This window comes from Anopheles ziemanni, chromosome 2 (genome assembly GCF_943734765.1).
Source record: "Anopheles ziemanni chromosome 2, idAnoZiCoDA_A2_x.2, whole genome shotgun sequence".
Lineage (NCBI taxonomy): Eukaryota > Metazoa > Arthropoda > Insecta > Diptera > Culicidae > Anopheles > Anopheles ziemanni.
Window position 1 is genome coordinate 10,643,609 of NC_080705.1, and position 60,944 is coordinate 10,704,552.

Consider the following 60,944-nt stretch of genomic DNA (forward strand, 5'->3'; position numbering starts at 1 on the left):
GTGACATCGAATATCGCAGCCAAACGTCTTGTGCCGGTGTGTCTTGTCTTGTTTGACGTTCGAATTGCCGACGTTAAATGAACGCGACCTCACCGTGAGTCACGTGAAGCGATTTAAACTACAAACACTGCTGTCAAAATGTTTGATCGTTTCGAGACCGAAAGCCATTCCTCGTCTTCGGGTAAACCGGGGAGAACTTCCCTACCCGTCCTCGAATATGACAAGTACATGTCAATCAAAGTTCTAGAACTATTCTACGGCCCCGTTTTGGGGGAATTCCCAAACGATTTGATAACGTGAACGGGCTGTAAATTAAATGGGACAACTTTCTCCACACAGAGTCCACAACCAAAATTCAACCGGCATTCGGCACAAAAGCACACAAACTCATTAATGTCCACCCGTATGTCCACCGGGACCCGGTCCATGCCGGATTATGTCTACACCATGTTCCATTCATCCCATTAAGGTTCATATCCGGCGATGACAGACGGGTCGATTCTGAGATCCTCCAAGGACTCGTGCGATGGGCTCCGACATCCGTATCTCCAATCGATGTCAACGACAGCAGCCATCATCATCCATCCGATCCGTTGTTCTAATAATGACCCACACTCCAGTCGCCTTCACCAAAACCCTGGTGAAAGCAGCTCCGAGGCGGCTTAGGCCGGGGAACTCCGTACCGTATGGGGATCGGGCTACTAAATTTTTAATTCCAAAAGCGACCCTGTGGGAAATCCACCCGCTGGTACGCCAACACTCAGGCACCGGAAGAGGCATGGACGGAAAACTTGGCAAGTGACAACGCGCGCTGACAGTTTTCCGATTACACATACACACACCCCGCAGGGGACCTTCCTGAGGCGGAGTTTTCCTGGCGCCGAAAGAATACGAGAACGTGCGTACACAACTCGACTGCTCTCGATGGAAAGTTTCACCAACTTTTCCACATTGTCATGCATAAGAGAAAACGTCGTCCAAGTTTCCCCGAGTAGACCAAAATCCACACAAAATGTTCATGGCAGGAAACGATGCGTTCCACACGGAGTTTCCGAGGGATGCAACATCATTTGCCTGGGGGAACACATAAATAACCAGGTTAGCATTTTTTTTTTCTCATCAGCTCCGGAGCTTCCAAATCCAACCACGATCCGAGCGGAGAACTCGCGCGCGCAGACACAATTTTGCCGCGAATTAATTTGATCAAGTTCGCCCTTAACGCTCCAACGCGCCTGCAGTTCGTGTATCTCACTGTCCCTTCTCGGTGGAAGGAGCCGTGGCGGTGGGGGCCTTGCTCACCGGAGCTTGTACCCACTCGATGTGGAATCATTTCGCTGGCTTCGGGCTCCGGTGCGGCGGTAAAATCGATACGTTGGTCTTGGTCTTGGTGGTCACGCGACAACTCCCTCCACCGTAAGCCGCTTAGGCGCACAAAACAAGGTGTGGGGAGGATCGGCAAAACGGAACGGTGCTTCTCGCGAACTTGCCTCTACCATATGTAACAGGAGACGGTTTGCAAGTTGCCTTCCATTTTTTTTTTTTCGAGTGGTTTCTTAGAGTATCATAAGCCCCACATATGGTACTTGTTTATATTCGTTCATCTTCGGTAAATTAATCTCCATCACACCATTTTTTCGTGTGCACCGAACCAACTCGCCGTCGAGGTTCTAAACGGTGTTTCAATAGTTTATCGATACGGTGGTGCCTATGCGACTCACACGCACCGGCAGGTGAGGTTAGTTTATGTGAAAGTTCAATAAAGCCCTTAAATATTCATGCATACACATACCGACGCCGGTGAAGTCACGAATCGATCCATGGCAGCCCCGACCCTACTACGTTGCCCTCGATCAATAATTTACATTAATGCAGTTCTTTTTTTCGTTCCTCAGCGCCACCGGACCTCCTAATCCACCAGTTGTTCGAACGCACACCACGGACGAGCGGTGTGTGTTGTGCCACAACGTCGACGACGACGCACGGCCGCCCGTTACCACTGACCTATTTTGCGGAGGTTGTAGTGCGCACCGTGGCTGCAACGAGTGCAGCATGCGACGACGTGAAGTGCATTCGCTGTCGGTGGCTATGCGTTGCGCGAGCCGCGGTTTGGATATTAACGCCGCTTGCGACCACCAACAAACGAGAGCGGAGTGGTCGGTATGTGTCACGTGGCGGAGTACCGAGATATAATCGTTGTGGGCATTTTTGACGGGTACCTTACCCTCCCCCCTGGTGCAGCATTGTTTGTGGTCAGTTAATGAAGCAGCACACTATAATTTTGCTCCGCTCGATATGACAATGTCATCCATTTCCACATTCCTGGTGTACGTGGGGAATATAAACTAACATCCTGCAGCGCGTTTTTAACATCGTTTTGCCATCGGAATCCAGGCACGGAGCAGAATATCTGTTCCGAGTCACCGGCGGTTTAGCAGGTTCCATTAGATTGCATGTTTATGGCATGTCGTGAGATTTGCCAAACCAAAGTTTTGCCTGAGGCGCATTGCAGATATTTCTCTGGGACCAAACTGTCTTGAAGTTGGGCTTTACTCCAACCTCTAATTGTGGAACGATAATCTCTAGTTGTAAGGTAGATAATTAGTTTCAAATAAGATATAAACTTTGGTAAATAGTGGTCCAGCACCAAAATGCAAATATACCGGTTTGTAGCAGTTGGATCAGAAACTCTGACCTTTTCCAGAATCGCGTGCAAAACACATCCAATCCATTTGGGCTCTTATTAAACAAGGACTAACAATGATCTCACCAAAGGTTCTTAACATGTCGTCGCCAAAACCTACTCTTCCAGCTAACCTTATCAATTTCTCACACCAGCTGCACCCGATTAAACCGGAAAAGTCCAGCCAGCGATTTCCGCGCGCGCCATCAATTCATCGCCTCTTTCTTTTTCGACTCCGAACCGGTTCTACGATGTATCACCAAAAAACGCGAATATTTTATCGCCCATCCACGGACGTCCATTAACGGAGAAGGAAATAAAATAGAACCAAAATCACCGCTTTTTGGCGGAAATATCCCGCTCCTCCTCACGGGCGCATAGTACACCTCTTGCAACCGATTGTTTGGAGCACTCTTTTTGGGGGCGATGAATACTAATGACATGCCACGCGTTTCGTTCGCGAAAAAGGAGCCCCAACATGACTAAATTTGTACGTGCGGACCCCCGCTCCGAGCGGACGGACAGACGAGCTGGCTCCCGCCGAGTGGTTGGAGAGCTGCCGCTTGGCACACCTTATTGCCACCGAAATCGTGTTTCCTACTCAAAAACACCTAGCTCGCGGGCAAAAGGCTTCTCTCCTTGGGGCCGTTTTTTTTGGGAGGTGGGGAAACCTTGCTTTCTGGCGGTTCATTTCGGTTTCGGTGCGGTCATTCGGCGATCAAGGTGAAGGTCGATCGAATTGATGTTTCGATTGCTTCGTTGCCACTCGTCCGCTGCTTGTGGTATATGTACCAGCAGGTTGGGTCTTAAAAATCTCCGTTGCACGACGCCCGAACTTACGTAACGTCCAAATGGAGCTCCTCTTTGCCTTTCCTTCAAGGACCTGTTCTCACCATCCTTTTTACCCGCTTTCTCCTAATGACTACTTTCTATTCTGGGGAAAAAGCTGCTTACTCCAAGCTCACTCCAGCGATTCGAGCGCCAAACGATTACCGGCGAGCGAGCAAACACGCCTAATTAACTCTCACAATGCCATTCGGTAATTAATAACAAAGCCTACAGAAGTACGCTGCGGGGGCAAAAGCGATGGAAAAATGATTCCACCGGGGACCTTATGCTCCGCCAAGGACAATCTGAGCACATCTGTGTGCCTGGGAGCGGGCGTTATGTTGGAAACAAACCAACAAACGCAAGGTAATCACATTCCAGTATAACTTAACGTACATAATTCTTCCAAGCCGGGAGCTCACCTCAACGCGCAACATTTATGGTGGGGTTCGTTTTGGCTAATTAATTTCATGTTCAAGCATGGAAGGAAGTGTTTCCCGCTGAAAGGCAGCTGATCCATCTTCACCTGATCTCTAATTTCCTGTTTTAATTGGGCGAATCACGATGGTTTTACTGTGCAAATTCATCTTCCAATGCTCGCAACGAAGGGTTTTTCGCTCGAAAGGATGGTCTTGTGTTTTGGAAGTTAAAATTTAGCAAGAATCCTCCCAAAACTTTTCATTTATCCTTTCTAGAATCGCAAAAAGTAAACTATCAAGGCCAATACTTTGGAGATTACACTGAATCCCATCAATTTTAATTACAATTTGGGTCTCATTATTAAACTGAGGGCACAGATTATCAACTTGGTGGTATGAAGCACCATCCTCTCGATAGCAATATCTTAATCAAAGCCAAACGGCTCCCCGATGGTTTGAGATATCTTCGTAATACTTTTCGTACGAAATGAGAATGGATTTGCATTATCCTACTGAAAACAACAAGAAAAAATAAAACCGAAACAACTTATTCTTTGAAACGATTCCGACGTAGAGGAGAGCTTTACCGAGAAAAGCTTTAGAGAGATTCGGCCGAAAAGTTCCTAGCAAGGATTGCGAAACCAAGTCACTTGATCCTTTCTCGACAACCCATCCCTCAAGAAAGCCACATTTCTGATTATACAATGATTTTTCCTGCCTAGAAGTGTGCAAACAGAGCAAGTAGCAGAAACGACGACGAAAAACCTTCAGCAACATGAAACATACGCTTCGTTCCGCGTCCTAACGGGGTTTTCACGGCCCTGCTGCCGTCATCGGACATGCAATCATAAATTTAAACTATTTTTTCCACTTTAGCCCCCCCGCTCGGGAACGAATTGCAATCGATAAAACAATCAAACGCAACTCGAACGGTACCCTCCGGCCACTCGGTGGAAAATGGGCAAACGGGAAGGAGGAAAATTTAACATTCATTGAGAATCGTCCAGCCGGAAAGAGCTGTGCTTGCGCCATTTGAAAGCTTTCCACGGCTTCGGTGTGTTAAAAACTTGTTTAAATTCATAGCCGGAAGCGAAAGGAACAAACTCGTACTCGTTCCCGATGTTGCTAGCAGTATTTCTGTTTAATAAAAGAACGAAGTAGAGGCATGCATTTTTCAAAGTTTTAAACGATGAAACTTCTCGTGAGATTGCTAGGAGTGTAAATATTAACACTCTATCCCGAGATTGAACCTGGAATAACTGGCCCTGGTGTGAAGGGATTGGTTTCGTGGAACAAAAGTTCGCGGTTTGTTGACTCCCGTTACGTCACGTGTTGGGTTGGAAAAACTATTCCACGCGGTTCTTAAAACCATGTGTATGTAGCCATGTTATGTAAGCCGAAGGACTCCATGGAGTGTCCATGCGTCCGGCGGGGTATTGTCCGGGGTTGAAGTGGAGTAGTGGCCAACAATGTCTACCCGCATTCCGCGAGGTGACATTCAAATGAACGCCGTATACTATCGCAGGACATTTGGCAGGTAGGTGAGAAAATGAATAAGTCCTTTTTCTCCCTGTCCTTGTCAAACGGGCAACACACTCCACAAATCACCTGCCATCGCCTGCTGGGAGTGTAGAGGCACGTCAAAGTGTCAACTCTCCGAAGAAGAAATGCGTAAGTCATTTCGAGCAGAGTCATAACAGTTGTTCACTGCTACGCAACAACTACTACGAAGGATTTTCCTGACCGTTTTATTTCCTTTTTCAACCCCACCGAAAGAACATCGTTCATGGGATTTTCCGATATTCCAAGCACCTACTTTCTTCGTTTCTCTCTCTCTCTCTTGTGTTTGACTCTCCCATTTATTTTCCGATTATCTCCGCGAAGGGAAAATCCTAAACAACCTGGTTTCGAGAGAGTAGCACCGGTAAAGTGAATCCTTGCGAGAGAATTTTCTCTGCGAAACCAATTTGACAGGAGTAGTACTGTTTTTTTTGCATTGCGGTAAAAGTGTGTGTCTTGCTTGTGCAGGACTTCTTTTTCCTGTCCCCTTTCACTTTGCTCTTCTTCCCGATGACGGATCCGATTCGATGCTACCACCAGGACACGATACTTCTCTTATGTAACATGGATGCACAGAAAACTTTTTTTCCACATCAAACCCGTGCTGGAAAATCTACACGGCAAGCAGTCGATTTTTTTCTTGCAACGTCGTCGAGATGCTCTCCCTGCCCCTCTTTTCCCAATCGTTAAACGAGCAGAAAAATGTCCATCAAGCGAAAAAATGACACACAGCTCTAAAACGCCTACTATTCGAACTGCAACAGACGGTAAAATGTGAAGCTTATAATTACCTTGCACAAAGAGGGGCTTCTCTACCGGACGGGCAACTAGAACCAGAACGACTCGACTGTTCTTTGTGGGAATTCCTCCGTTGAACTATCGCTGGGCAAAGTATCCCCGAAACTGAAACTGGGCACTGCGTTTGATGAAAACTTCCTCGCTTTTCAGCGCACACACGCCGTCCAACTGTGGAACTGGGCTGAATTTCGGTCGGTGCCAAATCCGATTCCAGCCAACCAGGTGCCAAATCTAGCAAACTTTTGGATAGTTGTGTAACAGCTTTTGGTTCTGTGTGCTCTGGACTCGAGGCCGACGAAAGGATACTGACGTTCGGCCACTACAATCGTCCTCTGTGCTAAAAGACGTGGGGGAAAAAAATGGCTCGCAATTCACTCGCTTGTTCTAACCGATTGCACCATTGCGGTATCCTTTTCACACCATTTTCCAAATCGCTCGCTCTTTCTCTCGTCTCTCGCTCTTCAACCGAAAGGATACATTTGACAGTTGCGCCCCAAACAGGGAGAGCCTTTCGTTATCCTGTGTCGGCAATGGGGGCACAAATACCAGCACCGAAAAATAGGTGGAAAATTCTGTATGCATGTTGTTTCCAGGTGTTGGTGTATGTAAGTGGAAATGCCGGAAGGCAGTAAAGAACGGCCCGACGAACTGCTGTGGAAAACCAGTGCGTCATGGCGTGCTGGGTTTTTGTTGTGTGCAGTGCATTTTGTTTCTGTGTGCGAAGGGGAGTTTGTGGTCGGTTGATCAAACAAATGCACTCTCCCCGTTCTTGAGTGCAAGTGCACGACGGGAGTCCGCGATCGGACCAGGAGACGAGACGGTTATGACACAGTTTTCCAGGTACCATCAAGTCCAACTAACCGGACGGGAGCACACTACGACTAGACTAAGGGAAAAGTGATGAAATGATACTTTCTACACACAGTAAAACACCGAAAGCAGTTAGTTATGGGACCGGCGGGAAGCAACGAAACACGATAATGGGATGATCGAGTGTGTGATGAGGGGTAAATTGTTTTCGTCCCAACCACATTACGAAACACGAGGAAAATCAATAATCAATGCCTACTGGTAGTTGTCAGTTGTCGCGCCTAAACTAAACGCCTAGCGACCAATTATCTGCGTTTTCCCTACTGTTGCTCTACCAAATGTGGAAGCCGTTGTTAGTTGTCTACGCATTAGGGTGGTTAAGACCACTCTGCTATGTTAATGATGTCTAATGTATCGACTCTTTCTCTTCTATCTATTCTAAACTAGAAGAATTTCACTTCACCCATCACCTAGAGGTAGTAGAGGACTCAGAAATACGGACGGGAAAAACGGGAAAGAATGCTACGTACCTTTAAGATGTGTTAGGTTGCTTTAGGGAAAACGATTTCCCAACGAGATCCCGCACGCCGATCAAAACAATGTCACGCGAAACAACGACCAGATGTCAGATCGTGTGACGTTTCGATCGCGAGTTTTCCTGCGCCCTTTTTTTTCTTTATAAGGAAAACCTGCGGGAAGCGCACGCTTCGAAGTGGGGACTTCACCGAAATTACACAATCGTCGATCCCTTTTCCAAGGCCGACACTCTTCTGCTTTCTTTGCGAAAGACTCACTGTTTACACAGAAACTGGTGGAAAACCAAAATGAATCACTAATTAATCGACTTTGCTCGCCAATTGCGCCTCTCACAGAGAAACGACAATCTCAAAGGAGAAACCACAACACAAATATTCTGTAAACTGCAGATGGGACACTGTTGTTTTTTGCTTTCCTTGGCACCTTGAACACCTTTAATGGTGATGCGAAGAAAAGCTTGCGAAAGACCAACCTTTTGCGTGACCGACCTCGTTGACTGTCGAAAGAAGACTGACGGATCTGACGTTTCGTCTGCGAAACCAAAACATGTCAGAGGTCGCAATAATTAATCTTTCTGCTAAATTCTTTATAACTTTTTAGTTACAGTACCGATTTTGACAACAGACCCCTCAAATGAAAGGTCTTTTTAAGACGCGCAACTTTGTGAAAGTAAAGATTTATCCATCATTTCTAGTTTTTAAGAATAACACCTGTGATGGAACGAGTTCGCCCTGCGGGCGAAAATGACACGAACCGGGAATTTTCCCGATACGAGTTCGCCTTTTCGCCTCGAAAACGAGCGGCGATTTACCGGTTTGATGATCTTTCAAGGACATTGGCCAAGGTTGCTGAAATAAAGCTACACCGCTTGAACAAGGTGGCTAGACTAATGCTGTACCACGCACAACCAAGGTTTGTATTTCAAGCTTCAAACTACAACACTTTTTAAAATCAGCACAGTCAAAACCGTTGCAAAAGAACTGGCGAATGTACGTATTTTTTTAACGAAATGCTCTCATTTTGTGGCAGTATTGAAAAAAAATTATAAGAAAATTATATAAGAACTTACGGAGGCGTCTCGATGTGCTGCATTTCCATGGTTGCCATGTTTCTGCGCTTTAAAGATGTTCTTCTTGGGTGACTCTGTTGATCTTTTTAAAGTGGCTGCGTTGTACCAGATGCTTTTTGAACACACTGCACAGATCTGTTTGGGCACTTTACTGGCACTCACACTTTTTGCACTTTACTCTTTGGTAGCTGATAAAAACAAACAAAAAGCCCAATTCACATTAACCTTCACACGAAGCAGACTTGTTTGCTAAGCCAACAGAAATAATAAACACTAAAACATCGACCCAGTGCTCGAGGGACAACTCATTTGACATGATTTCGCACTACATTTCTACACTCGTCCACTTCGCCGTTAATGAGTGATAGCAGTGCGCGGTGCATTGCTCAAACTCTTTGCCACTACGGAAAAACGGTTACACACGCGATAAATAATTCCTCCGCAATGCTACACTCTTGCGCTGCGAGAAACCACCTTCTCCGACGCTCAACAAAAATGATCACCACCGCGAAGAGGAAAACGTTTTCCATCCACACATCATCCCCACCACCGCGCGTTCATTAGTGATAAAGAAAGAAGACTAATCATAGGTTTGCACGTGCGATCAACAACAACTGGTACCCTGCACCGTTGGCATCCGACACCTGGTGAGTCGGATGGTGGTTGAACAGCCCGAAAATGCGGATTACGTCAAGCACTGAAACTGACGGCGCCGGTGTGCATGACTTCTTATTCGTTATGCTGATCGTTCACGTATCAACCGCCGGGAAGGTCACGAGCCAAGAAATCCCCCACAGAGACCCGAGACAAACATGCACGGGAGGATGAAACCAGTTCTGCGCGGAGATCGCCTGGACAGCCTCTCCTCGGGTCGGGAGGAAAGGAAAGATGGATGTTTTTGCGTAGCCAGATCGCGAAATGACTGACAGTTCGTCGACAGAAGAACCGGCCATCAACGTGTCTTTTTTTCCTTCAACCTGTTCACTAGCATCCATGTAGTTGTGGCCAACATACCATAGCCGCCCTTGAGGAGAAGGGCTTAAACACTGACCAAAACGAATCAACAATGCTAGGTTTTCAACCTACCCTACGATATCTTGCGTTCCGAACGAGGTTCGACAATGGAAATGGATAACGAAAACCGGCATTCCAACATCTCACCAATGTTGTCGCCTTACTTCGGCGCCACAAACTAGTTTCCTTTCTCCCCCGAAAATGTGTCGCCGATAGTCTTTTTTTTTTTAATTTCACGCAATGTTCCCTTTTTTTGTTGCGACGCGGCCTAAATGTCGTTTTAATATGTTTATCAAGTTTTGAGTTCGAGCGGTAAATGTGGAGAGTTTATGTATCACATGGCCTAAGCTGGGTATTTGGCACACTCATAAACAAAAAAAGATAATGGTCACCAGAAGTATCTAGATTAAACCAGCTCAACTAGTACCACTAATCCGCTTAATTATCAAAGCATTTTCTTCAAAATAGATTTAGAAAGAATTCAAAACCCTGATACGTTAATAGTTGAGATTGTCGGAAACACTGTTGCACCTCTTCTCGATTGTTTTCATGACGAACGTGATACAGTCGGTGCATTTGGGAATCCCTTCGACTCACAGCTTAACCGGTTCTCAAGGTACGATCCATAAAGACAAAAAGTGCCCGTGCATTTACACACCTGACAGTACGTTAATATAACCGGCGTATCTCGTTGTTTTGCTATTTTCTTGCCCGTCTCCTCCAACCGCCAACGAAAGATGTGATGATCGCCTCCACCAACCGTCACTAGACACGTTCGATACGTATTGCCACCACTAAAGCTAAACCTCTCTCCTCCCGATTTCAAACGAACTCCACTCGAACTCGCGATGTGTGTTTCGCGTTTTATCGCACTTGAAATTCAAACAGGAACTTTCCACTTCGCACAAGTTTGTCTCACAGGCTCGGTTGGATCGATTCCTCCGATGCGGGTGAGTGGTGGATCAAAAGAAAGGTTTTTGATTGTCCTCTTATAAAAGTGCACCAGACGGAAGCAGAGAGAAAGAAGGTGACGGGAAGACCGGTGAGTGGGTTGCATTAGAGGACATCTTTGTTGTCGACCAAAACAGCATTCAACAAGTCGCGTTCGCGGGGCAATTAGAATCGTGTTGAAGTCGATTGTTGAAGTGGATCAAACATCTGGAACACAGTGGTTTTCATGTAAAAATGAAGCGTAAACAATCTGGATTCAATTAAATTTATTTTTTAAGGCAATAATTAAAATTCCATTTTTTTTTTTTCATTTAACAACATTTTGTTGGAGTTTAACAAAACGAGTTTTTATCCAAGGCCGAATGTTTTGAAAACAATTTTGTTCGAACATTGAAATGGTAGAAGAAAAGCGTCAAAGTAACCAAAACCCTTCAAGGCAATATTTGTTAGCGTCAATTAACAAAAGCATGGACCTTTAATATCATTCGTTAATTCAAATTATTTAGCCAAATAAAAAATTAAATATAATATTTATAGTAATTTTCTAAGCTCTAAAGATGCATGAAAAATTCTGTTATTTTATTTTATTTTTTTACGACGGCCAAACGAACTTGTTCGAAGTTCGAGCAAACGAACAAACGAAGATGTTCTCTTTAACAGTGTTCTGCTTGGCATCAGAAATCACTTCAAGGCATTGTACATTTGCTGTGTAATGAGCTCGCATGAGCCGCACGCTTAAACGCGTATATTTTGAATATCTACATCAAAATGTTAACCCTCTAGCGTATCTAAAGTGGAAATCTATTCCCTACACAATTGCGTATGAAAATTATACGCTTTGACCACTCTTGGTCCCTCGTCGGACTGGCAAATCGGACATACAAAAATTCAATTATTCATCAGCTCGAACGGATGAAAAAAGCCATGTACTTCACCGAGACTTCGATGAAGAGCACTCATCGCGGATTGTGATTGAGATGACTTCGCGACTGTTTGTCGAATGCAATCGATGGTAGGGCAAACGGAGAGGGTGAAAACGAAAAAAAAGTAGTTGAGCTGAGCTATTTGGATGGCAAAATAAAACTCCATTGCTGATGATGTGTGTCTGTGTGTCGAGGTATCTTTTTGTATTATTTCCCAATCGTATTTTATTGTAGAGGACGTGTCTGTATCGCGTTGAATCGTGACTAGATGAGCTACGACGAGGTCATTGTACACTGCATCATAAAAGATCACATAGTAAACATCTTCCATGTTAATTAGGAATAACCCTGGGGGTTTTCGCCAGTTGGTTCCATCGTTTCAAGCGAACGATCATCGTTATGCAGCATCCTGAAAGATTCACTAGAATCGCGGTGTACGAGATAAGATGGCCAACGCACACTGATGCACTCGCTAAAGAAAGATGCACCGCTTTTGCCCGATTCGATGAACGTGCCGACTCATTTAACTTCGCGATTTGTGCATTTTATTATTTTTCCCCCCGTGGGTCGCCTCGTCAACGTAGTAAACACACCGTTCTGCGCACTAACAGTTTGCTCCCTCGACGATGGACATAATCTGATCGCACCCAGTCGTTCCATCAACTGATCCGATCTGCCGGTATGCGTAACCATCGAACGATCGCAGAGGGATCATGCATCGCAATTGGCCATATCCGCTCGGAGGCGATGCCTAATACAGCTGGGCGGAATTCGACGAGAGTAGTGACCCAGCCTCGTTTATCGGCGTTGGATGGATTGACAATGTTTTGGGCGTATTTAGTTGTGTTGTCCGATCGCAGCATCCGAAGGCAACGTCACACACGAGTGGGTATCAAATGTGTGGCCCTCAAACAATTGACTTTTGTGACGACTCTGCTTTGCCCGGCGTTCCTCTTTTACAAGTTCAACTACAATGACAAGGTTTTTTTTAAATCGTCGATCGACGAAAATTGCCGTTTCGAGTATTTTTTCACGAAAATTAAATCCACCTCCACTTCATGTACCATTGGCGTTGTCACACGCTACGCAGATATACCCAACTTCCAAATGATCACGTTGGTTTCGACTAACAACTCCGTTCGAAAGAAAAAAAAAACAGTAAAAAACACCAGGTTTTGAACCAACAAAAAAACATGGCACACACGTTACAAATTTCGAGCGTTCGAGGGGAGTTTGCGTTCACTATCCGCGTCAGAGGACTCAGGACACGCGATCACCCACCCCACACGCCTCCTCCTCTCCACCCACAGTGATAGAAATCGCAGGCACCCCGTCGGGTGGAGCTGGTGGTCGGGCCTTTGGAATGTCATAAATCGGTGATGAGCAAAGAAAATACCCGAAAAAGAAAACACGAATTTATACCAGACGCGGGAAGCTTTCCGATAGACAGCCACGCGCGATTGGCGCTGGTTGGAAAGAAAACAACGAAACGCGCACTAAAACCGGTGAAACTCCTCGCGGATTGTTACCAGCGGACAACGGGGGGGGTTTACGATCTCGGATCGCAGACAGACCACTCAGACAACATCACTCGGCAAACGATTGACGAGAACTGAGCGCAAAACAAAAAGCTATCGACGACGGACGGGCCTCGCGGGTCTCCATTCGGTCGGCCCTAGGAATGGCTGAATTCGACACGGAGGTAAAATATCACCACATTTGAAGTGGATTTTAACAGCATTTTTAAATGACCCTGTGGTAGAGTATGAACGAAAAACATTTAAATTTCAAGTGAATTCAATTTCGTTACATTCGTTCTTAAATTTAATGTAATTACCATCTTAAGTACTCAAACAACTAATTCAACGGTTAAAATGTATTGGTGGTAGTATGTCATGGAATTGTAATAATTTGAGGTGTTGTTATTAACCGATTAACTTGTTAATGGCTCAACACATATTTGTAAATTAGAATATTCAAAAACACAATAAAATAAAATCAAATATTTGTAAACGTGGATTCTCCCCTGTCCTATTGATATTGTTGCAAAGATTTCATTAATGCTGCCTTCATGGTCAAAGGTAATTAACATCAATTAATGCAATTATCAATTTTCTAGTCGATGTCTTAAGATCGAGCGGAGTGTCTTATGTATAAGCGGTGAAACGTCACGCATGCGGGATGGAATTATTATTTCGACAAATATTTGACCAATAGTGATAATTGCACGAGAAACTACTGAAATAAGATAAAACAGAGTTTTTATTCGATTATGAATGATAAATGAAACGGTTTTTAGAATTTTATTATCAAAAGAACACTTGATTTTGGATCAAGAAAGGGACATACGAATCTATTTTGCAATAAAATAACGTGGAAAAGGAATGTGCGAGTAGATATGATTGAAATTTTACGAATAAAATCTAGTCTTAAGCAACAGGCATCTTGTATTACTAATTATGGTCTTTGAATCAGATTTCGGGTGTATTATTCATTTGAATATAAAAGTCTGTATATTGTATAGTATATATACTTTTAACTGAGACTTTGTTTCAGTTGGGTTTCGACACATAAAATTAAATTTTTACTGAAGAAGAAACAAACATTGGTTAAATAGAAATAATCTTCAAAGCAATTTTCTGTAACGCTATAGTGTCTGTAACTAACTAGTTACAAAATATTCAAATAAAACGATCTCCCGAGAAAAAAGCTCTGATGTAATTCTGGTTACATACATTTCAGGTGAAAAGATCAACGTTTCGCATCTTCGTTCGTCGAAATCGCTGATGTAGCACCTGTTGCATACAGGGGCGGAGCTAAATTGCGTGTTTGCGAATGAACACGGGTACGCTCGCGTTAGTGATGGGTATTACATGAATTCACCAAATTGGAACGTGCATTTTAAAATAATAATATTGGTTAAAATAATTAAAAATTCGATTGTATTACAATGCAAACTATGTTATGTAAATGAAAAAATGTTCGTTCAATTTATAACCATTTTAAATATAAAAACCATTTTCGGTTACCTGCGACCCACTTTTTCAATCTTTTCAAAAAAAAACGTTTTAAACGATTAACAAATATTTATTATTCTTAACACATTCTATGAGCTACAAGTACAAAACAAAATCTTCACCATCTTTTATGTTGTAAGGAACTGGAACTTGTTCACTGAAATAAACCTGTTGCATGGAGCGGTTCATCCCTTCCAGCATGGCCTCGGTTAAGGGTGGCTTCTACTTTAGCATTTGGAATGCACTTTTGTCAAAACAAATACGATTTATTCACAGCAATCTATGATCCATTGAACTGCATTTTGAAAGCAAGTATCGCATCGTGTTGTAAGTTATAAATTATTTAAAAAATAGGAAAATTATTTCACTGACCAAAGATACATCTTTCCATCACTTATTCTATTCGTGTACCACGGTACATGCATTCCGTTTCGCGTGATGAGAGTTTACTTGTCCATAGCCACTTCCACCATCGCTAACGGAAGCGCGCGTGGTTGTAACAACCCGGGAGTGTCTGCTTAGTATTCGTGGAACCGCGGCCATTTCCCCCTCCTGCCACACCAAACGCCGCGATCCGCACAAAAGGGCTGTAAACGACTTTGTTGATTAGCGCCAGACGTCGGCGCGGCCCCATCTGTCCGGTTCGGTTCGTTGTTCAGTCTGTGTGGAGCATCGCGTTTAGTCGGACGTTGACGTAGTTGCCAGCCATAAGCAGAAACCCGCGAGCAGTGATTGTGCGTGCGTACTTCTCGCTCGTGTGTCGATCCTCAACCAGCAAGCAGGCGAAGAAGAAGAAGTACCCCTAGCTCCGGTAGAACTACACTATCAGCACGGAAAGGTGAGAAGCGATCAGTGGTTTTAGCGAGTTTCTTGGACTGGCCCGCACAGGTATTTGTGAAGCGCACGACTTGGAAGTACACGTCACGAACCGCGATTGGATGTGGTTTTTTTTTCCGCTCGTAATGCTGTTCGCCTACCGATCGATTACCGCTGAGGTTGTGATGCTGAACAAATATCGCGCTTATCGGAGATATCGGCGTTGGTCTCTTTCGACCGGCTTTTTTAAATTCCTCCAGACCTCGTGGGTAGACGAGGCACGGGGCTCAAAGGCGGGGATGGATTCATTTGAAGATTGTGGGGGGCTTTAACGTTCTTACGGGACACAACGTGGCACTTTGCCGTGGTGGGATTCATCGTGGCAGACCGAGAACCGAGATAGTGAACCGCGTACTTTGTGGGGGTACAGTAAACGTCACCGTCGTCATTTCCCGCTATCGCGGGGAGGCGAGGCGTTTTTTTTCGTCTCGGGACGATTCGAACGAGATGGAGCATGAGGGGGGAATCGTTTTCTTTTACCAAAACCCCCAAACGAGATAGCACACCGACAACCTCCGGGAGTGCCAGCAAGCGAGCGACAGGGAGAGACAGTCAGAACCGCGCGCGCGTGCAGCATTACGGTATGGAGCATGAACATGAGCCCCACGGCGGGCCAAGATGTGGCGGACCTTTCCCCACCGAACCAGGGGGACGACGACTGGGAGGGTTGATTCCTTCATCCCTTTCCGTTCACTCGCGTGCCCTCCCTTTCTTTTGCGTGGCCAAAACAAGCGTCGCGCTGGTTCCGTTAGGTCGCCGAAGAAAGTTTGCTGGCCGGGAGCGATCCGGATACGGCAATCGTTCAGTCTGCATCGTTGTCTCGTCGGTGACGGCGGTGGTTCTTTTTCTGCAGCATTCAGCCCGCGTTTCCGTTGGAGGTGCTTTTTTCCTCAAACCGACAACCGTTGGGGAGGTTTTTTATTTAGAGTTTCATTGCTTTCGACGAAGGAGCACCGTAGTGAACCTGCTCGATCATTTGATCTGCAAACGTTTTATAAAAGGTTAGTATAGTTTGTGTGTGGTGAACCGGCTGGTGAACTCGAGAAGAAAGAAACCTCCCAAAGCACCCTCAGCACGGACCGGGGAAAAATTCCGGTTTTGGGAAAGAAAGAAAACCGGATCAATCGCCACTATCGTCGCCGCAGTGGAATGTTCAGTACAAGTGACCACAATTCCACCACCCGGCCCGGGGACGGAAGAAAAGTGAACGTTTCGAGACCGGCGATCGCGCGATCGAGGAAGAAAGATGCCAAAAAGGTCCGCGAGGTTCCGTTTCAGATGGTGGTGGTGGTGGTGGTGGTGTTTGTATTGCCGGACCGGCTAAAGTGACTTTCAAATGCCGTTATGCGCCAGCCCAGTCCAACGTGAACGGTTTTGAGCGATCTTCCACCGATCCGCCAAGGAAAGAAGGGAACGCCAGTGGCCACCGGCTGGAGGGAAATAAGTAAACTTTCTTCGGGCAAAACATGTTTCCACATGTCAAAGATACAAATGGTCATTCAAGTCAACCGACGACCACGGTTTGCCGTGGGAAATGACGTGTCGTGGGAAAAAAAAACAGCCTAGTAACGAACGAATTGATCATCAGCGAACTGCAAGTGCAAGGTTAAGCGCGATTGCATTTCATCGCGAGCTGCAGTGGCCATAAATGTTGACCAACCGTTACGCAAACTCTTATCGTTCGATTGTGTCTACGCGTGCAAATACGAAGCAAAGAAGAAAGGTCGAGTAGGTTAACGTAATAGCGATTAGAAGCTTTTGGCATGCAGCTGCACCAACCACCACGAATCGATCGAAACGTTCACCGTGTTTGATCAACAAAAAAGAAAACCGCTGACTTGCCTATTTACATCATAAAAATCCATCCTAGGACGGTTTAGAAACGTCTAAAAAGCCATTTAATTTAGTTCATATGATTAACATGAATTGAAAAAGGATTTTACCAAAATCGACTAAAGACTACTAAAAACTGCCTTGTAAAACTACCAGATTGGTATATTTAATATGGATATATATTTGGCATAACTTTTCTTGTTTGCTGATAGGAAAATGATGTTTGATCTCGTTTTGCTATGTAAAATTAAGTCGTCGATTTAACAATTCAGAGACATTGTGCAAGGACCTTTTTGAATGACGAAGATTTTAAAACTCTCAAGTGCGAACGATTTCATTCGCTAATTTTGCTTTAATTAACATATAACAACAACATGTTGATGGAAAACCAGTAGAAGGATGGTAAATTTCCGTAATTTCAAATGAAAGAATGAACAAAGTCATATGAATTCATAAGAAGTATCGTAAAGTGTAAATTAAACCTCAACGGTACTCGCGACATACTTCAATTTTATGAAAAAAGTTAGGGTGGTTGTTTTTCGCATATGTTATTCATAACTTATTAAAAACGTATGATACTTGATACTTGTATTGTACTGAATTCGTTTGGGTAATTTTCTGGCATTTATTTTCTTTTTTTTATTTTTGGTCATTATTTCAAACCATCCTTTAAGCATCCTAGTTACTCTCACTTTGGTTAATAAATGAAAGTACTCAAAACTAAAATATTATTTAGGTACATTGATTTGCTCCATGCTAACCTCTTTCTACATTATTTTCCCCGTCGTTTTACAGATGCTCTCGAAACTTATCATCCTGTCGTGCCTGGTGGCGGTGGCCATCTGCGAGTCCAAGCTGAAGGTGGAAGTCGTGAGCGTGCCGGAGGGCTGCACCACCAAGTCAAAGAATGGTGACATGCTAACGATGCACTACACCGGCAAGCTGACCGATGGCACCAAGTTCGACTCGAGGTGAGTTTAGAAATTTCCCTGCCGGGGGTTGTGCTATCGGTCTAATTATGTCAAAACCAAACCCCCCCACGTGCGTTTGTGAGAATGCTGTTGGCGTAAGTGTATGTTTGACGCGCTCGGGGTGTCGTGCGGACTCGCGCGAAAGTGCCTAGAAAGCCGGCGTTTTCGGACGGAGTGTCAATGAAATGGTACCGTTCATCGTGCCTTATCGCGCCCGCAACGATGTTTTACACATTGACACTTGCCTTACGCTCCTGCAGTGGCCGATGCTGGTTCGATGGGGATGGGCACAAACAAACGGTTGGTGGGCACGCGCTCGAACCCGGACACCGGTACCATTCAACCCGATAATCCGCCGGCCCGTTTTCCGTCACGTGTTGGTTCGTACTCGGAGCACTTTTATTTCCCACGTCGTCCCCGGCTTTTACGGGACAAAGCGTCAAAGCTGGGGGCACGTGGTGGGCAATATATTTTACATTTTGTCATAAATTACAACCTCTCAATAAAGCTTTACGCAGACGCTTCACGTGTGCTGGTGAATGGAAACCCGCAATGCGTAGCGCGCCAAAAGTGCCACAAGGAGGATGATGGCAAGGGTGCCCCAATTGGTTGTGCCAGGGATGTCGGAATTGCGCCCCGGACAATGAGGGTCGCTACCATGGACCATCCTATTGTGAAGCAGTGTCAAACAGTTTGCACTATGGAAGTGTAGAGATTGTTATCTATAACAATTTGATTAATTGATTTTTCAGTACAATGCTGTAAGGCTGTCGCAAATTTTGAGTAGATAAGGCTCCTCCTTATGTCAAAACAATGTGCGATAGTCACATTACAGGAGATAATTGGGATCATGTTACCAACGGATGGATGATTTGGCTTAAAAATTATCTTCTGTTATTGTCTCTGTTCTACGAAATCTGTTGAATAAGGGGGAGATATTTATGCTACACCGATACTAGTTTCTTAAAACAAATAATGCATGATAATGCATGTTTTACCAAATATGTTGTGAAATTAAAACAGATTATTTTTAAAATCACATTGCAATCTGTTCTTCATGTCAAAGAATCATCAAATTTCCTCGGCATTTGTCAGCGATTGATGCTGGAGTCCTCTAAACCTTTCCATGAAGTATGGAGCGTTCCTGCCATTAAACGATTTCTTTTTGCTGAGACATTCCAACATTCCCTGCCTTCAATAAACAACGGAAGATTTGAGCTCATCGTTTATGAATGAGCAAGCAGCCTCATTGCTCACGCGAGGCCTTTTTCCTTCGAATTGTTCGAGTGTTTTTCCGGCCAGTAAAACGATTTACGACGAGTTCGGTTGAGCCACGAGAGATTTGCAATGGTGTCGACCTTCCTTCCTACCAGCCGTAAGGGAAAAGGGGGAAGAACATCTGGTTGGTTTTTGCCTCAAATCGGCGTGGGCGATTTATGTGTGAACAAATTTTCTTGATTGACTGATACTTCCCCTCCCGGTACGTTGAGGAGGGGCAAACGGAAAAGCGCTTCCGGTTTTACCTGTGGTGGTTCCGGTTCGGTTTGAAACGCTGAATGGAGAGTGAACGTTGTCCAGTGTCGGTGATTGGCATTGTCTCGGAAAATATGTTCTCGATTGGGGTTACGTTGGGGGAAATGAGTTCGATACGAATAATGCTTTGGGTCGCCTGTAGCTTCGTCTGACACTGACAGCCATTTCACGGTTCGTTGGCAAATCTGTATGTTATGTTTAAATTCTCATTAATTTCGCTCTTGTTTCTTTATAACATGGAGGGAATGTTATGTGCAGTGGAGCTAAAAGGTAGCTGATTAACTCATTTGATGGCGCATAATACGTCTGAAACCGTTCCTTTCCTTTCAATATCAGAAGAAGCCCATTTCTCTATTTAGATAAATTGGAAAGAAAGTTGAGGATTAATGAGCAATAGGATTATTTAAAGGAATTGCTAATTTCTCCACCAATATATGCCATGTGCATCGTCGCCTACCGTAACTCTTCTTTAAACACAAACCCCCCGTTGGAACCTAATTCCTTAACGATGCAAAACACATTAACTTTCCCATCCATTAAATGCGAGCTGCTCGCTGATTCTTAGTGAGCTAAAAGTTGACTGCATTGTGGTGATGAATACCAAAACAGGTGAATGAAGCCGTTTAGTTTGCGATCCTCCAACGGTGCGAAACACTAATAGGCCCCAAAATTGAGGCCACCGTTCGGCAGTTACTTTCATCCTCTCCGATTACCCGCGATTAGATAGTTGACAACATTTTAAACTGCACTTCGTGAGAGTTGAAAATTTTGTCTTTCATTGGCCTTCCCTTTTTTTTTTGCTTATCCAAAAGTAATCTTCCCCTCTTTGGCAGCTCGTGCGTAGCGATCGCTACGCTTTTCCGGTATGGAGGTTTTTCCCGGCTATGTTTTGCATGCCTGCATGCATAATGTGCCTTCCGCCGAATGCATAACGACGTTTGAAATGGTTAGATACGGCATCCTAAAACTCAAACGGGCGAAACACCGCCGTTCGTCGACTTCCAATCTCCGTGACATCGTTGCTTTCCACTAACCCCGAAACCCGCAAGTGGTGGTGCATCGTGCTGTGGCCACGTTTCAATTATTCAAACTAACCGACGGATAATTGAAGAGTCTCGACGCATCTAAACAACTCATCGCGCACGACGGTGAAGGTGATTTTTCGATTGAGTGCTTGGTGTTTTCGCTTCATCATCGGTATTACGTAAACCGGCGTTTACGCGTATGACTACGGCTAAAACACCCGACCGTTGGTTGCTATCGGGCAGCGCGATGGTGGCCAACCTTCGACCATCTGTTTTGCGATTACATTCAAACGCCCGATTCCCGCGCGATCATCGGCGTAAAGTGCGCAAGCCGCCGAAGAGTTCAGCGTTGGGAAAGGTGATTTTTCCCTCTTTTTTCGGCTTCGCTCGGGAATTCATTTGCCAGGGGAGCGATCACTTGAAATGCACACCGCACGGTCGGGGGTTTACGGTTTGGGGCTACACTTTCACTTCTCCCCGGCCGAAGCCGGACTTTGCGACGGTGCTGGCGGTCAACCGGAGCTGGAAGGGTTCCAAACGGGCCACAAACGTGTGGGGGAAAATAAAATGCTGAAGCGATAAGTACCGCCAGACGGAAAAACTGTCACCACCGCGGGTTGTGGTCGCGATCGTGAGCTTTGTTTTTCCTTTGAGATTGTTTTTTCGTACCGCACGCCGTGTTGGAGTTGGGCGAGGAAAAGAAAGAAGTAAAACACGCGGCCAGTTTAAACTAGCACCGCAAGGATGCCACTAGGCAAACACGCCAACCGACATTCCTTTGCTCAAAAAAAAACGTGGAAAGAAAGTTTCCCTCAGCCATCCCTCCGTGAAGGCTGGTGGAATTTTGCACACATTTTGTACATTGTGCCAGTGTGGTTCGCGGGGCAATGAAATAGAAAGGCCTTCCGCCAAGAAACAAAAAGGAAGAAGCATCGCGGGAAACAGTGGATGCACTTCGGAAAATGCATGTTCTCTTTTATTTCCCGCCCGCGGCACGTGGGAATTGTCCAAATGTCTTACAATGCGGAGTGCGGGCGTACGATCCCACATACTCCATTGGCCACCGTCTGCTTTCGGTAAGCCATAATCGGGAAGTGTTGGAGGATTCAGAGAGAGGCAGAGGCAAAAAACAAACAAACCTAAACATATTATTTCCACCAGTGGGTGGTTTTATGTTGCGATCATAAAGAGCGAACAGTTTGATTCGTGAGTTGTTAAGCGGGTGTTACACCTTTACGGAAACAAAGCCATTGAGCATATTGGCGCTTGTATGTGAACGCTTTGGATTGGAAAATATTTGTTTAATTGCATTTTTCTTTATCGTCGCTTGTCTTTGCATAAGCATAACAAAGAAAGTGAAGAAGTGCATTGCCTTGCGCAGGACATGCATGGCTGGATTGATCAGTTGAATGATTTTGATCACAATCAACGCTTTATGATGTGTATTAAATGCCAGAGAGTTTATTGGTTTTTCCCTGAGGCTTAATTAAGATGTCTCTGTTATGTTTCAAAAATAGAAACTGGGCTTTGCTTTTGATGAACCAGGGCCTAAATATTTAACAAAACTTACATATCAGATTTTAGCTGTAGCTAGTTTAAATATTTTCATTTTTTAATTTATTTTTTAAAAGTTATCTGAAGGATTTCGGAACGAAATATGAGACTTTTAGAACAAGCATCAATTTAAAACTTTTGATAGGTAACAGTTGATTAGCTTGAGAAAAGAAACTCTTTTTTACAAATATTCTCCTGCAATTTACAAATAAAATAGATCCAACCTCCAACAGAGAAAACAAACAAAAACGAAAGATTGTACCGTAAAAGTATCATTACTAGTACTTTGCCCATTGGTGTTGTTTTACATCTGTGTCCTAAGTGCACTCCTTGCAATTAAGCTACTTTTGGTTACTATTCTATTACTTTATGTCCACCTTAAGCTTAATGCACTCTCCCAAGGAGAGGACACTGGTGAAAACAAAAGATTTCAACACCCACCGGAAACAGAAGCACCTGATGAGATTTATTATTCAACCTGAAACCATCCGCGACTATCGCGTGGTGTTCAAACGACAAACAAAAAAAAAACGCAAAACACACAAGCCTGCACACTCGTCAACGGTCAATTTGAAAATTAATCCGACTTATTCGCACCCGGCACGGAAAAATGTCGTTCCGCCGACGACGATCGGCAACCGGAAGAAGGTTGTGGCGAAATAAAAACAAGCCGGAACCCGGCCCACACAAACAAGGAGTAACACGAAAAAAGTATACACCGTATCCTGTGGCCTTCTCGGGAGCGAAGGCAAAGTACCAAACGGTATTTTACTGGCACTTTAATGTCGTCCGCTGTAACATGTTTATTATTCATGCCGGCTGGCGGATGGTTCCGCCGGGTTTGCCCCGATGGGGCCAACCGTAGTGTCGGGCAGATGATGATGGTTTGGGAAAGAGGACTTAGAGAATTGGAGCTTTCGAGTGGAAAAGCAGGAGAAGGAGTGAAAAAATATATATCTCTTCTCCCCAGCCCCGGTGGGTGGAAACTAAAAGAGGAAATGTTCTGCAGGGGGAAAAAAAGAGTAGACCGCGACACTGGAGGACACGCTGCGGCACGAAAACTTGAAGATCTTCCCAACCTTCCCCCGGTTAAAGCCGACTAACGCAGTGGAAGGAAGAGTATTGCTAAAGAGTCCGGAAAATGGGACATAATGTGTCGCGGTCGGTGCTGGAGCTGGAGGCTCGTTTCCACGTTGGCCACACGCTGGCGGGTAGTCCCGGCACCTCTCGAGCTTCTCCTTCTCCCGAGCCCCATCAGATTTCGTTGGGGGATATGTTACCGTTGCGCCTTTTATATCGTCCTCGGGGACGAATGGTCTCGCATCAGGATATCAAGTTTTGTCATATCGCAAACCACTCTCTTCCAGCGGTGCGTACGGTGCGATGTTTTCTTGGGATGAGTTAGATACGGAGTGAACCTTCCGGAAAGGGGGCGAAAGATGAACTTCAATCTCATCAATTATGGAGCAGATCGGCCGTGTACAGATTCAGTTGTTCCCGGAGGCTACCAATGCTATGTTTTTTTCTCCCCCGTTCAGCGATCGTCCTTTTCTGAGACGTTTTTCACAAACTTCTGAGGGTGAAGTATGTACCAAACAGTTTGATTTCTTCTCTGCGGTATCCAAAAGAACCAAATTAAGGAGCCCCATGGTTCGACGGGGAAGGCCTTTCTGACGAACGTCTCCATCCCAAGGTCCCACCGGTGGGAATGGTTTTGATTGTCGGGGAAAACATGAGTGATTGCTGATGTAATGCCGGAAAATCACGGGCCCCTCCATTGATGTATGCATAACAATCGGGGCAAACGTCTTCTACGTCCCGGTGCGCAGCAGGAAGTATGGAAAGCAGCGCTGGGAATTTCGGAAGTGTATTCAATCAATCAAAGGTATAGACGTACGTAAATGCAATTTAACCTGTTTATGCACAATACATTCTCTTCAGAGCGTGTTATCAGAAAATTGTGATTTCACATGCACCAAGCTGTGGCGTTGCAAAATGTTAAAATTAATACTTTAAAGGACATCAAATTGTAAGCGATATAATTAAACGCTCTTAAAGATAATCCACTTCTTCTCGTTAGCGTCATGTTTTATGTCCGTAATCGTATGCTCACTTCCTACCACCACTGCTTACCAAGGCAAGTAGCGACAAATTGAAACATAATCGGGTCATTCTGGTCGAGTAAGACGCCGACTCCAGCCTCCTTCCATGACGACTTGTGAAACTTGTTAATAAATTTCGAAAAAGAAAAAAGCGCTCCCTCCGAGACTTAGAGGAAAGTATTGGCATGGGGGTGAGGGAATGAGGAACCATGCAGGTCCACCCTCTGTCGCGTGTCGTGCGAAGAACACATTCTTTCCCAGCCGAGTACGAGACGCTTTGCCAGGCAGGCAAGATAATGACATTCTATGGAGCTAATTTCCGGAAATATTGCACTGCCCTCTGGCATGTTCTCTGATGTTGCTGACTTGTTGTCCCCTTATCTCATCTTAAGGGGACGTGCAAGGGACGAAACCACCCCGCCAAATGCAGAAAGTTTCCATTTTTATGTGAAGATATCTTATGCACCTGCAAGCAAGAAGGTGGGATGATATGAAAGGAAAAAGTCTAGTCCAGGGGTTTCCGATCGTTGACTGATTTTTATTTTGAACTATAGGTACATGTTTCTCTTGTAACTTTGTTTTGGGGTAATCGAAGCAATTTTAGCTTATCACCTTTTCGGAGAACCATTTGGACGAATCTTTACCGCATCGAAATACTTTTCCATTATCAGATTGACCTTTATTCAACATTAAACCACTGGACAAGGCCTTGGACAACAAACAACTCCAGGAATTGTGTTTGGTATCGGTTGATTATTTTGTGACAATCAAAAATAACTCCATTTCTCAGCCGAACTTGCCGACCACTGACTTCAGTAATCTCGTGGTCAGCCCAACGTTTTCCAAGGAACGGCGCAGAAATGTGTCAAACGCGCTTGACGAAGATGATGAAGGGTTTATGATTTTGCCGCTCAGGATTTTCCTTCTGCTTGGTTTCTTTTTTCCTCCCCACGGTTTTGTCGTTTGGTGTCGGTCGGCGGAGAAAAGTGATAAATTAAGCGTTCTTATGGCCGTTTCACCCCTCCCCTCCCTTCTTTTGGATGGCTCCCGGATGTCGACATAACATCATTATAAAATTTTCAACAGCAAGCCAGCCAACGTCGACGAGCAACATCCTACAAGCTAACCGAGCGTTATGTGTGTGTGGTTACACTCCACTTCAAGGATCCCGTGACGATGGTATGGGAGAGACGAAACGAGATTCATGCTTGGTGGAAAATGTTTTATGAGTGGGAAATTTGTTTCCCATTTGATCTCTTCCCTCCGCATCCTCAAAACGAGTGTGTAGGTGAAGGTGATGCTCACCTGGCCGCTTCCTGCAGTTGGTGGAAATCCCTTTAATCGACCACTCAAGGATGTTCGTACTCGGTTGTAAGGCCTCTCGAAACAGAAGCCTCTCCGTTTGAACCGCACCCGAGAGGAACTCGAAAGGGGGAAAGTTCAGTAGCATTCGTTGCCGAAATGACGCTGCTTTTGGCGTTGTTTTAAACTGTTCCGTGCGCGGCATAAGCATACACATTTTGCCCAGGCTAAAGAGACGTGCCCTACTGCTGCTTTCAAATTGCAAAACAATGTTGCAACATTGAAGTTGCAAGAAGCAACGGGGGAGGAAGAAAATAACAATTGGATAAATCAGATATTCATGCAAAAAATCTAATATGTATGATACTACACTTGCCTCATTTTCATAAGAGTACACTACACACTCGGGCCGGGAAATCCTAGCGCATCCGTAGCGTATGTGTTCCGTCGGTCAAAGGATTACGGTACGTTTTTGGTTGTGCCGATAGAATTGCGCCCCGAACGCGAATAAATGTTGGAGTTCCGCGGACGACAACGAGGTCCATGAAAAGGGGGACGGAAGGTGACGGTGATCCCGTTGGGGTGCAAGGGACGTCAGTGTGGGTTTTGGTTGCCATCAACAAATGCAGGCGTGTGAAGTTTGGCCGAGTGCGAAATGTTTTAACCTGGCCTAAACCGTGAAGCTTTCCCTCGGCATTCGGTGGTAATGTAATTTTGAATTTAGATGTGCATATAGCCATTTCCATGGGTGGCGTTTTTAAGCAGAAGAAGTCACTACCTTAAAGACCTATTCAACAATTTTTTTTGCTGGAAACAGTTTTAACAGCCTTTAAAAGAGTTCTCCTTTTCCACGCCTACTAACGTTATGCTACTTTTTAATCAATCTAGATACCTTTCCGTGATCGATGATTTGGTCAGTGATAAAATTCCTGACATGTAGCCAAGATAAATCTAAACGATTTTGATGAAGTATTCGGCCCCGGACGAGGAACCCATGTGCTGTACTTTTCCTATACGATGAATAATTTATCAACATGCAGACCAGGGAGGATGATATTTTGCCGACTCAAACTAAGAAAGTCCGAATGTGGGCAGAGAATTAGGGCACGGCAGTGACGGAATCGTTGTGGAAAAAATAAATTTGGATGCCGTTCTGCTTCTTGGCATGGACTTGATGTAGCCTTGAATCGTAAAAAAGTAAGTAAGCTCTACCAGCAGCATCGAGGCTAAACTGTAGGGAAATTCTAGGAGTAACACATGCGCCTCGAGTTGAGTCAGTCAATCCTTGCCACAGATGGAACCGTTGCAAGGCGAAAAGCAAAAAGGGGGTGAACAAAACTTTTCTGCCAAATAAAACATTAATTTTTAAAAAGGTCATGTTTCTCATCGCCCGCCACTGTCTTAGCATATCGGGCGTGTTGGCGAAAGGAAAGGCCCAGAAATGGCGCATGGCGGTCTGGTGGCCATGGGTCGCGTGCTATGGTATCGTTCTCTAAGATACGCCAAAAGAATGCGCAACATACTTCACCCTTCTCCGACGACGAGACAGTGAAAACTAACCGAGCGCCGATTACCAGCGATCCCATGTGGGGCGTGGAATTTGCTCGGAACCAGAAATAACCTTCCGTCCTCCTGTCAACAATACCGAAGTTTAGCGACACTTTCCCTTCGGCGTCCGGATGCGTCTTGCTTTGGTGTCTTTCGGGGGTGGTAAAAGTTTTAGCGATTCACAACGATTTGATCGATCGAACAGACGACGGATGGTTGCGAGGTTTGGGTTTTAACAGACTTTGTTTCGCATGTTTTGTACTTCATATAAAAAAATGCAACAGAAACCAATGATTTTGCTCTTAAAACAAGTGAATCTTTTCTTAAAGCAGTTCCTGAACTGAAGCTTCTAACACTAGAGCAACCAGCAATCCCTTAAAAATATACAGCTCGGATCATAAACGTAAATAATACAACCTTCGGGACGTCGGATCGTCTGGACGGAAAATCTTCCTTCCGACCACGCACGGAAATCCTATAACCACGGAACTTCCGAGGAGGTTAACTACTAGCGCGAACCGTCCCACATTTTTATGTCGTACAACCTTGGAAAAACCCGTTGGAATCGAGCGGCGGCGAGGACGATTGTGTGTCGATTGCATCGTAAAATAAAGCCCGTATAGTTAAGCGCAAGGGAGGAAAGAGTTTTCCACGCTTAAGCTTCCCAACGACACCGATACCGAGTGCAGAAATCTTTAAGGACAAATTTGCAACATCCGGTACATTGTGTTTTTACTAAACTCTGTGTTGCTCTTCCCTTATTCAAGAGCAAGACTTCATAAATTCGGCTCGGCTGGATTTTCCGTGTGCGCGATTTGGCGTTCTTTATTGTTATGGTTATTGATATATTTATGGGCCACTTCCGTAGGCCTGCATGTGTGTAATACACACTTGCGGAAGCTTCCGGAAAACACATCATCCGGTGTCTAGGGAGATGATAATTTTGCAATAAGCATCAACGCCATTGATTTCCGCGTGGAAATTGGGTGGAAATTCTGTCGCAAGTTATTGTCAAACAATTGATGCTGGTAATGGCTGGGAATAAAAGTAAATTCTACAAGTTAAAGTACCTTTATTTTATGTTTGAAATGATTTTGGACAAAAGGGTTGTGTTTAACGAAAAACGAGCAAGAGAATACAATTTATCTGTACGAGAAAATAATATTAATCGTTCATTTCAAAAAACATATCTGAACCAGAATACGACTCTCAAACAACAAACAAAAGTCTTGCAGAATGCTTGTATCTAAATAGAAAATCTTGTTTCTTTAATCTGAATAATACATAATTTCAAAGTAACAATTTAATCTTGTTGTACTAGTTTTGTGAACGGTTTCTACTACTTTGTTTCAACAAACTAATTCGCCCTATAATTCATTTATTTTTATTTTATCCATACTCTTTATTGCCGTGGGAGTTCATGTCGTTTCCGTAGGATGATTTCTTTCTCTCGATGATCGTCATCAAACCTTTTGTTGCTACAAAACTATGAATCAGCTCTGTCAAGTTGATGGCCTTTGGTGTATGAACCCAACAAAACAGATGACAAGGCAACAAGCAGTTTGTCGAAACGAAACTTTCTCTTGCACAATAATTTTTGCACATCTTACAGAGAAGACAAACAATCTTTGCAATCCCCCATTTAAGATCATCCCGGACATGAGGCTCGCGGCCCACTCACTTTTATTTTACCCAGCTTTTATTTCTCGACGCGACGGTTGCTCTTCAGCTCGCTTTCAAAATCCTTGTAGATCGACGCGCGAAACGGTGACGTGCCGCGAAATTTCTCACCCCAAAATCGCCCCAAAGTCGGCTGGACGATTTGTCTTGCTTCCGGCGCCAACCGAGAAACCCTCCGGGAACTTTATTTATAACCGCAGCGCCACGGAGCAACGATGAGACGCGAGGCCCAATTTGGTGGATGGATTTTAATTGCCCCAATCAGCGTGACGGACGCGGACGAAGATGAACCTTCCACTTGTGTTGGCAGTGAGCGTGTACCGTATAGGGTTCGGGTATAGGGGGATTACTATGTACCGAGGATGAAAAATCTCTCACCCAGCCGTCGGTTTCCCCGAAAGACATTTCACCAACCTCCCTTGAGGTATTGAGCCAAGACAAATAAATCCTGTTGCTTGTTTTCCCACCCCGTAACGCATAGGGAGAAGAAAAGAAGAGTGTTTGAGTACAGTTCACTCGTGACAACCAACAACAAGAACCGCTGGTGTCCCCCGAATGTTGTCGTAAGGATTTGACGAAAAATGATCCTCCTAATTCCGAGCCCAGTTTGGGTGAATGCTGGCACGTTACCACCGATCCTGTTGTCCCAACTCTGGTTGTGGTTGGTTGTGGTTTGGTTTGTTGAGCCCGTCTGGCTGACGATATCCCATCCGAGAGGTGTTCTCCACTTCGGAATCATCTCGAGCCGGAAAACATTGTCGCCTATTTCGCCCGTCGAGGCCGTGTGACACATTTTCTGAGATCAAAATGCAAAAGATGCTCGTCGTGGACGGTTGCTCCTCCGGGACCCGTTGGGGCATTTGTTCATGAACGTCATTTTTCATGTTTTTCCAAGCGCAAACAATGTTTCGTGTGCGAGGGGATTTTCCACGCTTGGAATGAGGGAGGGAGTTTTTGAGACAATTTACCTTATTTCTTGCCTGATTGTTCGTAACCACTTCATATATTATGTTCTCCATAGCAGTTGCTTTGGTTTCTATTCTAAATTTGAAGCTGATGGTAAATAATTCAAATACAAGTGTACCTGGCACAAGTTGTTCTTTTATCAATAAAAGACTAATAATGATTTTAAGAAACACATGAACAAATAGATATGCTGTGCTCAAATCAGAAAACTTATAGAAAACTAAAGACGGTAGTCATTACATTTGAAGATAAAAAATAAAACAGAACTTTCTATCCCCTTTTCTTACAAAAAATAGTTTAAAAAAATGCTTTGCAAATTGTGCAACACGCATTCAAATGTAGGTTAACGTTCGTTTCAACTTGACTCAATGGCGTCCAAAGTGCAATAACCAGCACTCGCGGGTGATCGTATCGTTTACAAAAATAGTTTCCAGTCCGACTTTTGCGAAACGATGCAATCGAAACAAACGGCCCGAAGTGGCCAGTTGAAGTATTCGCGAGGATTCCACCCGAACCCGGCAGCAGAAATAACCGGTTCCAAAGATGGTTTTGACCGGACGGTGATTGCGTAACCGGCTGGTGCTACCTACTGTCACGTAGCTGACCGTGTCCACGACCACAGCCGCGATGTGCCGAATGATTCGCAATCCGCAATTCTTCGTGTTGTACGTGGTTGACGAAGACGCCAGGCTTTCTTTCGTATAACGGGTCAACGATCTTCTTGTTCAACCGAAGTGCTTTCCGGCGGCCATCACGAAACGAAAAAGCCAAGAAACATTTCACGGCAGAAGAGCTTTGCTTCTCGTTCACCCGTTGACGATCGTTCTTAAAATGTCTCCACCTGCTCTATTCCGAAGAGAATGTGGAGCAATGGCTAAGGCTTAGCCCATGGAGCCTTACATTTCTTTTCCGATTAGCATTGGCAGCGCGCAAAACCTGCAAAACGACACTCTGTCACATTCGCGCCCCAGTTCTCCTCCGAAATGCCGTTAGATTTCTCTTTTGGAACCCTTCGAAAGCATGCTGCTTACATGCAGGTTCGTCACAGAAAGTAAAGACACACATATGAAGCTCATCGTCACATTTTTGCTTGTGTTCGGTTCACCACGCGTGCCATGCTTGTCGCTCATAAATCATGCTAAACACTCATTTCCCCCCGGCAGAAAAGGGCTCGTCGGGCAGGCATTTAGGGCATTTAGCAACGAATGCAACGCACTCGAACACACGATGTGTTCTGATAAGGGAGAGAAAACAAACAGATATAGATCAAAACCGTGACCAGTTAATTGACGGTGTCGACGCCACTGACTCATAGAAAGTTGCACCCGCTTCCGCCAACAGAAGACTAACGTTGGGGTGTTGGAGCAGTCGTCTTCGAGGTTAGGATGTGTAGACATGGTGCGATGATGTCACAACTCCATTTTTAAATCGAGTGAAAGTTTGATTGTATTTTTACATCTTCGATCGACACAAACGAATCTTCTGGAAGGTCAGAAACAAAGAAAACAAAGAAATATTGTTTATTTTTATATCCAAACCTGGGCATAATTTGAATCAGTGTTTGTTCCTTCTTCCTTGAGGAAATAAACCAACTACTACTTCAATATTAATGTTTTAAGTTCATGTTAAATGAAACCATGGGGTATTTTTTAGCAATCTTTTGAATTGTTTCGAGATTTTAAAGTTCTTTTTTTAAATTTTAATCCACACTTTGTACTCTGAAGTGTCAGATACAAACATCCTCCCCAGGTCAGCTGATCCCGGAACCGAAGTACACGTGCGTTCCCAACCCTTTCCAGTTGTGCCCTTCTTCCGCTAGTAGACTCATGATTATTTGATTTTATTACCCAACATTTTGGTGAATAATTCCACGTTTCCAACTCCGCATCAGCTGCTGCTAGTGTGTAGGGTGGAAGTAAGATGCTGTTTCATCCGTGCCCGACTGAGTGTAGAGTTTTTCTTTGGCGCAAATTTAAAAAATTAAGACATTTTGACTGCGCGAACTTCGAGGCAATCCGCATCGATTTCTGCACTGTTGCTTTGCCGAACATCGGAGATAACGGTCGTAAGGGGAACAACAGCGTTTGCTACAAAATATTTCTTTCACCAAGAATAACGATAAGGCGTTAATCCACAAACCAGTTCTTTTTATTCGTCAATGCGGGGTTATTTACTCCGGCTACGTGGACTTCGGATGATGATGTTCTGCAACCCTTTCCCAGTTTCGTTAACGATTCACCCTGCTTTCACTAAGTGGCGTATCTTTCTTCTTCGATCCCGCGAAAGCAAAAAGAGTAAAAACCCGACTCACTGAGCACCTCGCAAGTGATTTGATGGCACTGCAGTTTCCTTCCAGTCGCTTTGCCGTGGGATGCTGGGGTTGAAACACGAGGGAAATAAATCGAGGGGAATTTCCTCACCCATAATATTCGAGTGCTTCCCGAATCGTGTCGACTTCACAACTCTTCCCGGTTGTAAGTCGACGTTGTGCGAAAAGGGGGTTGTAAAACTTCTCCCCCTACCCTGTGAGAACGATGTACGGATGTGTGGTGGAACGAGATAACCTCACGATATTATCGCCCCGGTGCCAGGAGCGTTTTCGTCCGAAGCCCGAAAACTAAAACCCAATCGAACCACTGCTCAATTATTAATGCTAACAGTTTGCCTTTCCCTTGCCGGCAATCGGTTTTTCTCGGTTCCCGAGACGCGGCTGACCATTTCGCCCAGTTTCGCACACCAGGGCCCATCAATTCGTGTAAAATGTGAATACAGTTTTATTTGCAAACGCTCCCCTCTCGGCGGGAATTGGATTGAAGGTGTTTTGGGGGATGCGAGAGAAAAAACCCTTCTTCACTCGGATGTTTATTTCAATTTCTTCACGTTAGTTCGCTGCAGGAACGATCCGTTTTCACAACACACACACACACAAAAGGACGAGCTAAAGTTCCTTAAACATTGCTGAAAAACAAGGCTTCCGTATCGATTACCGGGAACGGGCACTTCCAGAAGGGAGCACCGTTGAAGGTGTTGAAAATTCCATGTGTTAATATTTGCTTTTAATTACAAAAATAACATTACACCCACCGACAGCTTCCCGGGTGTACGTAAAAGGAGCCAGATTGTGTTTGATTATTCATTATCCTTTCACCCATTGTTTGAATTATTTTTAGAGAGCGAAGAAAAGGTCTGTTTCTTGTTGATTGTGGGAAAAAATCTTTCGTTTCTATCCTTCGAATGCTTGGATTTGCTTGCTTTTCATAGATGGGAGCTTTTGAAAATTTATTCGCGTTTAATTTCGACAATCTGTTTGCAAACGAATTATTTCCTTGCAGTAGGCGTGGTGTTGGTTTCAAGATGGAAATGTATCTCTTATGAAAGAAGCGTGAGATGATATAAAATATGGTTTAAAAAATACTTTAATGTATTTTAAAATGTGACGAGGAAATAATGACCAGATTTTGTGTAACTTCGTATCAAAACAGTAAGATGCTTGAAGAATCATTCGGGAAATGTTTGCAGTGGACTTCAACATAATTTAATTGCGTCACACAATTTATCCAGCAGATTGTAAGGAAATGAGAAAACTAATCCACATTTTCCCTGTGTTATTTTTTATTGCAGCTTCGACCGTGACCAGCCTTTCACCTTCCAGCTTGGAGCCGGACAAGTCATCAAGGGTTGGGACCAGGGATTGACAGACATGTGCGTCGGTAAGTGAACATCTCGAAGAAAAACCCCTTTTGGAAGCGCAAATGATACAAATGTATTTTCAATGTGTGTTTTAGGTGAGAAACGCAAGCTAACCATCCCGCCAGAGCTCGGTTATGGAGATCGGGGAGCCGGAAATGTCATTCCCGGCGGTGCCACGCTGGTGTTCGACGTCGAGCTGATCAACATCGGTGATTCGCCCCCGACGACCAACGTGTTCAAGGAGATCGACGAGAACAAGGACATGCAGCTGAGCCGCGAGGAGGTCAGCGAGTACCTGAAGAAGCAGATGGTGGCCGCCGACGGTGGTCAGGAGTCGGAGGACATCAAGAATATGATCGCCGAGCACGACAAGCTGGTGGAGGAGATCTTCCAGCACGAGGACAAGGACAAGAACGGCTACATCTCGCACGACGAGTTCTCCGGCCCGAAGCATGACGAGCTGTAGAAGGACGCGACGGGGTGGAAAACCGCGGCACTTCGGTGCTTGTTAATGTTTTGTCCTTTTTAAGTAATTTTATTATTTTCCTTTTTTTTCCTTTTTACGTTGACGAACATTGTCCAACTCTATTTAACGTACGTTAGTTGGTACGGGGGATGAACAAAAGAAAGGTGGACTTCGCACGTACGTTGCGAACGATTTTCCGCGGCCAATATTTGTCGGCTGGTGGTTGATTTGTTGAATTGATCGGTGGATAGTTGGTATTTTTCCGTTGCTTGACTGATTCCTCATGAGATTCCATTCCATAGGCTCGATTAGAGGAGGAGGGAAAAGGATTTATTTATGATACACAAATCCGTTTCGTTCCCTTGTTTTGCCACCTTAACCCAAGAGGGGGGGCATTTCAAGGGAAGGGAAACAATTTGTTTTGCTAGCTTATCATAGAACGACGCACATCATCATCGTTGCACCTTCATCGTCGACCATCGCTGCCCAGCGATGGGTATGTTTTTGTTCTAAGCTTTTTATCTCGCACAAAGTAGGAGAGAGAGAAACAACATGCAAGGAACCCTTATTTCCCATCCTTTGGTCGTGTAAATACATTCACATCACGCGAGCGGTGCGGGACGGCAGGCGAGATCGTGTTTCAGTTTTAGAGGAATATGATTAGCGAAAGCGTTCGTAGCGTAAAGCCATGTGCACGTCACCACTTAACGACAGCGGTCACATGTACTACACGAAATACATATCACAACAACGGAAAATACACTGTTTGTACTAAAAAACGAATCGAAAACTGTGTAGTTTGCTTCGGAATGTCTTCATTTGGAAAGAAAATGCACTTCGGCGCGGGTACCATAAGGCATTTGGTTTTTATGAGATGGTTCAATTAAAATCGATGTCCAACGTGCGTTTAATTTCGGAAGCAAATCCATTTTGCCTATTTTTAAAATACTTCGTTTACAATAACTTTTTATTTATTCAAATAAATGGGTAACAAACTGTATGTTTTTGATTAATAATTTTCATTTTCAACAGAATTCAAATGAACGCATTTCCAACTCTTTCCTCTTTTCTTTCTTACATCAGAATCCTAAACAAATGATCTGTAATGTTCTGCTCATTGATTAAGAAAACTCAAATTCGAACCAAAATACGTTTAATACTTTTTAAATATGTTACACAAATCTGAATTTTACATTGTCAATCTGAAGAAATATTTAAAAATTCCAAGCGTTTAGTGAAGACACATTCTCCCCACAGTTAGCGGAGACACATTGTGGGGAGTTTCTGGTTTTTAATTCGAAAACGCAATGTTCGAATGTTTGAATTGAATTCGTTTACAATTCAACATACAATTGTTTGAGCTAAAAATTTAAAATCTCATACTTTTCTAATGTGATATTGATTTTGTTTATTGATGACGCAATTACTCTTCTGAAAAACGGAACATCACCGACATAAACGTTGAGGCTAATAACAATGTTCCTGTGTAGATAGAAAGCAATCCACGATAAATTAAAAGTTTCCTTGTATGTAAATTTATATAAAAACTTACTGAAACTCAGTTAAGATAAGCATGAAATCTTTAATTGTCTTCGTAACTTCAATTAAATCAAAACATTGACAGCAATTTTCAACCTGGAAATTCGCCAACCGAATCTTCTCCAGTAAAACGATTGAAATGCCATACAAACGGCTTCCTGGTTTGGTCAAGAACGAAAACATGTAAATCAAGAAAACTCCGGCGAACATCGTCGAAGCCTCAAAAAAGCAAAGGTGAGGAAAGCTAGCATTATGTTAATTATGATTCGTTCCAGTGGCTGCTCTCGAACGTCGATCTACACGATCTGCTCGCTAACGCACAAAGAACAACACGATGGGGTCGAATATTGAGGCTACGTATCGTAAAAACATCCACAAGCGGGCAGAATCGTTCCATCATCATTTTAGGAAGCCGTTTTATGCTCGTCAAATCAGCGGCCGGCCCGGGTCCGACGATATGTATTGGCTCCGGTGGCAAACGGTGGAAAACGGCTCGGAAAGATTCATTTTCTGCCCGTCATTTCACCTGTTGTGGCGAGAGAACCCTATCCCCCGAAAGGCCGGGTGGGTCCACCTTCAAAACGCCCCGCAATGTGTTGTGCGAAAAACAAAAAAGAAAATGCAACAACCGGCGCAGTAATTGTTTCGTGGCCCGAAGCGGTATCTTGTAACGGGGCTGCGGGCTTCAGCACCCTCTTTCGCTTCAGAACGGATCGGAGCGCGAATGGAAATGCCGGCGAAAAGAATGCACGAATGGTGAAGAAGTGCGCCTTACGTAACCGCAGCTTCTTTGGAAACTAAGCCGAACCAACCGGCACATATTGATAACGTTGCACAACCGCGCCTCCAGTGAGCGGGTGAAGAGTCTTTCCCGGAAACCGATCCGCAGATGTGAGGCTGAGGTAGGGGAAAAATTGGGGCCAAGTTGTCGAGATGCCACTTTAATTACTTTCCTTCTCGAATTCCACATAAATTAGCATACCTTCGAACGGGCGGGCTTGCGCTGGCAGTTCGTCCATTTTCCCACCGGGACACCGGGTGCCATTTCCCAGCGGACAGAATCGAGCAGAGGAACGGAAAACTGTTTGTTTGCTTTTAAATGCCCATTGTCGGCCGGCTATCCGTCGGCAAGACTTTGTCTATTTCTGGACCGAAATTGTTTCCCGGTTTCGAAACACCTACACTCTCGGATGACACATAAATGAGTTTTGCCATAAAACAAAAAGACACTTCCCCTCCCGACCGTCTTTCAACAGTTTCGACCTAAGAAGGCGGAAAAGGCATCAGCAAGAACCGGCACGAATTCAAACGCGCGATGCAGCGAAACCCGAGAATAAACAGTAAAATAGATTCGTGGAATTTACAGCCTTCAACTCCGTTCCGTCCGCTCCGAGGCGTTTCAGAGATATTCGCGCGGCCCGGTACGCATATCGATGCGCATCGATCTTGGCGGACGTGCGGCTCCCTGGTTTAATGCTCCGCTTCTCTGAAAACCCACCGGTGGCCACATCAGTATGCCGGCGTGCGGAGTTGTTGGCGCTCGAAAATTGATGACCCGACCCGGTGGGGCGTATTTTCCTACGAAAACGTTGACCGTTGACGATTGTTTCGGTCACGGTGCAATGGCCACCGGACTCAGGGACTTAGCCGAATGGAAGGGTGACCGTTTAGTGGCGGTGACGACCGACCGAGGCGATGGCCTAGTGTGGCCCGTTTTTGGACGACGATTCAAGGCGCATAATCCAAAGGGACACATTTGAAGGGGAAAGTGCAACGAAACGTTATGCAACGGGGGAGGGAATTAGGATTTACGTTGTTTTGGCATTAGCTTATTTTTAGACGATCGTTAATTTAATTCTTTATGAGTATTGACTCGGAGATCTTCAACAAACCCATCATTTACTATTTACTTAAAGTAAACACACAAAATAAGTCGCCATTTTTTTATACATTTCCACATATAGCTCGATTGATCAACAACATCAACATTAACCTATTAATAGCGTTACTGTAAAATTGAAAATCAAATATTCGACAGTTCAATCAAAGCTTATCATTGTTTTACTTTATAATGGACTTGAATGATTCTGGCAGGCACAATCCTCTCAACTGAACCACCCCACTGCAGTAAGAAAGACACAGGAAAGGCGCCTGATAAGAAGGCCCTCGTCAGTTATCTTCAAAATCACCTGTGTCAGTTTCCTGCCTGTCCGCATGCTTCCTGCCGATAGGTCAAAACTTTGCAAATCAGTTCAAAATCTGGCACGTCACGAATTGCTCGAGCCCACTCGGAGTCCGTTATCGATGTGCGTCGTATTTTGGACGCTTCACAACTCACTGCAGCACGCAAACGAATTCAAGCGATTGATCATCGTTCATCATTACCATCAGGAAGGCAGGATGGATGAGCTAGATAAAGGCCAACTGGAGCCACTAATAAACCGGTCCGATGGCTATCGTCTAGGAACCAAGCGAGGTTTATCTTTTGTTGGTTTAAATGAATGACTAGAATAGCTCTGGGTTTACGTAAATTTTAGTTTTGTTGACGAATTAGAGGAAACTCGTCAAAATTAGATGCCAACCCTCTGACTTAAATTTACAGTAGGTTTATTATAAATAAAAAAATTAAATCAAAGTATTCATTTCGAAATTGAAAAACATAAAAGACAATTTTAGAAAATAGAATATTAATCACAAACGTTAAGTATCAGCAAGCAGTAAAACGCTACTCTAGTGTATACCAAACTCCCACCGGTACGCATGTGTGTCAGTTAGTTTGGAAAACAAAACATCGTCAAAGCGATGCAACGCGGTGCATATGCACTAATGCATACCACTATCGATCCCCACGAAGAGTGACGGAGAAAATGTGCAGCAAAAATAAATCGAAAAAAACCTAAACACAGCATTGGAACGCGCGTTCTTCCGACGACAGCTATGGTGGAACCTTTTTTGTTCAATGTGTACGTGTTTTCGTTGACTGTTACCGACAATAGCCTTTTTCCACTGTTTTGTACCACGCCGGAGGTTATGTTGACTCCATAAATCCAAATTAAAATGATTGCTGTACCTAAATCATACAAATTCTGAAACTAATTCTGCTACGTATGTTTGGGAACATAAAATTAAAACGATTATATACACAAAAGCATTGGTATACGATAAAGTTAATATCAACTTGTGCGTTTGTTTTGTGGATTTTTTTCCCACATTAAAGTATTTAGATGGGGGGTGCCCATGGCGCAGCGGTAGCGCGAGGAAACACCACACCACAGGTGTGGGATCGAATCTCGAGTCTGGCACCCTCCGGTATTACGAACGGCTGACCACCGATCTATAATATACCGTCTTTCGGTCACACAAACTCTCTTCGGAGAGAGGTCTTGTCCCACTAGGGGATGTCGTGCCACATATATAAAAGTATTTAGAATAGTTTTTATATTTGATGGTCTAACAAAATAATCCACATTATAAAATATCGGCATGAAAAACGGAACATTTTTCCTGACGGATTTAGGTAAGCATTTTTATTATGACTAAGCATAATGCATGAAGTAACTTTATGTTTTTTTTTAAAGGAAATTGAAGCTTTATTATATAAAAAATATTTACATGTGTAGAGTTTTTCCTTGACAGGTAAAAAAGAGCTACTAAGCATTTGCTTACATCTCTTGAAGAGATATTTAAACATTGTGTTATGGACTGGTTGTTGCTTTAAAACTTTAAGTTGATGTATTCTTATCTTCAGGACTTTTACAGTTTACAATTGCATTTTGGTTAAAACAACCCTCGCGGTACAGCCAGTGTCGTTGTGGACCGTTTTAGCCGCCACAGGTTTTCCAGAACCAGGTGCAACCGCGCTCAAATGTGTGTGTGAAGAAAAGCGGATTGCTTTCGTGGCTGGTGCACAATGGACCAACACAACCGCCGTCCGTTGTATCGTCGATGTGTGCGGGTTCAGCGATCGCACCGGCACCTTCGCGGTTCGCGGGCTCAACAAGTTTCCGACGCGTTCGCGGCGCTTAGTTGCGAGCATACTTTGAAGGTGAGTGGACGGCCACGGTTTTTTACGTCGAAGTCTTGAGACAAGTTACATTTTTTACACCAACAACTGACGTAGAGGAAAAAGGAACAAAATAAAAGCCTTAATGATCGAAGAATGTTGTGATCTAGTGCTCTAGACCTTTTCTTGCGTTATACTCTTTCTGGTGCTTAAAAACACGAACGCAAATCTTCCCATCACCGGTTTCGTGTTCCGTATGGTGCGAAAATTCTTTCGCGTATCCCAAGTAGGATGGGATTGAAGTGCATTTCTTTTCCCATTCCCTGCCGTTTCGCAGATTCACTTCCGTTAGTTGAACGAGGTAAAAGTGTGTGCTCTATAGGAAACTTGTTTTATTTTACACCCATCTTAATCGATCTTTCTAAAGGATCAAATCTACACTGTACGCCATTCGGTCTTTTTGAACAAGTACAGAAAGATACGTTTTGTTTGCACTAGTATTATCTCCTGAAGTGGCCACGTGCTTCAATAACTCCAGAGTGTAAATACGGGAAGAAAATATGCCCGGTGCTGATAAAACCTTAAACTGTAGTTTGTGGTGAAGGAATCGTTCAAGTGATTGAAGATATAATACTACAGGTTAACAAAAAAAGAAGATGCCAACCCATTTTCAGCTAGAGGCCTTTAGTTTTGTGGCGTAAGTTGTGTGCAGGATTCCTGTTTTTAAAACATCATTTTTTGGTGTCTCCTTTTTAGCAGTTTAGTGCGCAGTGGAAGAGATCCCAACCGTACAAAAAACGGTTAGGTGGTAAAGGTGAAATTTTGAGGTGGATAAAATCGAAGTGAGTAACCGACATCACAACTCGCCCCTCCCCACGGGAAAGGGACGAGACAAGTCCGAGTGAATCAAACGAAGGGTTGTGTTGAGTGTTGCGCAACCGTCACCGCTAAGAGGTTCGAGATCGAGGTGCCGTCTGCGATCGAGTACAATCTTTGCCAGCTTTACTCTTAGGAGCTGCCGGATACGCTGCCCAACGTGTGTGTGCGCGTCGTTCCGAGCCAGTGACCCGAAAACCGGCGATCGCCACGCCAAAAGAGTCAACGTCCTCGTTTGGTGTGGGCGAGTTGATTTCGGACCTACCGAAACCCGACCGCCAGAGCAATATCCTGTATTCAGGTAGGTGGGATGGGGCTTTCGAGGGGAGGTTCTATTGCTACTGTTGAATAATTTCCTATAGAGGACGCACCCTAGGGCAAGGAAAAGGGTAACCTACAATTGTCGAAGTCCTAATGACAGGTTGAGGATCGCTGAAGTTCCACTGGACTTCAAATTCTGGAGAAAACTTTCTTCTACATTTGACCGGAGGGTCTCAGAATTTTGTATTACGTTCAACCCCGTATCCAATGAACTCCCAACTGGTCATCCTGAGGGGTCACATTTTTTCTCCGTCTCACTCCCTTATGGGATCAGTCCTGCGATAGGACGCTTTTAGCCCTTTACCCTCTCGCGTGTTCCTTCCTACAGGTTGCCTCACTTGGGCCCTGGTGTGATTCTACCTTTTTTCCGTTTCACCCTTGTTTTGCTTCACTTCTTCCCATTACCTGTCGTAACGCTTTGGTTGGTTTCCCTGTACCGTACAATGTTCCTTGGGTTTTCATTCCTTTTCCTTCGATTTCGTCACGCAACCGCAAACACACGCATGGGAGGATGCGTTGCGGGAGTGGGATTGTTTCGGTCATTAGGAACATGAAGGGCCTTCAAGAATGCGGTGCCGGGGCCACTTCTTCGGCGCACCACGTCGACGTCTTCAGCACGTCATACAGGTTCGTTAAAGGTGCTTTGGTCCTCTTGCCCGTTCGTCCGCCTTCTGATGCCTGGCTTGTGTGCGAAGGGCACTCCTTCTGGTGCTCTAACGTGTGTGTGTGTGTGTGTGTGTCTGACCCAGGTGGCAAGAAAACCAGTTTGCTTCAGCCGCTCCTTCGTGTCCGCTTCACCGGGGGAATGGTGTGCATGTTGGAATAATTTCAATGCTGCCTCAGCGTTCGTTCGCGTTCCGAGATCGAGTTCGAGTTCGAGTTCTACTTCTTCTGCACTCGGAACAGGTTTGCCGGATCCTTCTCTCTTCCCGTGTGCCCAATCCTAACTTACGCTGAACCGAAGAACGAAGAAAGACGAGTGAAGAAGAAAAATTGCAATGCATTCACGGTTTCCGCATCGAAGCATTTCGAAAAAAGGCAATCACTTCGTTATCAATGGCCAAAGCGTTTCTCGCGCGTATCGTAGACTCCTTCTGGTTAATATAAGTTTCCTCTAGGGAAAACAAACCTAAGAGACGCATACCTTTTCCAACTCCCTTAGGGAGCTTAAGGAAAACAATTCTTTGAATGTATTGAATGCTCAAAGTCATTAGGAGGTTGTGCCAAGCTGTTTCATTGGGACTCGTTTGTTCGCCGGTGATCTACTTTCCGAATCGGGTGCATTACAGCATAATGTGTCCCTTCATGATGCGGAGTAATGTTGCCTCTCCACTTCAAAGAGATCTCCCTGCTCGTGTCTAAGTAAGGTGAACCGGAATAAGCGGGTTCTTGTTGAAGAATTCAAACAAAATGGTGTAACATAACGGATATGCGGATATGGACACGACAGTTCCATCAAAGAGACGTACATCGTGTGCCAGTTTGATAACGATCGGCATCGTTTCTTTTCTCACAAGCGATAGTAATTCTGTTAAGCTGCCATCGATGAGCAGCTCGTTTACGTTTACCGGGCGTTCTATTTTCCGCTTATCATCGATCGAGGTTTTGTACCTCCAAAGGCTTATCGCAAAGGTTTCATCCATTTGTTGGTTGCTATTGTATAGGTATTGTACTCAGATATCAGTGTGCCTTTCTTTGCCGTGGAACCACCAGTTGAGGTACATTAACACACTTGTTTGTTTTTCCCCAAAGTCTCGTCAACTTTGTCCAAGGCAACACGTGAGGACATTTTGATCGCCTTATCTGTAGAAACTCACTTGTTTTAGTCGATAATCTTCTTCAGGCGCTCTATTTTGTTACTTTATAGATAAAATATCTTTGTCTTGGATAGATAATCGAGGTCGGTGCCTTCAACTTCAACAAAATATTTAAATAAATATTAATTGGAAAGGATTTCTGATGGTAATGAGTCAGTCTATAGTTATTTACTACAGTATTCAATATAAGCAAAAATGAAGCGTTTCCTCAACAAAAACATACCATCTTAGTTGGCGGATGTGTGAACGATTTAAAAAAAAAACTTAAACTCGTCACGACCAACAGAATGTGAAGTTCTCAAACTTTGCCACCCATCCTGCGGTAAACATTATTTTGTTTACAACGAAACGCTCATCTATTAGCATATTTTGAAAAATTGTAACCCTCCCAGTCGACCGCCCCGACGCCGACGACAACGCAAAATTCATCATTTACACCTTCCGTATCGTGTTTCCTGATGTTGTTATCCCTCGGCCGGCGCACAAATTGTATGCAAATGATCGGTTTCCCTTCTTAGGAATTCCACCAGCTCATGAAAGACGATACACTACCTTCACGGTACCTCGCCACCACGTGGGTTGGGTCGGACGCGCCGCTTCCACCGAAAAGTTTGCCTTTATTTACCGTTTAATTAACATCCATTGACACTCCCGTGCATCATGTTACCTTTTTAGCGGGTTCGGGACGTTTGGCGTTTGGTCATTCTTGAAATCGATTCACTCCGTTCGGGGAGGGTGGAAAAACCGGTCGGAAGGAAAACCTTCATGCGTCGAGCGAATGTTTTGCTGCCGGCGGCCTTCACGTGGTCAGCGAATTTCGGTATCGATCGGCGTTACCCTCGGACCCCACCTCAAGCACCCTGCAGACGGAATGGTACGGAAACTCGTTTTCAATATCACTAATTCATCAAACGCGTGCAACCCGAAAGCCGGGGCCCCATGCTGTCGATGCAATGTCGCGCCGTGGTGCGGTTTTCCTCGCGGCACAAGGGGGTAATTTACTGTAAATTGAATACAGTTGGCGCTGGGGGAGGGAAGGGGCAGATTCTTGCCTACACACCACGGTCGATGAGCAGCACCATCGAACCATCGGTTTCGTGTGCAGGGCCGACCCTAGGACGCGACGCGTACCGTAATCGCGGATGCACACACGATCATGGTTCGCGTTCCACGGTTACATGGAACGTTGTTACTCGTCTCGTGGCTCGTTTTTTTTTGTTTTTGCTTCGTTTAGCAAAGAAACCGGAAAAATGCTCCCCTCCCCCTTTCCCGTACCTGGCCCTTACATGAAGTCGTGTAACGCTTGCCAAAGGCTGACCGATTGCATTCCATGTGCTGCACGAGAACAGAACTCAATCACGGCACGCAGTGCGCGAGAATGTGGTTTTTCCTTCCAATTTGTATGGGTGTACTGCTTTTTTTTCTTGTTTTGTTTGGTGCCATGGATTGATAAGCTCTTGAACAGCATCGGGCATCGGATGTCAAACGGTTTTATCATGTAATTGATGGTACTAACATTGGGTATTTCTTTCCTCTGTATAATAAGAATCTGTAGGACTGGCTTGTGACATTGATTTATTTCTTTATTATGCGTAGAAGTTCAACTGCTAACGATCAGTGTTTGTTTTTGAAATTTTGCAATAAAATTGATCGATTTGGACATTGCCATTTCGTTATGAAATTACTGCAAATCTAAAAGACATATTAAGAGATTAAAATTTATAGTTGATCTTATCCAAATTAATTTTTAAGAAACGATTTGCAAGAACTTTTCAATCGAACCAGTTCTTTCCATTATAGGAAAATCGGCTCGATTGGGTCAATCCAACGGTGTTCCGATCATAATTGGTTCGAGTCGATGGGGCTTTTGCAGTCGTATATTTACCGACTGTTGATACAAACTTACAACATCATCTCCGGATCTCTACCCCCCTTCCCCATTCCCCAGTAACCCCGCCGCGATCGTAGTAGGAGGGCGAGGATCGATCAGTTCAGGCGCGACAAATGGCGTTCGTCCAAAAAAGGAGCTTTCGGGTCGGGGAATGATAAATCGAACCGCCCAAAGTCGGATTGCAGGTGACGGGTTTGTTGCACCGGGGCGATGAAGTTTTCACGCCACCACCGTGACCACGCCACCGCTGACACACTGATCCACCTGAACAGATAGATAAAACGAAGTCAACGGAAAGAAAAACAACAACAAACGCGAGAGGGCGTAAGTGAATTAATACATACATCGCCCATTTCGGTGGACCGAACCGAACAAAACCAAACCAACCAACGGTTATGCAACGGACCAGTTTGGATTTGACGATTGTGACTCGGTGTTCATTCAATCGGAGGTGGAAAAAATAGCGCAAGCTTCTCGGGTCATTCGGTGCCCAAAAGGTACACATTAGATAAGAGCCTTCGAGCAAACAGTCGCTAAGGGGAGTCATATAAAACTGTCGTTAAAAATAATGCCATTCCCTCCCATTTGTAACGGCGATGAATGAAAGGCAATGCCACGGGTTTTTATTGATTTAAAATGGATAGATTAAGAGAATGGGAGTGATGTTGCGTTTAAATCTATTTCAAATCTGATGGGCTTGATATTGATTAATGAATGTGAATCAAAATTAATTTTCTTCAAAGGGTTTCAAAAGGTTTTTTATAGCATATTTAGTTCAGTGATTTAATTGATCTCCACCTTGGAGTAATCGTTGTTCAACATCATATGCCTTCTACTTGAAAGTTACTTTCATCGCTCGGTTTCTAGGTAATTCTAGCACCCTTAATTTGTTCTTTTCATTGGAGGAGACGCAATGACAACAACCTCGAAACGCGCTTGTACAGTCGATTAAGCGAACACAGATTACGATTGTCGCTTGCTGCGATCGCAGATTATAGTTCTATTCAGAGCGTGCCGTGCCGTTACAGATCCGGATCCGGTTCCGCGCCGGTCGCACCCGAAGGTGATGGGACCGGTGCGATCCGGGAGGACGCTTTGGCCGCGATTTACCCGTTACCGGAGCGCACACGGGGGACCGTAATTAGCGTCATTGTCGCTGCATAGATTTGAGGCGCGCATCGACAACTCCGGCTCCCTGCGTGGAGTTGTGTCGAGCTCGGTATTTATTCCGACGGTTTCAGGGACACGCTGACATAAAGCGAGGATTGTTTCGTGCGTAATGGACGGTTGGCAGATAATTCGCACGCCGAGGGAATGCACGGAATGGGTCGATTCGGGCGAGATAGTCTTTGGGTGACACCATCACACACCGACATTCGTTTGGGTAGAATTTAAGGCTGCGCACTTCCCACGCCTTGGAAACGTTGGTGAGGGCGGGCAGTAAATTATATCCTACAATTTGTGAATTTGAGAACGGTACACCGAAGGTGCAAATTAACAAACCCCATTCGTGTTTTAGACCAAATTTTATTTAATTTTTACTAGGAGTAACATGGAGGTTGAGCTGAATCCTTGAAACAAAGGAATAACAAAAAATAATAACTAGTAAAAAAAGATAAAAGTAGTTTTTAAACATTACTCTGATTGGTATAAATGTCTGATTGTATTATCTGATCTGTCTTTATTTAAAAGCATACCAGAATACGGATTGAGATCTTTGATAATTACTTCAACAGTACCAAGTATACTGTTCTTGTTATTGTTCATCATCTGATTTGATAATGTTTCGATTTAGCGATCATTTTATCTCATCATTTAAATCGTCTTTCACCTTCTGGACAATTGGAAAAAGTAATAACTGAGAAACGAAATATCCCACCGGAGACTTCTACACTTAATTACATCTGCTAACGATAAGCTGATAAACGATCGTTATAATGAACGTAAATGGCTACTACGGTGAAGTAACTACCAGTAGGACGAAAGGTTAGCAGAAAAATGAACCAGGCGAAAGGGGCGAAAAGTGGCTCACGCCCTCTTGAAAAAACGTTGGTCGAAGGGAAAACTAAGGAGACTAACGACGAGACGTAAAGAGTGCAACTCACCGAACCGTGACGGCGAAGAAAAAGTGTGTGCGGGAAAAGAAAAGCTGGGAAGGGCAATGTATGGCATAGGTAGATTTATGCAAATTCACCTCAATGTAAAGCACTCCGTCCCCGCGGTTGAAGGATCAGGTTGTTTTAATCTATTTCGGAACAATGGCAAGTGCAGCTGCTCCCTTTTCTCCCTCCCGGGGCCGGGCCCTTCGTGCTATTGTGTGCCACCTTTGGCCCTTTTCTCTGGAGCATTTCCATCCCGATCGATCAACGATGCTGATCTTACAGCCGCAAACGTTGCACCTCTGCGAGGTGGCGCTTTTCTTTTCGCGATGGCATACATTTCGCAGCGATTTCTTGGCCGCCTTTTTGTTCTTCTTCTTATTGTGATGCACGATAAAACTAAAATGTCTCAAGAAAGAAAGAGCACGACGGAAAGCGACCAACCAACTGGAGTGCTGGAGCAATGACAGTGTGCGAAAGATTTCCCTACCAACGAACACACCTGCACGAGCAAGTGTTTTCCACCGAGCAACAGTTGGGTGGCTCAAGGGTGGACGAACGTTTTGGGATTTTATGTGTGTTGCTTTTTCCCTGCCGCCTTTTTCCTTTTCCACTGCATTACGGTTCACCCCTGGGAAGCTAAATTGTAGGTCTCACCGGTGTTCCTTCGGCAAGTTCATTAGCGTCACCCTGCGGGGTGTGAGGGTAGCGCAAAGCCTTGTGTGAAACGATCGTGACCGTGGAAAACGAGTGAGTGTGTGTGGGGCTAGTTGTGCTTGCAGTACGTTTGATTGGGAAGCCTCCCGGTCGCTTGGGCTGAGGTATCATTTCCACTTGGGTACGCGATTGCAATTTAATTCCGTGCCACACTGGGCGGTGAGAAAATGCAATACAAACAAACCGGCGAAACTCACCCTCCTGGGGCATTCATATTTCGATCCCGATACAAAGAACTCTCTTCGAAGGGAAAGAATTTTAGGCAAATATCCAAATACAAAGAGCTACAAAACAGCACGCGGCTTGAGAAGGTTCCAAATAACAGGGTTGCGAATCAAGCAGGGGAAGAAAAAGCACCAACTTTCTCGTCCAAAAAGAAAGAAAAACACCTACCGGCGGGGGTCTTTTCAGTTTCGATTTTGATTGGTCCACCATTTTCCCCGCTACCCCATCCCACCGAAAACGGAATGATCCAACGTTTCACTTGCCCAAAGTTCCGCAAAGCAAAAAAAAAACATGGCTGCTACCCCATTAGTTTGGGGGCTTCGTGGAAAACCCGGTTCGGAAATGGAAAAATACCAATACCGGAATTGAACGCGTCATCGTGGGGTGCCGCCGTTGGCCCCGGGCGAAGGGGAAGGTGATGATAAAGGCGAAAATTAAAAAAAGAATACCTGCCTAAACACCGTCCGCGTACGGTTCGCTTCCGCCAAGTGAAGGAAAACTGCAATGAGTAGGTCGTCCCTTTCGGTCGTCGCGAAACGAGAGCGAAACACGGGTACGATTTATCGGTGGTGAGCTATTGGGAAAGTGCTCGTTGGAGTGGTGGTGGTTTTATCGTGCAACAGCTGCACGAAAACCAAATTCGGATTAGTCCGTTTCGAGTGAACGATCGAAATTGGGGTCATACGGATGGCGAAGGTGATCGTGCCAATCTGCTGAATGAGAGTTGGTTTTACGTGGTCAATGAACTTTGCACTCCGACAAATTGATTTATATATTTGTATAAATTTTGTCTCAAATTTTTTAAGATCAAAAAAGTATACATACCCGATTTTTGATGTTTTCGAACGGGTTTTTACATAACAAAAATACAACTCAAACAGTGTTGGTTCAATTTACTTAAAATTGTATGAAAGTTTTTAAGAATACAAACTCCCCTATGAAATATGACCTTTTACAGCATATTGAATGTACTTCGAAGAATATGCGATGCTCGAGTGTAATTGGAATACAAATCGTCAACTTGGAATTGTAAATTAGTTCAACTCGAAGGAACTTTCGAAAACGCACACCAGAGATCAACCTAAGATCAGCTTGTGATGGTGAAGTAATTATTATCCAATCAGTCCTTCCCTCCTCGCAGATCTATTATACGAAACGCATCCAATTACTTAACAATTGAACGGACATTCTTGGCACTTCATCACATCGGCACCACAGATTGGCCCGTTCCGGTGTTTGCGTTTGCCCTTGAATCCGATCTGCCGGCCCGTTCTCACACGGTGTTCGTACGGTGGAAAACCCGGCCCCCGAACCGTAAGTAAAACATCGGACTCACGTTTGCCCTAATGGCCGCAATTAAGCGCGTCGATCGATTCCTTCGAAAAACGCACTTCTCGCGTTACAAACGAGTGCCAAGTGCGCGCCCTCCCGAGGCCTCGAGCGCCTCAGCGCGACCTCTTTTTGCCTCCTTTCACTGGTTCGGACAGTTCGGACCCTTTTCCGGCCCGCGTTGTCGTCTTGGTTGTCGGAAATGGGAAATGGCAGCGAACGAAAAGTTGGTGGTGAGGCGGTTTCGAATATCGAGAACCGGCAAACAGGTTTTTCGGAGTGGTTCTTCAGGGGTTGCTGTTAGATCTGGTCTACCCCCTTCGGACGGCCTAGTTCGACCTTATTTTCCTTTCATCTACCATTTTCGAAAGAAGTAGGCTTCGACCGGTCGTCGATTTCCTGGGAGTGGGTAAAGGCCGGTGGAGTCACTGTGGCGATCAAGACGATTGGGAACACCGGGGTCCATGAGTTACTTTCCTCATTCCCAATCCAAAAAGTGCGTTGGAGCCTCGGCAGGAATCGCGCTTTCGACTTCTCCGATAAACCCGTTGACTTCGATCGGGTTCCGACGAATCGGGTTGATGCTGTTTACCCGATTGTGCTCGAGTGACTGTCCAAAATTTCATTCCAAAGTTCCCTTTTCTTCCTTATCTTCTTCAAATTTGCTCGAACGGGCCAAAGGTCGACCGGCGAAAGCGCAGTCCGGATTTCCCTTCCGCAGTAAGAGAGAGAGAGCGTTTTGGCTATATCTCCTTCTTGGCCGAGATGTTTCGAAGAGGTTTCTGCCAAGTCCAAAGTCACCAATTGAGGTTGACCGTTTTTGGGGACTGTGGCCAAAGTGGACCCTGCAGGCGAGTTCTCTTTACCGTAAACCGGTTCAAGCAAGCGGGATACTAACGAGTCGGGGACTCGTCGAAAGCCGATTCCCGTATAGTTCCTCTTTTTTGTTCGTAGCAACTATTTGTCATTAGCGCGAATGCTATCCTTGGTCCGGGTGTGTTATAGGTTTTAGGCTTACTGGAACCTAAAACATTCGCCAGCCAGCGTGCTAGGTAGGAAGGAAATGGAAACGTACATAAATACAGCACTAATTGGTCGGTCGCGACTCTTCCAAACTGTGCGCCTGTTAGCCCGAAACCGGTAGAATCTCGAGCCGGAACGTAATGTGCGCCGGGCAGTTCAAGCAACGGGTTCGCAAACGGGAGACTACCGGCGCGAAAGTTTTCACGATGTCATGCCATCCAATCGACGCAATGGGGCCCCGGACCGGTTAGGCAGGGGTGAGCGGAGAGGGCTGAAAAATCGCTCGTGGGACACCCCGCTTTCGGCGTGGAATGACAGGCTCGAGGTGGTGAACGTGGGCTTAATGCAAAATTTTGACCAGTCCCACCGATCCCCAGCACCTTTGTGGTCGCCTCCGGGAGAGTCATAAATCTTCTTGGTTCAGTTGTTGACGCCGTTTCATCCTGGACCCGGTTTCTACGTTTTGCCAGACCTGGATCATTGCCTTTAGGGGCCTATCCCGTTGGTTTGTTGGTTGGTTGGGCTTAGGTTTGTTTTTCTTTCTCGCTTGGTTCCGTAAAATGTAGACATATTTCGGGTTTGACATAACATTAGGAACAGTCCGGAACTGATTCTTGGATTACATTTGTACGCTTTTTTTCAAATGGGCTGTAAGTGCCGGCGATCAAGATCAAGATCTTGGGAACTGTTGAGAAAATAACGTTGCAATGCAACAATTGGAAGATAATCGTTAACCTGCGTCTACTTGGGAGATCCAGATGTATGATTAAATGTGAAAGAACTTTACTTAGCAGGGTTTAATTTATTTTACACAGAGCAGGAATGACATCTACAACAATAATCCAACCCAAGATCAAATCAAATTGAAGATATATTTTTGATGAAAAGCATTGTATGAAACATCAGTGTTTCGCCGTATTTTTGCTGGATTCCTATATGCAAAATTCAAGTACATAACAGATATCATGAAATTGAAATTCCACACTCAAAGAACAATCAAAATATTTGTATTTCTCCCGAATCACGTGTGAGTGTCATGTTATTTCCTGCGATGATCCAACCAAACTGCTATTACGCAGGTTTTTCTGCTCGATCAGGTGCCGATCGGATACTCCCCATCACTTTACGTGGCGCTCCAGTGTGCGGCCGCCAGTCATCACCGCATCTGAATCATACCGATCGGTAAGATGACGTGACCACAGCTGGAATAAATCGGTCAAAACCGTGGATGGAGGAGGTGGTCCGCGATCGACCGTGACAACATTCGTGTCAACAGAGCGCGGAAGCGGGCAATGTGTGGAACGCCCCGTTTTGCTTCGAATAGAGAAATAGTGCTAGTAAACTACTAAACACCGTTTGGCGCACAAAGTTGCAGCCGGAGGTTGATGTGAACGGCGTGTGCATGTGTGTTGAGGTCGGAGGCAGTACTATGATTAAAGTCATTCTCTGGAGGTTTCCACTCTACAGCTGTGTCTATAGATTGCCTCGGACGTTCTACGGCGTAAATCCATACAGATGATCTTCATTATTTCTATTAGTTGTGCAGTACTTGGGAAGTACAGGATGAGCTCTCATGGTGTAACATGTTGAAAAGGTTGGGTTTGTTTTTTAATAACTGATTGATTGCATTGTGAATAGAATAATAACTCCACAGAAAATACTGTTAAGGTTTTATAAAATCTTGACTAAGTTCTGAAGTCAAGGTGATTCCTGTAAAGTTAATCCTTCCTCTCTGCTTGCTTTTGTTTTGTGTTTATTACTTCCACATCTCTGAACATGTGACGTTTTCCATCTGTGCTATACAAAACCACCTCAATCATGTTTATGACTCCACTCCAAAGATTGCAAAATTCCATCTCTGGGCTTGGTCGAGACTGAGAACCTGTCCCCGGCGAAACGGGTGGCCACGCTCACACTAAGCGCTAATAAAATACCTGACGGAAGACGATGGTTGGCCAAAGTGGCCCCAGCCCGGTCGCACCAAAGGTCAGTGACAATCAGCAGCACTCAATCCCCCCGCCCTCAGGGTGTGTGTGTGTGTGTTCCGCCAGGGGAAATATGTTGCCGCAAAAGTTCATGTTTTCCATTGATGACGGACGGCTGACCGTTACTCGCTGATTATCTCGCTTCGAGTCCGCGTGGAAATGTTCGCCTAGGTTCATCGCTTAAGACAAAAGGTGTCGGGGGTGAAGGGTGTCGTGTTCGCGCTCGGAACTGTGGGAACGATCTTGATGGTTCCGGCCGGGTGTTGCGTTTGCGTTCTCAAGTCTCAAGCTAATGCGTTTACGCGACACGTCACCACTTGGCAGCAATTTTCGACAAACGGGCGTTGGTGCTATTAGCAAACATTAGGAAGAGATTGTTATGGAGTGTTAAAAATGGCAGACTGTTGTTTTCGTTCACGTCAAGGTTGATTCATTTAGTAGAAACGAAATCTGTGATGAATTGTTTTCGTAATCTGAACAAACAATGTGAGAGACGTTTTTTTAATGAATCATTGACAGAAAATGAAACATTATGTTAATATATCTGATCATTACATAAGGTGCATTACCTTGAAACCAAAACGTTTTGAAGGATTTTAGTAAACATAAACATTTTTTCGAAAAAAAAGTCCGTTTATAAAAAGAAGTAGGTTATTTTACTCTGTTCAAGAATGTCATCATCGTTGCTACTTGTGAATGTAAAGCTGATCAATTAATCATTATTTATAACTCCACCAGAAGATCATAAGGAAGCAGCAAACAATGTGATCATTCTTACACACACACATCGATCGGTCAAATCGTTGTTTTTACTCTGTGTTGAACGACATAAAGCCGGCATCGGAGACTTACACCGTAAGAAAGAACTTCACCGCTCGCTAGACGACGAACCTTTGTGAGTTAAAACCTTCGCGATTCGAAGTTAACCCTTGTATCCCGGATATTGTAATCCACAAGGCACATAGATTAATGAATCCTAGCTTCATTTACCCAGTCACTTCACTAAGAGTACTCCCTGGATTGAGGGTTTGGAGCTATACTAACGTTTCCTTCATAGAAATGTGATGGTAAGAGACTGACGTGACTTCAAGTGACTTCTAATGGCAGCTGAAAGTAAGATTACCATCTCATTTCGCTCTCGTTTTCAACCAGTTCGTTCGATTGAGTCATTTAAAGGGATTGTTACTTCGACTCCGGTACTGTCGGTAGCATTAGATTTCGCTTCGGAGCAGCTTTGCCACGTTGTGAAACGCGCGTTTCCCGATCGTTGTAAATCGTCGAACCGACGGAATTTGCATAAACTGAGTCCGTTCATTAAAGGGTAGGAATTGAATTTTGGCCTCTTTTTCCGTTTTGCTCCGGGTGGACTTATAAACGTGGGTTGAAAACAATTGAATTTGATCTGTTCAATTACCATGAAGATGAGGATTAAATAGGCCGTAGCTCATAGAGGCTTCTCAATTTCTCGTTCGGTAAGAGTTTGCAAAAACGTTCACATTGCTAATCGAGCGGTAAGAATTTAGGAAAAGCGATTTCCAAGCAACTTTTTCTCCTCCACCCTTCTGCGTAGATTAAGCTCGATAGTTTGCTTCCCGCACCTATTTGTATATGGGATCCAAATCCGGTGGAACAGCCGCAGATTCCGTACCGACAGTCTAGGGAATGTGCACCGGCAGGAGCTTACCGGTGTTGGTGGGGATGCAGCAAACGGAGGTTTGCATATTTTCGACGCTGTAGACAAAATCGAAAGCAAAATGACCAACCGGCACGAACCGGCGGCTGCACCGGGGCTTTTGGTGGTGGTAGCGGTTGGAGGAAGTGACGCTTGTTGCAATCCGACTTGCGAAAGTGAGAAATTTCCCATCCACACCAGAAACGGGCCCCGGTGTGTGGGTGTGCAGCCGGGGTTGCCGGGGGCGTTAACAAACCGTAGCGTCGAATGGTGCCTCGCGCGGCGCTGATCGTGTTCATTTTTGTTTTGCGTGGAACGGCCCCGTATATCTTTCCTCCTCTGCCTTTGCCGTTTGCTGCAGAAAATGATTGGCATTTGCAAATGGTTGGGATTGCAACGAAAACTTTCGCCCCGCGTGGACGAACCGGCGGCGATCGTGTGGATCGTCCGTGGGAGCGCGCGGTGGAAATCGCATGGTATGACATCATTTAGGCGTGAAGTGGGACTAAATCGCGCTTTTGCCAAAGCGTGGACATGGAGGAACCATGTTAAAGCGTGCTGCACCGCCGCAGAGTGTCTTCGGGGAGAGTTTGTGTGTTCAACTTCTTTATCTTTGGCAATTTTGGGTTTCACCTTGCCAAGCCCCGATGTCGAAGCAGCACCCCCGAAGTGTTTATGATAAATAAATAAAATCTTGTGACACATTGCATGCTGCACGAGGGTTGGGTTGGAAAATGGCGGGAGAATTTTTGACTCGATGTCTTTTTACTGTTGTTTTTTTAATGTGCGAAATTTTATATATGTTTTGTTTGTTCGTTCACAAATAGAATGCATGTCCGTCTTTTGACTGCGCCAAAGACACATGCGATGCGAGGATGGGAAACCCACTTATTTATCTTGCCGTCCGGGGGGTGGGTATGCAGGCCTCTCAACCTTGATTTAACCGCGACGATCGCGAGCAAATGATAAAGCCACGACGAACGTCTGCGCACGTTTGCGATTCTTTCGATTGTTATCTGTGAAAAGGTGCTACAAACAAAAGAAGAAACGTAAAAGTAAAAAGTCGCACAGATACTGCAGGCAAACGTACATGTGCATTTTTTTATCAATCGCTCCGGCTCTTCAAATACAGTCTGAGTAACAAAAGCGTGACCGGCATTAGAAGTAGTGATTATTTTGTCTTTTATTATTTTTACAAATTTTAAAATGGCAACAAGTTTTCATTACATTCTATGCATCATTATCGAAGTCAGGGAACTTTTATATACACTTGAAACTGTCTAGCTCAACCGTTCAAAACTCAAGACACTTTTGTAAAAGTTTAATTTAAAGCACACCTCAAAATTTTAAACGAAGATTATTTTTAAATAAGCAAGGAACATTCTTGTAATGTTTTTATTTATGGTTCAGAATATAAAACTGGTTGCTTGCAGAAACATTATGCAAACTATATTGTTGAAGAGTAAAAAGTACTCATTCGTTTTATTACCGACTCCACCTGGCGCTGATAAGAAAAAAAGGTGTAACTGAGAAAAATAAAATAAAAATGCATGCTAGAAAATACCACCTAAACCCTTCTTCTGCACAGGCGGAAAGCCTAACGACCCGGTTTTTGTTACTCAATCAACGGCCATAAATTTCCTTCCCCCCATGACCAAGGGCGCTTGACACCGGGTGACACTTTGCACTCCGGCGTGGGCCCTCCCAGAATGTGTCACCCGGGCACCGGGCGGCCATTCCTTCGCTGATTGCCATCTTATTACTGCGGAGACTTTGCTTCTTTCTCGCCCCGCGATGACGATCGTAAAACCGAAAAAGAAAAACCATCATGGCACAAACCCACGCCGGGTGCGCATTGTTTGCGTTGAACAAACACCCTTCGGGTGGAGAAGAAAAAACGCTAGGTTGACGGGGAAGTGGTGGAGGTTACGCTGCAGAAGAAGAAAATATGCATGAAACATGGAAAAGAAATTTTCTGCCCTAGCCCGGAGCCGTGGAGCCCGATCGCGGAGCGTATGTAATTTTGAATGCTGCGCACAATTCCGAGCCAGCCTTTTTGCGGCGCGCTCGAAATTCACACGCCGACGATGAGGCGGCCACAACACTGGAGGTGCAACACTGGCCAGCGCCTCGCGACGATGTTGTGCGGCTGCCTTGCCCAGCCCCGGGTGGGCTTCTTCCACCCCCGGGTGGTGGTGAAGCCCACCATAAATCGTGGCCACGCACAAAACCGCGCAGCCAGGGAAATGAGATCGAGTGAAAGTAAACGCAGCACGGCACCCTCGGAGTGTTGGATTTTCTGCGTATCGGGGTTTTTAATTTCACATTCAAATCGAATGAAGCCGAACGAAGCTGGCAAATAATAACAACAACAATAACAGCAATAATAATAATCCACCGGAGGAAAACCCGCCGTCGATCGATCGACCGAAGCAAAAGGATCGATTTGATCAGTTTGGCCAACGAGGTTGCGGTTTTGGCCGGGCCGTTGCGCGTTGGCGCAGTGGTTGAGTTGTCTAATATTCCTATCACACACCGATCTCACGAACACGACCGTCGTCCCTTCTTCCTCCGCCACCGGGACCTATAGGTGCCCACAACTCGCGGAGTATCGATGGGTTTTTTCGGGTTGTCTTTTCTTTGATTTTCTGCACCCAACAACACCTCAAGTGGCATGCATCCGCCAAGCCGTTTCGAACGGTGGATTTAGTGGCAGGCTTTTATTTAATAAGAATGCGCGTGGCTTTCGTATCCTTGACACTTTGAAAGGTATATTTCAGCGGCTGTCAATAAATTTGAATGCACACTGCTGCGGTGCAAGCTAACGGTGTAGCTCGTGCAGTTGGTCCCGGTTGGGTAAAGGTCTTACAGGAGAGAAAAAAAGACCGTTGGAGTAATAAATAATAAAGGTTTCAAAGGCGAGTTATTGCATGCTTGGAATTGTATGTGCAAAATGTTTGTTTTGTTTAACCCCCACTCTCAGAGGGTGAATGATCTAATGTATACTCTTTAAAGCGATCTATAATACTATGCAAACGTATTTTACGCACTTTGGCGCGAACTAAGTACCAAAGTACCGTTAATGGGCTAAGATGTACGGTAAAGTTACATGAAGTAAGGCTTGCACCGTGAAACTAATGAACCATGAAGTATAAATCGATTTATGAGATGTTAGAAATTTGTTGCTAGCAACAGGATTGCAAATTAATTCCATCGTTTAGACCATGCTCAATTTAGACATATTATTGTGCTCTAACATCTTTAATTACGTCTATAATCAAAACTGCATTTTGTGCTCGTTTATAATAAAAAAGTTGTTGTCTTCTAAATTGAACATTTTGCTTTTTGTATGTATCAATATCGAGCACTTTTTATACCGGCTTGTTGTAAAATGAGAACAAGGCTGTTGGTTCTTTGTTATGGGAACTAGGATTTTTTTCGCCCGAACCCCCAGCTCAAACCAGCAAATGCGAGCGAAGCCAAGCTGGAAAAGGTTTCGCAAAAGAAAAAAACAACCCTCCAAACATAACACACGTCCGACCACATCTCAGCCCAGAGGTGCCGGGCAACAAACAAAAACAAAACGAAAATAAATCTCCACCGAGTCCCATCGGGTCTGAGCTGCATAGAGTCATTATTTTGTTTAAGCTAATTTTCTCTCGATGCACAAAAAAGAGGTACACACGTGTGCAAGTAGATTGAGCTCGGTTTACCTTTTCGGCGTGAAGTTTTGTGTAGGAATGTTTTATTTTTCATCGTCGGGTTTTGTTTGCCACTCGCGGTATGATTCGCGGGGTCAATAGGGACGTCACGCAAGTCGCCGCACACAATGGGCCGCTCCGGTCGACACACTACGACGGAGAGTGGTTGAGATACTTATCGAACCCCGAGATAATGGTTCGGAATGCGTTAACTGCATGTGCAACGAAAACATTCGTACCACGGGAAGGAGAAAGAAAGCAAACAACAAACAAATTTAACAAAAAAAAAAACTGCGAAGAAACGTACCGCAAGATAAACATGTTTCCGCGTCCAAAAATGGCAAAATGGCCAACACATGCCGCTGCCCGAAAAATGGCCATTCCGTTTTCACTGGGGAAGGACCACTGTGCGCTCGGGGACCGGGGCCGGGATGGGCAGACGAAAGAAAGCAATTGTTTGTTGTGCAATCGTGGGCATTGGTTTAATGGACGCCCAAAATGGGTTTCCGACTAATTATGTGCTCGATTTTATGCAAATAAAAAGTTGCCATCGATTTCGCTATTTATTTTGCAATTAAATCAATCAAGCAACAAGTTCTCATTTTTTACCCATTTTCGATGGGCTTATAAAATACCAGATAAACTTTCTAAGTTTGGCTGAGCACATTAAACTTCAATTGAATGATAGAAATGCGATCTAACTAAAACCGTTTTGCTTATTGAACATACACTTAAACAAAGACTTTTTACTTTCTCGGAGCTTGAATGGAATTAACTTTCCAGATATTAACAAAGAAGCAGAATTGTTATTAAAAGACATGTAACAATTGATATTAACAAAAATACAAATAAGTAAAAAACCTATGTGAATGTTGTGCTGACAAAGATGTTGTAGCAAAAAGGTTATCAACCAGCTTATTAAAAATCAATGTGTTTAAAAATAGTCAATGGCATAAGAAAGCTCGAAAAAAGTCGTATGGACAGTAAACCTTGGTGATATTGAAGCGTAAGTTGACCACCCATTGGCAGCATTGCTCCAGAACCCATCCCAGCTTTCCTTCGACGTAAAATTTGCGCACTGTTTATAATAGGATTACTGTGCGGATTTATTTCTATTCTTGACAGTGGCAATAACGTAGCGTGAAGCTTTAATTTAATAATTCCACCTTCCGACCGGTAAGTCACGATGCAAGAAGAAACAGAAGAAGATCGCTTTCTTCGATTGGACAAGAAGGTGCATCGTTCGTAACGGCGGCATGATGCAAGCGACTGATTGATTTGTCAATCTTTGCCGTGATGGGGTTTGTCACGGTTTGAAATAATCTTGTTGAGTCGGGATCAAATATGACACGAATCGAAAGACTCGGTGGTGGGTTCGTTGACGTGGAAACTTGTCCAAATGTTGGGAAAAGTTTTCGCTAACGACGGCAGGAAACCATCGGGCAAGCACGCAAAGCTCTTCACTGGCCACCGGCACCACTTTTGCATAACTGACCGTTACGAACCAAACGGTGGAGTAGGTGGAGTAAACCAGCACTTGGGGGAGGGTAAAAACTTTAAACCAATATTTTGTTATGAGACCACCCGCACACCGGATGGACCGATGATGGACAGGGGCCAGCTTTATCTTTCCTTCGCCGAAGCATAACTGATAGCGTTCGCTTTTCTGTTCCTACTTTCGGTTTTTGTTCTTTGGTGTCGATGAGGTGAAAATAACTGGCCACTTGGAAGGTGGAGGATGGCGAGAGGAAAACAGGCCCGACGCAAAATGAGAAACCAACACCACCGAGAGGGCCGGAAATGAGGAGCCCCGGCAGGGAAATGACGGAAATGATTGGAATGCATTTTTCTAGTTTACAGCGCGTCGCCGCTCGCGAGCTTTTCTCCAATCCGTTTCAATTTCCACGGTCAATCGAAAGGGATTTGCGTTTTTTGTGTTTTCTTCCAGCGCCGTTTTATGTTGTCTTTCAAACTCGTTCGAATGCCTTTCCCAAGCATGTGTGTGTATGTGTTTAAGAGGGGGAAATGAAAATGTATTTCCACGCCGTTTCTTTTCCCGGACCAATTGAATCGGCTGCGGGATGAAATTTCCGATCAATTACCAAACGCGGGCGTTGTTAAAGGAAACCAATAAAACTTAAGGTAAAGGGAGAAAAGTGAGAAGTAGAAGAAAAATGAAAGTATTTTACCGGCTTATTAACTGTTAATTAATTGGTTCGGTCGCAAATGTGGCCCGTTTTACTTTTAATGCTGCGCCGGATGACGATGGGGAGGACTAGGAACAATGTTGCTAATCGGCCTGATAAGTGGAAAGACAAACCGGTGTCGTTGCTTTTTCTTGACCAGCGAGATAATTTTCAATCAACCAAGTGGTTGGTTTTTCTACCTGAGACACTTTTTTCAACTAATCCGGCCGGAAGGACTCACTTCTTTACAGTACAGTATTTCGTTTTTATTACTCAAAAGTGAGTTTTATCTTTGAGGTTTTCCAGTGAAATAAAAAAAGGTGATTAGGATTATTTTACCTACTTCCAAGAAAGAGTTGAAGCTTGTATGTGCACTCTTTAAAACAACAACGCAAAGACTGATGACTGATAACATAATCAAAAAAATTGAAAACAAAAATATCGCTTGTTTTGTTTTTTAATGGTATTTGTTCGTACAAAATTGAAAAAAAGGGTATCAATTTGTGGATTGTTTTTTACATACCTGTAAATTTTAAATTTCACAAGAATATTTTACATGAAAGTCACATCAAGAATTTATGCAACATCAACAGATTCTGGAAGGTACACAAAATAGTTGAGTTAAGTAAATTATATCAGATGATTTATAATGGTTCATGATAGCATTGATCGACAACAAATATCTTTAGTCATCAAATGACAAAAGAACACATAGTTGTGGATAGTTTTCCAATACAGAATATGTTTGAATTCACATTAACGGACTTTTCAAACTAAGTGATTTCATTGCGCTTGGGGAATGGCAAAACGAAAACATGAAATAAAATGTTGCCACGATCGTTTCCATTCCATTGACCCGAAGGCGACGTGCCCCAGTGCCGCCGTACACTCCAATAAACTCCTAATGAGTCGATATAACGCCCGCAATGGAGCTAATTTTCAATCCCATTACGCAACGCCTCGGGCCTCCAGAGGGGACCGGAGTGTGATAGGACGTAAAAGTGGCATGCTCATGCAGCATAAAGAGGCTGAACCGAATGGACCCTCCGAATGGTGGGGCATGGATGCATCATTCCGCATCACTTGCCGCTGCTTTGCTGGACCAACGGGAGAAATATGAAAACTCACGGGCCGATTCGCTTGATCACTTCCGCCGGTGGTGTCTGCACGTGCCGTCATGGAAAACGATTGCCCCCGGACAGGACTGGCTGCTGGTGTGTGAAGTGAAGGGCGAATTTTCCCGGTGACAGTTTACAAGCGAGCGCGTTACGCGTGAATTTATCGCACTGACCGCATCCACATGACGTTCCAATCGTGTCTTGGACACGGTTATGCTTGAAGTTTACGGTCACCGGTGGCGCGGACAGGTGAGTGAAGGTAAGCCTCCATATGGACATATGTCGCCCGA

General features: G+C 44.6%; 1 protein-coding gene across 1 annotated transcript; it reads left to right on the plus strand.

The window, feature by feature from the left end:
* The first annotated feature begins 18,107 nt into the window (after window positions 1–18,107).
* On the plus strand, window positions 18,108–34,521 carry LOC131294905 (FK506-binding protein 2). Its single transcript, XM_058322962.1, has 3 exons — window positions 18,108–18,286; window positions 33,618–33,706; window positions 33,782–34,521. The coding sequence occupies exons 1-3, from the start codon at window positions 18,111–18,113 to the stop codon at window positions 34,150–34,152; spliced, it is 636 nt and encodes a 211-aa protein (XP_058178945.1). The 5' UTR covers window positions 18,108–18,110; the 3' UTR covers window positions 34,153–34,521.
* Window positions 34,522–60,944: the final 26,423 nt, after the last annotated feature.

What these genes read in the sequence shown, in the direction of transcription:
- LOC131294905 (XM_058322962.1), top strand. Translation starts at nt 18,111, where the DNA reads ATGCTCTCGAAACTTATCATCCTGTCGTGCCTGGTGGCGGTGGCCATC. An exon ending in GGCACCAAGTTCGACTCGAG is followed by an intron (nt 18,287 to 33,617) that starts GTGAGTTTAGAA and finishes TTTTTATTGCAG; the next exon opens with CTTCGACCGTGACCAGCCTT. An exon ending in ATTGACAGACATGTGCGTCG is followed by an intron (nt 33,707 to 33,781) that starts GTAAGTGAACAT and finishes TGTGTGTTTTAG; the next exon opens with GTGAGAAACGCAAGCTAACC.